We start from the raw sequence: 71,303 nt of genomic DNA on the forward strand, positions 1-71,303 counted from the left end.
ATTTCCTTGATACCTGAATGCCACCATTTTCTTTTTTTTCTTTTTTTTTTTTTAAACCCTAAACTCTTTGTTCTGTAATAATGTAAACGTCTTCTCTTTGCCCTGCCTGCTATCATTATTCTGGTAGCCATATGGCAAAGTGCGTGCAGGTAGTCTGCCTTGGTTCGGAGGGATGTCTTGCTTCAAGCTAGTGGTGGGATCAAGAGCAAGGGGGGCAGTTTCTGCCTGCTCAAACGAAGACTGCTCTTTGGTTGATGGGACTCGTCTTTTCAGGGAGAGGGTGAGACAGTCCATGCCCTTCATGGAAAAGGATAAAGGAACTGAATGTTGAAGTGGGAAGGACAAAAAGAGGGTTGCTGTCGTGCTGCAAAGTAGAAGAGGAGGTGGGACAGTTGTGCTGGGCTTGAAGAATCAGTTCAAAGGGCTTGTTCAATGCAGAGGACATCCTGTGACTTACCGCTATGTGTGCATGCGGTCTCCTTTCTTACCTTGTTATTGTGTCTTTTTCTCTTCACATCTTCCGCTTGCCTCTGCAAACTTTCTCCTTCCAGTTTTCCAAGTTGGCCTCACATAGAGAGCACACAGAGATCCCCATTAGCCAGCTGGTGGCACAGCTTCCTCCCTAAACTGGAAGGAAATGCCCCAGGTGCCTTTCTGGCCCCCTGCACATCTCCTGCAGCCTGTGGGACTGGGGGAGGAATGGGGACAACACCAGTCCCGTGCCGGAGAGCAGAGGTACTGATCCCACTGCCCCTCACACAGTGGACAGGTGGATGGGCACGCTTCCCTCAGAAACGATCCCCAGCTGTAAAGTGAGGGACAGGATGGAAACAGGAACACCATGATGGAAAAAGGTGGAGCTTCCTGCTTGTCCTGGATTGAGTGACACAGGACTAATTTCTCTTCTAATGCTTGGGAAAACTGCACCTTTAGAAGACTCTAGTGTCTGAATTTGTGAAAAGATTTACTTTACAGCCAGTTAGACTGTGTGGGATTCAAGGTCTCGGTATTGTTGAACCTTGCCAGGTGCAGGGATGAGGAGGAGCAAGGCCTGGGCACTTGACCCAGGCTGGTCAACAGGACTATTTCACACCATGAGCGTCACATTCAATATACATTAGAAAGTTTGCAGTGTAGTCCTCTCTCCCTTGCCCCAGTGCCAGACCCCAGAGCCCTTCCCTTCCTTCCAAAGCCACAGCGCTCGCAGTGTCCGACATTTGGTGTCCACTGCTGGGAGTGCACAGCTTCTGCTGATAGAATTGGCTGAGTATAATCCTTGTATATTTTATATTAGTATCAGGATCAATAGTGGTTCTTCAGTATTATTGATAATTATTTAGTCTTATCCTATTAAATCTATGTATATTTCAACCCTCGTGTTTGTTTGTTTTTCCCCAGTTCCCTGTCCTGGGTCGGGAGGATTCACTGGGCGATAGAATAATTGTCTAAACAACAATAAATTGGTATGGGTTTCTCAAACCATAACACTGCCCTATACATCATTCCCTTCAGATGCTTTATTTCTCAATTTCCAGCCTGATGCAACCTGTGAGGGTCAGGTGTAAAGAGCATTTCACATGCAAACACGTTAAGAAGTCACCAGAGGAAGGATGAGAGATTTGTCACCTTTTTTCAGAGGAAGAAGTTGATGCCTGACTTGGTGACACCTGGCTTGATAAAGACACATTTATGCCTCCCTGGAAGTGAACCAGGGCTGAATTCAGTTCCTGGGAGCGAGCAGACAGTCTGGAAGCATTTCAGATCAAAGTCTGCCAGGAGCCCAAGGAACAGACTATGAGTCTTGACATATCAGGAGCACCCTAATGAATGCAACCTGAGCCACGGCGTGCGGAGGAAGCTTTTAAGGAAGCACTGTACCTGCTCAGGGTAATCACTGCACACCAGCAGGGGACAGGTGAGAGGTCTTGCTGCTTAAGATGGGTAAGGGTTGGAATCTGTTTAGCTTTTTAAAGTATTCCGTAAATATCATCTATTTTGGATGGATATCTATGGATTTGTCATAGATAAATGATTTTATTTGTGATTTTGCTTTATCTCTACTGGACTGAGTGGGATTTCGGTGTTACTGGTTGCCTGCTGGCATTGCTTGCTGAAGGTTACAATGAACTGTCACCCTGTGGCCACCTAGCTCATGTCAGGCTCCTGACATGTTCTCCAGAGTGCTAAAGGATAGTGATAGCCTTGCCTGCCCCGTTTTGGCTGCAGGAGCGAGGTCTCTGGTGGAGGTCAGGGATGGCAGAGGCATCCTCTGCTGGCAGAGGTAACTGGGGACACTGTTTGGTGTGTAATGAGAGAGTGTCCCCAGGCTCGCTCAACTCCTGAGGTTCCTCAAGGTGTCTGTCAGGGGTCCAGTAAGAATCCCAGTGACGAGCAGGAACCTTCCTGCCTACTCCTAAACCCCCTCTCTTTTGAGCTGGAGTTGGAACAAGTGACTATGGTTTACTCTGAAAGCACCACAGCCCTCCACCCTGGGAGCTGAGCTATTGAAGGATGAGAGATGTGGTGCTGAGAGAGACTCCCGGCAGGATTCCGCAGCAGCCCCAGTCCTGTCAGTGTGATGGCAAGTGGCAGAGGCATCACTCTGGGATATGGGGAACCAAAGCCTAAAAGGTACCTTGAATACAAATTTCTGCACAATGTGATGTTCTTTCTGCACAATGTGACTTCTGCTCTGGCTTGGCTGTGAAGTGCTTCATCCCAATGATAAGGGATGGAAATAGCACCAAGGCCATACTACGTAGGTAACTGGAAGAGATGTGATTTGTAGACTAGCCATACATAAATCTATTCTTACCCCTCTCATGTTTGCATTACAGTCTTTGGGATTATCAGAAGCATCAGAAACACGCTGCGTAACTGCTCCAGCTTGTCACCTCCCAAGGTTTTCCTGAAGTAAGATTCCCTGCACACCTGCAACAGGGTGAGGGAGATGTGACCCCACAGCATTAGAAAAACAGCAACACAAGTGACACAAGGAGGAAAAACTCACAACAAGTAGATCCATCAGAGGACTGACTTTGTACCTGCGCCAGAGCAGCCTCCCTCCCTGCTGATGGCTGGGTCACCCTCCGGGCTGGGGACAGGCTGTGCTCGGCTGGGTGAGGTGGAGGGAGAGGCAGAATGGGGGAAGAAGCGGGAGAGAAAGCCCCAAACTCTTTGTCTTCTGCACAGATCATGGTATCACATTACTATGATGCAGTTCGCTGCCATGAACTACTCGTTCATATTGCCCCACACTTACTGCAGGGGGTAGGTCTTCACGGTGGGAGATGTGCATCCTCAGGCAGCCTGTGCAAAACACAGATTTTTTCTGTGAAGCTGCCCCTTCCATGGCAAGGTCAAAGCCTTTGAAGAGGCACCAAAATCTTATTTGGTTTGTGGCCAAAGGATTTCCTGTCTGCCCTTTCTTTCCTTGCATTCCCTAAACTCAGCCAGAATCAGAAAGGCTGACTCCTGGGGAACAGCCTGAAGGCAGAGGGGACACAACACCGCATGTGTGGATGTGGGCCGGCGTGCTTGAGATGCTTCCTGAAGTGATAATTCGAAAGGATGTTAATCTAATAGACTGCTGCTTGGTACAACAAACACAATGTCACAGCGGATGGCATCCCTGATCATAGCTTAAAGCACGTTCATTCAACTCCTGCCTAGCTTGAAGGCGTTTCCAGCTGTTGTTGTCCTTGCAGACACCTGCATCTCTCTCTCATGCACTGTGCTCCCCTATGCTCACGTGAATCTCACGTGAGGGAGCCGGGGAAAGAACTTGGCTGGAAAACGGCCAAAAGGCAAACTTGCTCTTCTAATCTGACTTTCAAAAGGAAAAAAGGCATTGGCACTCAGAAATGAATAGCCATGCTGGTTTTGCTATATGCCTAAAGAACAGTTACAGAACAAAGGAACACATTAAAGGAAAACAGAGGAGTTTTGGGGAAAAAAAGCTAAAGGACAGAGGTACCACCTCTGTCACCAGTTATGCACCAAGCAGGCACTTGACCAGTTCAGGTAATGCCTTGCTGTGTGAAAACCTTCCTGCCCCAACACACAGGATTTTTGTTTAGCTGTAATCCCGTAATGTCTGATCCTTTATCTTCCAGCACTGAATCTCTATTTTGTCCTGGAGGAATGACCCACAAGATGAGGATGGATGAAAACATAAGCTAGACCAGCCTAGGGAGCTGGGACGGAGTCTCAGCAGGTCTCTGACGTGGTGTAAAGTCATGTGCTGAGTATAACTCTAAAACTAGTCTCTCCTTTGAATTACAGACCTCAGCATTGTCCTGGAGAGAAAAATACTCATGCTCCTCTGCTCTGCCAGCTGAGCTATGGAGGGGACTTACTGAAATAGCATCAAGAGTGGCTTATGCTGAGTAGACCAAGGCTGGGGAGAAACGTGACACTGGGAGAGGGCTGTATCTCTGCGAAGTGACAAGCAGATGCCAGCTGGGAAGCCTGAGTGGGATCCATGCTGTGAAACGCAAGTCGCATCTCTATTGAACATCACTCTCCTTTCCTAGTGACGGAGGGGTTGCTGGGCAGTGGGGTTTAAAGGGGAGTGCTATGGCCTGTTAAGGCCAGAGCAGAAATCAAGTCTGTCCCTCAGTCAGAATTCACGCTGTTAAAACTCTGCGATTCCCTTTTCCCTAGATTCTGGTATGCTCAGGAGGCCCCCTGGCACTGCCCCGGCTGTGCCACATGTGTCCAGCCCCATGTCACAGCACTGACTCCTCCGCTGCTCACCCAGCACTAAACACCCGTGTTATTCCATAAAATGCATGAGTTCAGGGAGGAGCCATCATTCCTTCCTCTCTGCTAGCAGGGGAGACATGTAGCCATGATCTACAAACAGGCTCCCATGGGACACTGTGACGACAAAGTAGAGGGGAAAGGGCCAGGGCTGCATTTAAAAAGCAGAGGACTACTGAAATAGTAAAGCACTTGGTCACTTACTCTCCAACAGGAAGCGGGATTCTCCCACATTTCTAACTGGTATGTTCTCCCATTTTTCTAACTGGTTTGGTTTTACTTATGTCCTTTCTTCCTTCATATCTCATTCTCATTGCAGGGCGTATTTGGGGGTGTGGAAAAGCAAGCCTGTGCCTGTTATCTGTGAAACGTGTCCCTCACCCTGGAGAGGACCTATTTTTAGGCAGGCAGTAGTGCGGGGCTATTTCTTCCCCGCATGCAGTACTTCCTCCCTGCAGTGCTTCAGACATGCTTTTGTGCCTTGCCTGTGAAGTGTAGATCTCTTTCTAGCAGTAATGTGTCGAGGGGATGAGGGTTTGGGGACCTCTGGGCTTGTAAAAGTTGTGTATGGCTCAAGGAGTGGCTGAACGGCTAATCTCATGTTTGTTATGCCACAGCACCGGCAGTCTGTCTTTTCAGGCTCACCAATTTTGAGACTTTTGAGAATACAGATAATTGCAGGGAAGATGATAAACGCCTCGTCTTAATCACCGTTCAGGCTCACCCTGCCTCCGTGAAGACTATGGCCCGGCCACCATTTCTCATCCTGATCTCGAGGACTGTGAGGAGACCAGGACTTTCTGTTGGGAGGGCTTTCTGTTTCCCTGCGGTCTCTAAAGCCGGGGGACGCTCGGGTCCGCACTGGCCTGCTGGCATTGCTGGAGAGCAGCAGGAAGCCACAGGACCTCCCTTCTCCCACGCAGGCAGCTGGGAGCAGCAACACCATGTCTTGGTGTCCCACTGGTGGCAAAGCCATGGTGCGTGGAAGTGACTTCCCAATGGATTTCATCCACAGACTCTCCTTCTTTCAGAGTCTTTTAATCCAAATCGCTGAGGTTTGTCTGCTGTAATTTATGTTGGTACTGCTGATGAATCTGGAATGAAAATGATAATGTCATCATAATCTGCCCTCTTACCCTACGTTGCTGTCTGTCTGCTGCAAACCATGGAATCTCCTTGAGCATGGATAAGCCCAGAGAAGGCTGCTTTCGAGCACGATTCAGCTGAAGTCAGTGTCCAACCCCTATTTGAAAAAGGGCAGACGTCGTCTCTTTGACTGGTCTTTGTAGCTTGTCCCTGCAGTCCTGTGCTCCTGCACATTTGATGTGCTCCCAGTGACTCGCCCTTAGACATGCTTTGAGCTTGCCCCTGCTGCTGTGATTTTGTATGTGCAAAAGGAAATTTTGAAAGATGTCCTTACCTCCTGTGCTGGCCCTTGTTTTCCTGGAGATCTGAAGAAGTCTCTTACATTGCTTTTAGAAGGTCTCCAAACAGTGACTACATATGGCCTATCATTGTATATGAGGTACACAAAGACAAATATATATGTTGAGTGGTAAAAAGTCAGTCTCAAAACTGTTTTTAAAAGCTCTTGTCTCTGTTGTAAAGGCTCTTTTTCTGCATAAATTGAGTCATGTACAAGGGTAGTTTTGGTATTTATCGTGGGATGTTTAGTGATCACAATAAAATCATGAAATGCAAGATACTGTTTGCAGTTTGCACTTGTATAGGTAGGAGGACTTCATCTTATAGCTGGCTCATCTGCTTAGTAAGTTGTTGCAAATGTAAGTGAAATTTGAGTTTCTGCAACACGCTGGCTGTAGGTGGGAATGCCGGTGCTCACAACCTGCTGCTGAGGACTGCTCACTGCAGGGTAAATGGGCACTGCTGAAAGGTGAGGTGGATGGAGAGCTTTCCCCCTATCTCCCTGAGGGATGCTTGGCTAAAAATGCAAATATTTTGAGTCAAAATAACAAGCAGAGTTAGCAGGATGGGGAGAGGGGAAGGCCACATTTTCATTTTACTCTGAATCTCCCATTCAGGTGGGCAGAAGTGGAGGCAGCGGCCTCATTTTTGTTAGGATGTTGTATTGCTGGGGCAGCCAGGATTTCTCGCCAGAGGTGAGGAGGCAGGGCAAAGCCGGGGAGTGACAGGCATGTGGGCCAGGGGGTCCCCCCATGCAACAACAGTGGCCCCGCAAGGGCACCCGCCAGCCCTGTCCTCCTCCAGCAGAGCTCTTGTGCAAAGCCCTCAGGTGAGTCCCACCAGCCTTGGGAGTACAGCGGGGTGGGGGCAAGTGTCGATCCCTGCCCTGGGGACAACAGGCAGCTGCCCATTTGCTTTAGACAGCTGCCAGTAGAGGTGTCTGCCTGCCCTGGGCTGGGTGGCAGGGGTGGCAGGGTGCTTGCTCGTCCCTGAGGACAGGCAAGAGGTGGGGTGGCAGCAGACCAGGGCTGCCCATCGTCCTGTGGATCAGGATGCTCCGTGCCACCCACCACATCCATGTGAGGATGCCTGGACAAGGAGCCTGATGGTTGCAGAGCGGGTTTTGTTTCTGCCAGGCTCAGTGGGGCAGTAAGTCACATGGGAGTTATCCTCTGGCAAAAATACGCTTTTTCTCTTTGTTTTCCAGTCATGCAAGAGAGCCACAGGACAGATCTTCTGTGACTGACACACGAGAGCTTCACAGCACTGGTACAAAATAAGAGGTTGCAAAGGGGAATTCTGCGAATGCAAAATCCAGAGATGTCATTACGGCATTGAAATCTGAACCTGGACATCGATCAACCTCTCCTTCCTCCTCCAAATCCCTCTCCTAAACCCTCTGCTTTGCAGCCAGCCTTCCAGGCTCTCCTGGCCGCCAGTCCACAGCCCACAAGCTGTTATTCATCTGCAAAGTAGGGGAGTTAGAAGCAATGTCTGTGAGAGCAAGCATATCTCTAGGAACTAGTGTTCTGATTGTGTCAACGAAGCCAGATAACGTTCCTGGGCAAGCAATACTGCACAAAAAAAAACCACATTAAAAAATTTTATCTTCTTCTTGGTGATGGCTGGCAGACATCCAGAGTTTCTGTCCAGGAGTGGGGTTAAAGCAGGTCCTCTTGCCCTTTGCTAGTCCCTTGAGAGATGCCTCGGCTTGGTTACTCTTTGGAGTGGACAGCTGTGCGTGCTGGTGGTCTTCCCTTGTGGGGGTGGAAGGGGAGGAAGCGGAGGGTGACAGGGCTGCCAGAGAGACAGGAGGGTGCCGGGCTTTTTCTTGGTGCAAGTCTTTCAAAGTCCAGTGTAAGCCATTCCTGCTGAAGACCGTCTGCAGGACCATCCTGTGGCTCTGCAGCCTCTTGAGCTTTGCTCTTCTCTTCCTCCTTGTTGCAGCATGGTCATACAACCCATGGCTTTTCTGGCCCTTCTTATCCAGCCTTCGTAAGCATGGCCAAGCCTCCACATTTCTTTACCTAGAAATCACTGCTGTGGTTTGTAATACTTTGGCAGAAAAACCTGTACTAATTTTTCACGTGTCTGAACTACATATTCCTACAGAAAAATATTTCAGCTTAGGCCTGGCTGCAGAAGCTGGGTTTATCTTTGTTTTATCAGTTCCTTTTTGTGGTTGTGCTGTTTATTATCTGTTCTATGTTAGCATGCTTCAGCATACAGTACGGGGAAAACCAGCAGCAGACTGTCCCTCACCTTGCTACCATCGGGTGTCCTCTACAGATGCATCAGGTGTCACACTGCCTTAACAGAAGGCTTTTGTGGACTACCACAGGTAAGCGTAAATTCACCAGAACTACATCCCAGAGGCACATTGCACCCTGAAAGATTCCTCAGTTCATTTTCCAAAGGGCTGGCACAGCGGTGTGATCCCCCAGCTTTTTTCCATGCTGTGAACACCCTCTTCCCTACATCACCATATGCAGGTGTTGCTGTGCGCTGACATTTCTAACCTTCAGCTTTTCCTCCCAGAATTTCTATGTTTTTGCCTGTGAAGTGAGGTGGAAGTGCCTGCCTCGCCAGGCGAGGACGGCTTTCCTCATCTAATTCAAAGCCCCTTAATTAGAGCAGGTTTTGATGCACAAGGGGCAGCTGACTCAGAGTTAGGAGGGTAGGAATGAGGCGTTCAAATTCTTCCAGATGCAAAAGTCACCTCTGACCCGGCCACAGAGGGGAGGGGAAGAAGAGAAATATCTTCTCGCTGTTGCCAAGAAAGGCTCCCGGCCAGCCCTGCCAAAGCCCCAGCTGTCAGCAGCTCAGCTGCCGGAGCAGCTTCTCCCGCTCGGCTCCGGGCTCTTGCCTGCAGCAGGCAGTCACAGCAAAGGCGTGATTTCAAACGGGTTTAACTAAGCTATCACAAATCTCCCGTGAATGCAAGACTTCAGAAATAAATCTATTTGTTTTCATGTGACTGCTGACAAATGGGTATGTTTACGTAGGGGAGATTCCAGCCCGGTGGGCTGCAAGTGGGTACAGGATTTCACCCAAACACTTAAAAAGTATGGAAGGCATTGAGAAGAGAATAGTCAATAGTACATTCAATCGAACGTGATTTATTGGCATTGCATGCAGAGAATAGTATTCATTTTCATGCGGAAATCAATGAAAACCTTTGCTTTTATATTTCCCTGCTCAGTTTCCAGACTGGTGTTGCATGCAAAGGGCCCTGCTTTGGAGTCGGGGTCTGCCCCTGGGCGCGCAGGGAACTCGCTCAGCCATTCTATAGCATATTTCAGATGCAAGCCTTATACAGTTATAAGGCAGAATAAACATGAGTCCTTTCTACAAGACACTTAACAGAGGAAGTATTCTAGTTATTGATTAAAAGGGAAGACAATATTCTGATTACATGTACAGTACGGTGGCAAAGTGATTTTATACAGTACATGCGGGGACTTTGGCTTAAACATGAGGATGAGATATGTATTGCTTGTACAGTTGTGTGATAAATTATTGGCAAGTAGAAGCACAGATGGCTTTCCCTTAAGATCAGGCATCACATGCCACAAATTATCTGGGAAATTGTCATTTTAAAAATAACTCTGGAACAAGTGCCAAGCTGAGAGGGATATCAGTGTCTAATAAACAGATATAAACACAGCAGTGCCCAAAACTAAAATATATTTGAAATAAACTAAGCTTTGAGAGAGCACATAAAATTAGCACCTATTCTCTAGCAGTACAAATGAAAGCTTTTCATACTGTATTTCTTCTGTCTCTTTCTCATCAGGAAATTCAAATCATGTTTTTGGTGCAAATTTAAGCCACTGTGGAGTTAATGGCCTGAATAGTCGTGTTAGATTCTTAAGTTACAGCTCCTAAAAAAAAAAAATAATCATACCGGAAGAAATCTAAGCACAGTTATAGGCAGGCAATTTTTTTTAACTAGTTTTCAAGGTGGTGACATGTTTATACCCTGAAGTGTCTGAGCTGCGGAGCAGGAGCCCATCGCTCCTATTGTCTTCTCCAGCAACCGCGTGTGCCTTGCACCTTGGAAAGGCGAGATCCTGGAGCCTGCCGAAACACAAAGTTACACAAAATTACATCCTGCATCTCAGGGCCATGGCTGCTTGCTCAAAACAGAGTATTTATTAGGCGGCAGCTTGTGGCTGAGCAGGTTGGGGCAGCCCTGAGCCCTCCATCGCCGTGCAGAGATAAGGGGGAGAGTGGGTGGCGTTTGCTTATTGTTCGCCCTCCTCCTCCTCTTTCCTGAGGGGTGAAGGCCGCCATGTGCGAGTGAGGAGAGCCAGGGCCCCGCCGGCTGCCCCCCCGCCCCCGTCGCCCCGTCCAGCCGTCACCTGTCCCAGCCTGTCCTCCTCTCAACGCGCTTATATGGGCACGGCAGGATGGCATCTCGTGACGCTGCGCTGCTAAAAACAGCCCCGGCTCTCTTCAGCCCCTCGTTTAAACAATGTCCTCCGGCCAGAGCAACCCAGAGAGCCCCTGATCGCCGCACAGCCTTGGACTTATTTCAAGGGAAATTAACCCGGAAACCCCCTCCGCGAGGCCCTGATCCTGAGCGTATGCCCCTGGAAAAGCTAGGGATGAGCACCTCCCTGAGCTACAAGTCCTTCTCCAAAGAGCAGCAAACCATGGATAACCTGGAGAAACAGCTGATTTGCCCCATCTGCCTGGAGATGTTCACCAAGCCCGTGGTCATCCTCCCCTGCCAGCACAACCTCTGTCGGAAATGCGCCAGCGATATTTTCCAGGTAGGTTTCTCCCTGCAGAAAGCTCCTGCTTCCCCAGCGGCACTGGCTGAAATGGATGGAAAAGCTGATTTTTCCACATATTTTGGTTGATTGCTGTTAACAGTCAAAGGCCGGGGGCAGGGGGTGGGGGGGCGTGTGTGATTTAAAGCAGAAGTTGAGTGTCCCCAGGGGCCAGGGCTGAGCTCACAGCAGATTACACAGAATCACAGAATGGTAGGGGTTGGAAGGGACCTCTGGAGATCATCTAGTCCAACCCCCCAGCCAGAGCAGGGTCACCTACAGCAGGTTACACAGGAACGCGTCCAGGCGGGGTTTGAATGTCTCCAGAGACGGAGACTCCACCACCTCTCTGGGCAGCCTGTGCCAGTGCTCTGCCACCCTCAAAGTAAAGAAGTTCCTCCTCATGTTTAGGTGGAACTTCCTATGTTCAAGTTTGTGCCCGTTACCTCTTGTCCTGTCCCCGGGCACCACTGAAAAGAGCCTGGCCCCATCCTCCTGACACCCACCCTTTAAGTATTTAGAAGTGTTGATAAGATCCCTCAGCCATCTTTTTTCCAGACTGAAGAGACCCAAATCCCTCAGCCTTTCTTCATAAGAGAGGTGTTCTAATCCCCTAATCATCTTGGTCGCCCTAAATTAGATAGATTAAAGTGTCACCTGTTGGCTGGGGAGGCATGGCCACCTGTGTGACCTGAGGAAACAGCCCCTCACCTGGCAGAGGTGCTTTTTGAAAGAGTTTTTCATGTTTTTTCATGGCCTTACTCACCTCTCCTTGTGCTGCTTGGCAAGCGCAGGCCTCCAACCCCTACCTGCCGACCAGGGGAGGCACAACCGTGGCATCGGGGGGCCGCTTTCGCTGTCCCTCCTGCAGGCACGAAGTGGTCCTCGACCGGCACGGCGTCTACGGGCTGCAGAGGAATCTGCTGGTGGAGAACATCATCGACATCTACAAGCAGGAGTCCACAAGGTAACGAGTGAGCGTGTGCCCTTCAGGGGAGGTTTGCCACAAAAAGCAGACATGGCTTAGGAGACTGGTGGCTTTTGGTCTTTCTGCTTTGGCACATGTGAGGTTGATTTAGTTGTTTTCTCTCCACAAGTGAGGACAAGTTTTGACTCTCCACAAGTTTTTTCTCCACAAGTGGGGAAAGGGATCGTGCTGCCATGTGTGCCTGCTGTTTGCTGTGCAATGAAGCCAGCTCTCAGTGAGTGAAGAAAACCACGTCCAAATAGATGCTGAATTTCCCTGCTTCCACTTACAGCAGAGGATTGTGCCATGCTTATTAATATGAACACTTGCCCACGCAAGCACAGTCCTTGAGGTCAGCACGGTTACTCACACGAATAAGGGAAAAGTAGCTAGGTTTGCATTGTTTATTTTAAAAGCAGCTCAGATGACTCTTATTTGTCTTTAACCTGTGTATTCTCATGCTAAAAAAGGGAAAGAAATTTCAAATCTTGTTAGAAAATCCTGAGGGACAGACAGCGCAAACGAGAAGAAAAGTGAATTTCCTCAGAAGATACCCTGCATTATAATGTCAAATCAAAACTCAATTAAAAAAACCTCCATTCCATTCCTGTCAGCTTGGGATGTGAACTCATGAAATCAAGCCATATTTAGGACTCCATAAAGAGAAGGAATAGCCAGAAGTAATACATATCAGCACTGTGTGGTTGTGCACAAGAATCAGGACCCCCAGGGCAGAGGAATGGGTTAATTCTAAAAAAGTAAGATTACTCCTGAATGTTAATTGGCTGCATTGTATGTGTAACAGATCCAGCAATAGAAAAATGTTGCGCTCTCATCTCTTTTGCCCTGAGATGGGTCGGGCAGATGGTACCACCTTGGGGAACTTAGTAGGGGCTAAGCCTGGTCCCTGGATGCCAAGCAAGCAGCTCTCACCCAGGGAAGCCACCTGTTGCCACCAGCGTGCATACATAGGGCCAGTTTCGTGTGGCAAGGTGTTTTGTACACCTGAAGGAAGGTGTAATTCTGGCCATGTTCTCTGACAGTCTTCCCATCCCACCCCAGAAAAGGGCTGGGTTTCACAGGCACAATGAAGTGATATCACTGGAGCAGGTGGACACAACTGTTGGAGCCTGGAGCCTCTGGTGACTTAGGGCACTTCTACCCTCCTCCGGTAGAGGAGGACAGTCACCAGCAGAGAGGAAGTTTCAGAGCCCGATGGTGGCTTTGGCTGTTCTCAGCTGTTTGAATCCCATCGGGGACTGAGCATAGGTTGGAACTCCAAAGCTTCAGAGAGCACAAAGTTGGCTTAAAATTGTCCTTTCTGCTGCCCTTCACACTCACTGCCAAGAGAAGGTCAGCTACCCTTGTGTGTGTCATTGATACCCAAATATTATTTTAGTCAGGAAAATCTCGGAGGAAATGAATCAGCAAAGCTGTGGTGATGGACTTTGCTTTTGACCAAATAAGCTGGACATGTGTACCTCATGTCTTTATTGGTTTTGGGTTGTTGTTTTTTTTTCAGCTCGCAGTTGTATTTAACTTAAAAAATAAAGAAATGCACCTTCTTTTCCTATGTAGTTCATGGGCAATTGGAACAAAATTCAGTTAAACAAAAATGCAAGAGATTTAGTAGATATTTTTTTAATTCCACAAAAGTAAAACACAACATGATGAATAAAAGGTGAGAATAGAAAAAAAAAAATATGAGCATATATTAGTTTAGATACTTGTCCAAAAAGGTTCATTTATTTGGTCTGCTAAAGTGCTTATTTAACCTTCACATATGACCTTAGGATGAAAGTTATAATCAGGGTTACGTAGCAGCGACAATGCATAGCAGCATTATCTAAACTATTTGGTATTTTGTATGCCTCAGCTGCTTATCTCCCTCTGCCTAACATTCCTCAGGCTCCCATGAGAGTGTAGGCAAGATCTGCCATGGCTTTACTCTCTGCAGTCCCACCAAACCCAACAAGTCAAGGGAAATCAAGTCCTCTCCGCTTCTTCCTTTTGTACCAGTCTCTTCCGAAGGGATGGCTGGGGTCTGGCAGAGGTACATAAGAGGAGGGGTGAGACGTGACCTTTGCCTCCTTGTTTCTTCCCAAGACATCCCTTCAAACTGGCAGCACCCGTGACTTCCAGTCAGAGCCCTCATCGCCCCCAAATCCTCCTGTGGGTATAATTCACCATAACTGCATGTGCCAGAATGATGCCAGCTCCTAGCTGCATTTCACATGAACCTAGGAGAGAGTGAGGGGAATTCAGCTCAGGAACAAGCTTTGTCTCCTGCTTAGGTGAAAATAATTTATTTCAAAAATATTTTTTTAAAATTTGAGTTTCTATTTGAATTAAGGAATTGGGGTTTTTTTTAAATAAAAGCTGGGACAGGATCTGGGCTGTGGGGTTGAGAGTGTCTGCCCAAGCCTTCACACACAGCCCCTCTTATTAGAAAAAAATCACATCATCTGGTCTTTTATCCCATTGCTCATCAAATTCCAGCTGATGGCAGCGTAGCCCGTTGCCCAATTTAGAATCTAGTAGTAATGCAAGGAAAGAAACCTTCAAACAGGATGTGGCTCCTACAAAACTTTAAAGGAGGGCAAAGGACCGAACCCAGTGGAAACAGAGTTGGCTGAAAAATTAAACCAGTGTTTGAAAGTCTGTAGGCCACTGATTACCTGAACCATCTGAGGAATATCAGGGTGCCTGCTGCCACCAGGAAAGAGTAGCAACAGGAGGCTGTGACTTGTCGCAAGCTCTGGCAGCCTCTAACAAGCTTGGCTGGCTATTCCTGATCAAAAAGTGCTTTGTTTCCAGCTGAATCCTGATCAGAGAGGGTGAAGCGCTTTTTCTGCCTTCCATCTACCAGGGAGAGCCCCAGGTACAGGCTGGCCCTGCAGCCCCGAGCACAGATGGAGCAGTGTGTGCAGCAGTGTGCACAGGAGGGACCAGGCACTGGGCTGAAAGCAGCGTGCGTGGGCTCTGCAATGGTGGTGACGTGCTGCAGGATGGGGTAGCCAGCACCACCAGGAGCAGCTATCCCTGACACCTCAGAGACCTCAGCCAGAGCTCCCAAGGGAGGACATGGCTCTCAGGACAGGTTGCAGGGATGCCTGGGGACCTCAGATAGGCTGGGCCAGGGAGATGGGCTCCCTGCCCACAGGTTGCCAAGCAAGGGAGCTGCAGAAGACCCAGAGACTGTGCCATGAGGAGAGCGATCACCTGGATCTTCTCCAAATCCCCAGAGACAAGGCCCCAAGCTCACCTGTGCCGGTGGTTTTCTTGGGCCAGGCATTCATGATAGTAATAGTGTAACAGAGCTGCAGGAATCCCTATGTCCATATGACCTTTTTTTGTCTTCTCATTTTTCAAGCCTCATTTCTGCCCTGAGTATTGATGGGCTGTTCACTGCTTTTGGGAGAGTCCATCATTGTGGTTGATTTCCAAGGACTGTCTCCTCCAAGCTCAAGAATGGTCCATCCCCATATACAGGAACTCAAGCAATGCTGGCAAGATACTTGCATTGATTAAAAAGAAGTTCCTGATAAAAATAAAACATTTAAAAAGAAGATAAAAAAAGATGGACTAGTGACTCAGGAATATTTTAAGACACTATCCAAGCATGTACAGATGGAGTCAGGAAAGCCAAACCCCACCTGGAACTGAATCTGGCAAGGGACGTGAAGGCTAACAAGAAGAGCTTCTACAGGTACATCACCAGCAAAAGGAAGATTAGGGAAGGTGTGAGTCCACTGCTAAATGGGGCAGGGGCTCCTGTGACAAAAGACACGGAAAAGGCCAATGTACTCAATACCTTCTTCACCTTGGTCTTTACTGGTAAGATAGGCCTTCAGGAATCCCAGGCCCCTGAGACCAGTAGCAAAGTCTAGAGCAAGGAAGACCTACCCTAAGTGGAGGGGGATCTGGTTACAGAATATTTAAAAAAAAATGGATACCCTGATGTGAGGCACCCATGAGTGGTGAGGGAGCTGGCTGATGTCGTTGCAAGGCCACTTTCAACAATCTTTGAAATGTCATGGTAATTGGGATAGGTTCCTGAGGGTTGGACTGGAATAAATCAAATGTTATTCCAATCTTCAAGAAGTGTGAGAAGGAGAATCCGGGGAACTACAGTCTGGTTATCCTCACACCGGTTCCTGGAAAGCTGCTGGAGTAAACTCTCCTGGAAACTGTTTTCAAACATATAAAAGGCAAGAAGGTGATTAGAAATAGTCAGTAGGGATTTAAGAAAGGGAAATCATGGCTGACCAACCTGATAGCCTTTTATAGTGAGATGACTAAGTGAACGTGAGGAGAGCAGGGGATGTTGTTTATCTCAACTTTTGACACTGTCTCCTGTAACATCTTTATTGACAAACTGATGAACTAAGGTATAGATCGGCCAGTGGACAGTGAGGTGGACTGAAAACTGGCTGAACTGCCAGACTCAAAGTATTATGGTGAGCACCATGAAGTCAGGTGGAGACCAGTCATTAGTGGTGTATGCCCGAAATTGATACTGGGGCCAATACAGTTTAATACATTCACTAATGACCTCACTGTGCCTCATACAGTCATGTAGATTCTCTCCATCCAGGCTGGAACCAGGTGCAGGCACTAGGTGATGTAATGGTACAGGAATGGCTACAGCTATCTTAGGGTCCTCAGTAAAAACAATATCAAAGTGGGATTCAGGATTTCAGTAGAGACCTTTCTGGATTTGTAGAAATCCTAAGGAAAACATGTCTTCTAATTGAACAGCAGTTTGGCTAAGGTCTTACATGTCCATAATTAAACTGTGTTGCTTTATTTTCCTGGCAACTTTGCATTTCTTCACCAAATCACAGAATCACAAAATGGCTGAGGTTGGATGGGGCCTCTGGAGGGCATCTGGTCTAACCCACTGCTAAAGCAGGGCCACCTAGAGCCGGCTGCTCAGGACCATGTCCAGATGGCTTTTGAGTACCTCCAAGGAAGGAGACTCTACAACCTCTCTGGGCAACTTGTGCCAGTGCTCAGTCACCCTCACAGTGAAAAAGTGTTTCCTGATGTTGAGAGAGAAACTCCTGTGTTTCAGTTTGTGTCTAGTGCCTCTTGGTCCTATCACTGGGTGCCACTGCAAAGAGCCTGGGTCCATTGTCATTACACCCTCCTTTTGGGTATTTAGATACCTGAAGGTATTGATAAGATCAAGGTCATTGTTAAGATCCTCCTGAACCTTCTCTTATCCAGGCTGAAAGTCCCAGCTCTCTCAGCCTTTCCTCACAGGAGAGATGCTACAGTCCCTTAATCATCTTCAGGGCCCTTCGCTGGACTCTCTCTGGTATGTCTATGTCTCTCATCTACTAGGGAACCCAGAACTGGACACAGTACTCCAGGTATGGCCTCACCAGTGCTGAGAATCCTCCTTTCCATAAAAAATGCACAACGCTCCTCACATTAAAGTCCAAACCCAATTTTAATGGAAAAGAATAAGCTTGTAGCAGTCAAACACAGGCTTAGCATCTCAAAGAGCAGAGTCAGAGAACAAGAGCGTAAAGATTTAGGCCATATAAGTTGCCTGCCATTTCTTTGCTCACAAGCACACTTATGATAAATCTTTTCTTCTACCTAAGCCATGCTGTCATGTTCCTACTGACTACTCTTTAATCATCCGTTTCAGGAGCAGCCACCATTTTAAACTTAGGGGTTGTGTTTTGGCCTTTGCTACAGCTACATAGACCTAGAGGATCTCTGAAGTCAAGGAATGTTCTGCTCAAACTCTCTCCTTTTGCAAAGCCTAGGGAGTAGATCTGTTTATTTCTAGTCTTCTGTCACTGTTTTGAGGGCCCCACTAGTTCAGGGAGTTCTGCCAGGTTTCTTTCAGCCTTTTGCGGCACCTTTGAAGCTCCACTACTTCTTGCTGAACTTGCTTGACACCGTCACCTTTTTGCACCGTGCGATGTGTCTTTCATGCTGGTGGCACCATTCCAGTGTCAGATAACATTCTAGTAGTTTCTGGTTCTGGTCTTGTAAATATTTGCAGGAAGAACAGCTATTTCAGGCTTAATTAATCACTTTGAAATTCATTGTCTGCTATTGCTTTTGCATGCAGGCCCTCCCACTGGTGCATGAATATATTAGGGGTTCTTTGCAGTCATCTGAAAACAATGTAAAGCATTCCTTATAGTGGAGACACACCTCTTTTGACCAGCATTGAAATGATTCTGGATTTGACACACTGAGTGCCTTATGTGAAGGTATGCTGGAAATTGGACGCAAATAATACAGGCTTCCTTCAGCCTTGTTTTATTCTGTTATATTGTGTTATATTGCAGATTACAGATTTTTCCTTATGAACCCTTTAAATTCCAGTGCCCTCCTGAAATTAAAAAATATGAATGCATGAGACATTTTCTTTGGTGCTTGATCTTTTTTTAAATGCATGGAATGGATCGCATTCCATTCTCTTCAGAAGAGAAAACCTGCACTTTGTCATTAAAAAAATAAGTGCCATGTCCACTCTACCAAACTGTATGGAAAAACTCTATTGTAATATAATCTAAAATAGTGATCTTTCCAAAATTTTTTATGCTTGTAATAGAATGACTGGTTGCTTCCTTGCTACAGAGCTCTGTAGAATGGCTTGTAAAAAATCGTTGCCATTTAATTCCATTAAATTCTATAGTTTTGGAAAGTATTTTCTAATGATGAAAAGAAGTATTTCTATGATGCCATTGCTCCACTTGCTACTGGTCATAGCCATAGTACTCCTTCCAAATGGTAGCAGAAAGGGATAGTGGCTTATATTGGAAAGATTTAACGTTGCCACAGTAGGAGTGGCAACCTTTGGAGGCTTGAACCCCCTGGTACGCTTTCTCCATCAACCTACTAACTCTGTGCTCTGGTACCACATCCTCACACACTCAGGTGCTTGCCGCAGACCTGCTCAGGGTGCTAAGCCTGAAGCGTGGGCTCAGAAAAGCATCAGCCTGCCCACGCCGACTGGACCAGAGCTTTCACTTGCACTGGGAATGTCAGTTAAGTGGCTCACTTAGAGGAAGCTGCAACTAAAATAGCAGGGGTTGACTTGTGTGTATATGGCTAAATCATTTTAGTGAAGAGAATATCAGGACTGAGCTATAGTCTGGTGACAGCTCCTGGCTTGGCACAGGAGAGGGGCACTTCTTGTGTAACCCGTGCCCTTGGTGGCTGGTGCAATTGAGTAGCTACTGTTAAAAGGTTCAACACTGTACAAGCTAGACACCTGCCACCAAGCTAAAATTAATTTGTGTGAGACCTTATTTTGGTTCCTGGCCTAGTGTAAAGGCCATACGGACACAGTTCTGTTTGATGTTGACAGTCCTGACCTGGGTCTCACAAAGCTCATCAGCAGAAATATAAAGTTAAGAGCACAAAGGTCCACCAATACCTACAACTCTCACTTCAAATTAGCCCCCTGAATAAGAACTTTCCTGCGTTAAGGCCAAGTGACCAACATTTTGCATGATGAACTCTAAAGGAATCACATATGTTTCATATTTCAGACAGATATTGGATAACTTGCTGATTAAAGTACGTGAGTAGTCTGAGATCAGTCTTAGTGAGGTTATTTACATTTTTAAATATGAGCGAAGGTTCAGTCACATTCCCAGCTGGAATCCCCATGTGAAGTCATGTTCCTATATTGCCATCACATCCTGTTGTGTCAGGACATTAAGCTGTACCACCATCTATTTAGTCATCCTGTGTGGCAGGTTTAAGTCTACAGCTGCGTATTCAGGTCAGCCTCAGACACTGCTGTACAAATGTACCCTATTTCGTGCTGATACCCTAAGTGTTGTCATCAGAAACTCATGACCACCAAGCTTGCTTTAAACTTGTTTTCTTTCACAGACCCGAAAGGAAGTGCGACCAGCCCATGTGCGAAGAGCACGAAGATGAGAGAATTAATATCTATTGTTTGAACTGTGAAATGCCCACCTGCTCCTTGTGCAAAGTCTTTGGTGCCCACAAAGACTGTCAAGTTGCTCCTCTCACAAACGTTTACCAGCGACAGAAGGTAAATATCTTTTTGCATCACATAGTCCTCCCAGCAACTTACAGGACAATTGACAGGGAATTATTCCCGTGGGCTTCCTGGGACTTTCCAAAGGGGCCTTTGCCATTCCTGTGTGTGAGTGAAAGGCTCACACAAATCTGTAGGAACTGCTTAGAAACACAGAAAAATAAATTTATGAGAGTGTCCCAATTTTTGTTAGTATAGTGAGTAAACGTTTTAGACAGTGAGTTGATATGAAGCTGAGGATACCTCTTCTGAGGTTCCAAATCTCTCTTTGTCAATGCTTTTAGATCAGAAATACAAGTGGGATTTCTGACACATGAACTGGAAAGAGAGCAGACCATTACAAATCAAATAGTTATCTATCAGGCACTTTTGCCTTTACGCATCCCATTTTTAAGAAAAGTTAAGTGAAAAACCTCCTTCTGCAAGTGAATGCAGGAATATTCAATAGTTGGCAGCACAGGATGTACCTAACATCCTCTGCCCTTGCTGTCACCAGTACAAGACTTGTTTATTTTTAATACAGTATTAATTTAAAACCTGACTCACTGGGTTATCCTCCTGAGATAAACAGCTCATTTTTCTGGAGGGCCCCAGTGGGGCAAGCAATCAGACAGGCCAAGTTTGCAATCCCAGCCTCCAACTTTGTCACACAGATGCTTGTGTGTGGAAACTACAAATGAGAAGCCGCTTCAGGAAAGTAGCTACAAACCTGCTTTTCAATCAAAAAGGAAGGGAGAAGGGGGAGAAATTTCTTGGACTGAATCCATGTCCCTGATCACTCCCTTTTGTGTGGAGATTTGCAAGCAGTGGTTTCTTTCCCAGCGTGCCTGCAGAAAGGGGCTGTGATGCCCGAGACTGGAGGCGTAACCTGGAGGCTGCTGGATGCGTGCTTCAAAGGATCCTTTACAAAGCTGTGGAGGCCATGGACACGGCTGCCTCTGTTACTACCTCTGTGTGCCTAGGGCCCCTCGCCCTCCCCAGCACCCTCACCAAGTTCCCTAGGGGCTAGCTTCTCTGTCTCTCCTCTTCTAAAGACACCCCACAGTCATCCCCCTCCCCACACTCAGGCCATTCCCTTCTCCCACTCATTTCCCTCGTGCCAGTGGCTCAGCCCTCACCTTCTCCTCATCCTTTTCTCCCTTCCCCGCTCACCACTGCCCCAGCCCCACTGCCCTTACATCGGGGGCTTTCTAATACCCTGATCCCTCCAGGTCAATGGGCCACCTCTTCTCTCCAGAGTCAAGAGCTACCAGTCATCAAGGAAATACCACAGTGGTGTGGCTAGACCCAGACATCCCCCCCACGCCGAAAAAATCCTTCAAGAGACAAAGACTTTTCTCTCAGGAAACCCAAAGGGAATATTTTGGGCCTGTTAACACACAGCACTTCGGACAAAAGCATCTAGAAGGGCCTCCTAGAACAAAGTGCTTCCTCCTTTCCAAATCGCATCTTCTCCTCCATGAAAAGTTTCAAAATATCAATGTTTTTGCAGTGTTTTGGGAAAGGAAACAAATGTCAAAGTATTAGTGGGTAACTTATGGGCAGGCAAACCTCCAGTTTTCCTCCGTTCTGGTGGAAAGAAGAGCTAATACCCTGGTATGACTCCTTCGTCCCCTGCTCCCCACAGTTAGATGTGACACCCTGAAGTGTGATTGTGTCTAACCCCCTACCGCATGCTCTCCTTTTACTGCCTAGTCCGAGCTGAGTGATGGCATTGCAGTCCTGGTGGGGAGCAATGACAGAGTGCAAGGGATAGTCACACAGCTGGAGGAGACCTGCAAGACGGTTGAGGTAGGTACCAACCCTTTAAACGCGGATATTTCAGTGTGAAGTCGCATCTTTTAAACTGATCATTCTTTAATAGACCTCACTTTATCCACATGCATTCCCACATCATTTTGCTAAACCATGACCTGTGGCTTTGTACAGTGTCAGCTGTACTGCCTCAACTAAAGATACGTTGTGGTTGGTGCCCTGCCTCTGACATTGGCCACGTGGCTGAGGACAAAGAGTAAGGATAATCCACATCAGCATGTCTTGTCAGCGTTGTCGGTGGCATAGGATATCACTGAAGTTAAAAGCAGATCCAACAAAATGCCATCAGCTCCCAGTTCATTTGAGATCTTAAGATCAGCTGCTAAAGCTGTAAAAGATTAGTTTAAGGCCTGACTGGTCCCGTGAGCAGAGCCTTAGTCCCAGCCACAGTGTAGCCGCAGCACAGTTCCCAGGTATGTCAGTGAGCTCTGTCTTTGCTTACTTTGCCTGCTATGCAGAAGCAGTTATTTAATATACTTATGTTGTCCTTTAAGGCGCCTTGTTTTGTTGCTCATGGGAGGGAAGAGTTTGGGTTCTTACTGTAAGTCTGGATTTTCTGGTTAAAGGTCTTGCTCTGACAGAGCTGGAATTAGTTTTCTGTTGTTCAATAGCAGAAGTGGTGTTCATTTCCTCCGAGAAGCTTGCACTGGCAAAGCAAATATAAATATCAGCTCTGACCAATTTGAGCATCACAGAGCAATAGGCTGAAAGGAGCTCATATGAATTGATTTTATGATCAGAGTTTGATGAAGCATCTAGTGAAGGAGTTGCATCCCTCTCAGCCCAATTAGAATTATATTGACCCTTCAGAGCTGGAGCAGAAAAGAGAAACTGCGGAGAAAAAGAAGTTAATCCAAGACGTATAGATTCTAATTGGTATGAAAAATTGATACCACTCTCTATGTACACGATTGCCCAAGGCTCCTATTTCCTCAGAGCAAAGAAGAACGGAGAATGTCCAGGTTTGGTTCAAAGAACGTAAAACCGTTAGCCCAAGTAAATGAGGGAGCGCATTAGCAGCAATCAGAACTTTGTAGTCAGGAAGCCTTCACATCTTGCTATCAGGATGAAATTGGCTGCTATCAGGACTTTGCAGACAGAAACAAGCCTTTCAAGTAGGTTAACTGCAGAAATTTGAATGATACAAAAGGAAAAGATTATACTCATTTAAGTTGAACTAGCTGAACCAGAAACAAAACTTCAAACATCTAGTCTGAAGTATGGAGAAAACACTGTGCTAAAAATACCTTCATAAATACAACAGTTTCTGAAACTAGCTTCCTCAGAGTCATCCACTCAGTTTAAAGTCTAACCTTTAAACTCGAAGCCCAAAGAAAGTGCAGCCATTTTACCTTCAGATGTTTTAACAGGCTTTTCACCTTTAAAGTCAAAGATTGCAGAAAATAGATCTTAGATCTTACCTTGGCACTTCCATGTTACATTTCAAGCAAATCACATTTCCTGCCATACAAGAGCTTTGTCTGAATTGACATCAGTTTGTCCTTGAAGATGAAAAGCTACAGCTGGAGCTGGAGCTTAAATGGAAATTTATGGAGCACGTGGAAATAATGCTTATAATCCAGGATTGTCTCTTCTCTCTACTTAACACTTTGCGGAGAGCAATAAATATCTGCTCTAGCAGAAAATACATGATCATTTTCCTTTTAGCTGGAGCAAGAAATAGTCTACAGTTCTATCTTTAGCTATTGCTCCTCTCCAAGCCTAAAAAAGAGAAAAACAAAGAGAAAAACCTGATTAATACTTGTATAGACTTTGACTGATTGAAAGGTAGACCGAATTCACATATTATACTGAAAACAAAAAAAAGGGAATATAAAATACTAAATACTGGAAAACAATAACAAATAATTAAGTAGAGTTTAGCCCTGTAAACGATAGAAGTCAAATAATGAAGCAAAAATTACAGTGTTTCTTTCAAATGCTAATAGGGCAGGCCAGTCAATACAGCTACTTCAGAACAAGCAGTGCAACTCATGTTCAGTGGCAGGGACTCCTTTTTTTTTCCCCTGTAACCACGCATTAAAAACAAAAAGGCTGAGAACGTTTTAGAATGGAAAGTCATGTATTTGTTAACCTTTTTCATTACTCAGAACCTGATTAGCGTAATTCCATCAGGCAGAGACTTCGTATAGGACCATTTTATAAAGAAAGAGAATATTTTGGAAATATTTCAGCATTTGCAGTTAAGAACCTGTTTTGCACTCTCTTGAGGTTCACAACTCTGTAATATCTGCTGGCAGGAAATAGTATATATTCGAGTTTAGAGATAGGGAAGGACGTCTCAGGGCACCCTGCTGTCACTTTCTTGCTCTTCTTCCCCTAACGCTTGTCCTGTGTCAAATGGCCAAGGCAGCGCACACCTGTCTTGAAATTAAGGTTGTTTAACAAGTGATCTGAGTGACATTTCAGAGGAGTTCATTGTGGACTGAACCAAAGAGGAGACTGGAGCAAGTAGAATGGCTGGAAACACTGGGAGAAAGCTAGGAGAGGAGTGAAAGAGAAGAGGAAGATTAGTTGAGGTCTGAACGACAGAATGGCACCCAGGAACCATTGCTCACTTGGTTTGAAAGCTTTCTTATCCCCACCCTATAATTCACTAATTTAGGAATTTCTGGGAAGTGGCAAGGACCTCCAGAAGGGCAGGAATAGCCTGCCCCTCCACAAGGAGTTTTAAATTAGGAGCGCCTGTTTAGCCTAGTCTTCCTCATTGGGAAGCAGAGGTGGATACCTGGGACAGTGCAACAAGAACTGTATTCACTTCCCACCCCTGAACCTAGACAGTGACTTTTGGCCACACGTCCATCTTCAAATGGCTTTCTCCTTTGAATGATACAGAGCAGACTGTCACCATTCATAGGAAAGAGTTATGGCTGAAAGTCAAGAAAAAAGTGGGATTCTCTCTGGCCAAGTGCTATCAATAATCAGTCTTATCACTTCCCAAAGTACTGTGGGACTGTTAATAATCCTGTGCTGCCAGGATCTCTGCCTTATGCCTCAAGGGAGGAAGACGAGGCATTGATTCAGCCTCAGTTCCTAGGAAAGAGATTTAAATAATCACCACCATCCACAACCAGATATAATCACAATAAGGTTACACAGGTGCCCCAGGGCACACAGATGACTCAAGTACTTCTGTTTGGTAGACCTCAGACATTATAGATAACCTGTCTCTGATTTCCTCCCCATAAATCCTCCCTTGCAAGTGCAGTGTGTTCTTGTTAGAGAGCGCTCAATAAAGCAGTCATCAAACCCAGCCTCCTTACTCAGTGAAATATGCTATGTTGCCTGGTTGGAAGGACAACAAAAGCGTTGCAAAAAATAATGTGAAAATCAGTGCCTGAAGGTAGGGTTGCAACTGATTCCTGCTTCTTGTCTTTGTGCTTTTGTCACACACCATTTTCTTTGTGGTACCCCTACCTCATTCAGTGCACAGTAAATGGAATGTAAAGGACACCTATTGTCAAAATAGAGTCTAAGAGGGCGTATGTGAAAATCAAGCCCAGCCAGGACAGTTCCAGGTTCTCTGGTAGAAGAAGAAAGTTCTCCAGAGCTGATTTGAGATGATTGCTCCTTTAAAAACCATTCTGTTCATGAAATTGAACCCAGCTGCTAATATGGGGGGGGGTGGGGGGGTGGTGACTTTTTCTGCAGACTTTGATGTATCGCTGCAGACATCATAAATACCTTGCACAACTTTTTAGCAGACTGACAAGTTATACAATAACCTGTTTGGGGGCTCTCAGTGGCTTGAAACTCAGAGTTCGAGAACAGTTTTAAAACTATAGTTCCAATAGCTTGGACTTTGAAAATTATAAAAGTCTCTGGGGTCATTCAGAATCCTTTGCACTGTTCAGAAAGAGGAATTTCTTTGATGAAAATGCTTCCAAGTAACTATAAAAATAGAAACTCTTTTAAGAACATAACAAGTTTAACATAAACCAAATGATTCACAGGAATGCTGCAGACGACAGAAAGAGCAGCTATGTGAAAAATTTGATTATCTCTATTCTGTACTGGAAGAAAGAAAAAATGAGATGACACAAATAATCACTAGAACCCAAGAGGAGAAACTGGAACACGTCCGCTCCCTGATGAAGAAGTACGCGGATCATTTGGAAGCTGTGTCGAAGCTGGTTGAATCGGGAATCCAGTTCATGGAAGAACCAGAAATGGCTGTGTTTTTGCAGGTATAGAGTCTATAAATAGAGATAGAAAAAGAATGATGGGTTTATCGCAATACTATTTAAGCATTTCTCAATTTTAGGCACATTCAGAGTTTGGTCATCTTTGAGTGAATGTTTATACAAACTCATTTTTTAAACACTTGCATCAGCACAGACAAATGACTAGTCTTGTGAATAGTATCCAAACCAAGAACGTGAGTATTTGCTATTTGCACCAAAATATACTATTCTGTGTATGAATTTCTGGTCCCCAAAGAAGAAACAGGAATTTTAACATTTTCCAACATATCTTTATTGTCCCACCACATATAATATACGTGCATATGAACTTCTGTGAGTTATGTTTCATTTGCATATTGACAGATTGATTAACTTTGCAAGAATAAATATTTATGTTCTAAGTCACATTTTTATGCCTTTACTTCATTTTTTTTTTCTTCTGTTTTCTTACTATAAACTTAGGAGAGCCGATTAGGAAACAATTAGCAGTTTGTCCACTGAATTGGTGGGTATAGAATTTCTGTCCTGCAAGTTTACAGTTCCTCTATATTAAAGGCTGGAAGGGTGTTTTCTACGAAAAAAAAAGCACCTTATTTTCATCAAAGAATTGCTTTCAAAGAGTACAATATTCTTTCCAGACAAATAAAATTTTGTGGCTCCAGAAGTATGCCCTTATGGATAACCAAAGATACAGTTACTCCGACTAAAGATGGTAACGGAACAATTGCTTTTCACCACAAACACACACACACACAAAGAGCAAAAATATTTCCATTTCATTTTTGTAGAAGTTGTATGTGTTTCCCGTCATATTCATATTTTAATTAAGAAGTCTTCAATGAACTAAAAGGTTTACTCAGCTGTATACTAATTACCACCCAAATTTGATCTCATTCATAGATCTCATGGTTGTCATTTATGAGATCCATATTAGTGCGTTTAGAAGCAGCCAGTGTAAGAATTAAATCTCAATGCATAAGACCTCTGAAAAAGTGGAACAATTTAAGAAGTTATTTCCTTTTTGTTTTCACAGAATGCCAAAACATTGCTACAAAAGTAAGTATTTGAACTTGAGACTCTTGATCTTTATAACGAATTACAAATTATAGATTTATCTGCAAATCCAAATGCCAATAACCAATCTCTCTGTTTTAGAATTACTGAAGCATCTAAAGGATTTCAAATGGAAAAAATAGAGGATGGGTATGAAAATATGAACCAATTCACAGTGAACCTCAGTAGAGAAGAAAAGATAATACGAGAAATTGATTTCGACAGAGGTATGATATTTATTTCACCCAAATTTCTTTCTTAAATTGCAACTCTGTGTAATTTACATGATGATACTGAGTAGGAAAACTTGAATCAGATATTTCTCTCCATCCCGAAGTATAACTAGACCATTTTATAGTCAAAAGTAAAAATCCATCACAGTCAAAAAATCTCATAACCTGTTGACACCATTAATCTTACCTTTTGTGTGGCCTCAACATTTTCCTAAGCCCATGGCCTTTACTAACTCCTCGTATGAAGGGACCACAAAATTAAGCTTTTATCTCAGTCTGTAAAGTCCTTTTTTCTTTAAAAGATGCCATATTTGTATGGCCTGTCTATTCAAAGAAGTCATTAAAGAAACAGAATATTTACTACTAAAAGTACTTAAGAAAGATACTTTTTTAAAGTCTTTTTTATAATTGAGAAATGTAACAAACATAATCGAAATTCAAGAGCAAAGAGTTACAGAGGGAAGCAAAAATTGCCATCATCTTTCATGCATTTAAACATCTTGTGTCATGTCATTTGTCATGACATCATGACTAAACATGCTTAATATATCTATAGAATAATGCGACATCGTAATTCTATTCTATTCTATTTACCAAAGTAGACAGAAATCTGGGCTCATCTATGCTTTACCTTAGAGAGTAAGCCACAAGAAGTTAATGGAGATAAATGTTTCAAATAAGCAGATCTCTCCTATTAAAAAGCAGCAGTAACAGTCATCTGGATATCTCTAATTTTCTTGCTAGCACTGGATTCTGCTAGTGCATTTACATTTACCTTTATCAGCCCAATTAAGTCTTATGCAGATGCTACCCATCGCTTACTTCCCTGCTACAACTTATACTGACTTCAGAGTGTGTGGCTGCTCCCTGCGAGGGACCGTGGGTGACTGCCGTGCGGCCTGTAGGTTGGGACCCGTGGACAAGCGGTACTTGGCACAGGGGTCCGTATAGTGGGACAGCAGCTGTGGCACCAGTGAGCAGGAGAGCAGCAGGTGCCATCTCGCAGGGCCACGAACCTCCAGGGATCTGTCCTGGAAGGGACAATCCAGAGTCACTGCCTTGTGCCCCTGTTCGTCCCTGTGATCAGCCACAGCTGCCACATCGCTGCCATGCACGTACATCTGCCAAGATCGTGACCTCGTGCTCCAGGCACACTTCCCCACCATGTGATGGGGAACGTGACACCCGCCTACTGGGGACAAGGCATTAGTAAGGGCTTTGGCAACCGGGAGTTCAGTCCTGCATTTGAAACTCCTACTCTACAATCAAGGAAGCCCTCTGCGGCCAGGGGACGTGGAAGCAGAGATTCGGCATTCTGCTTATAGGAGTGTATTTGTCTGCAGAAATATTTCTCCGCTATGAGGACATTACTTAATTTGGAGATCTACATTCCTTCTACGTAATCAGGGAGAACCATAACCTGTGCAAAATGTGCAGCCAATTTGGAGTTTGGGTTAACGCACCCATCTAAGTTTATTTCTCTGAAGTGCTAGGCTGGTTCTGAACAACATCCGGTGTTTGTGAGGATGAATAGTCTGATTACGCAAAAGAAAATGCATTGTTAGAGGGCTTCCTCTAGAAACAAGCCGAGCCACGAATGCTGACAGCAGGATGTGTCAGATGATGCAAAAGCAACGGTTTGACCAAGTTTGACAGTCCGGTTTCAGGAATTGGTATCCCAAACCTCTGGTCAGGTACTGCAAAGCACTGACCTGGTAAAGGTTTATGATGATGGCTTCAATGGTGTTTAAAACAAACATATACCTAAAATTGCAAGAGGGACTTTTTTCCTGGCAGATTGTGCCAGACCAGGTATCCTTTCCCCAAAAAGTACAGGGCCGTGCTGCACATCCCTCATGAGGATAACTGCATTGGCAGGACTTTCCGTCCTTCTTCCCATGGAAAAGGCCAGCTTAAGATTCCAACAATGGTGTGTGTTTGGTGTCCTTCCTGCTGCGAAGCGCCTGCTGGCAGCTCCAAGGCAGTGCCCAGTCTGGACTGGTGGGAGCAGGCTCCTCACCAATGCCCTCTCCCCAGCCTGCATCCTCTGCCAGGCAGCAGATTATCAGTAGCTTTGCCATGCAATTGTAAATGGCTTTTTAATTACATAAAGACTATAGCCATCTTCACATGGTGCTCAGTCCTGTCCTTTTACCCATGTCCTACCAGAGGAGGAGGGAGAAGAGGAAGAGGACGAGACGGTGGATGGTGAAGATTTGGATGAAGTCCACACTGAGTCATCAGGAGAGGAGGAGGAGGAAGAGGTGGAGGAGGAAGGGGCTGAGAGAGCATCACAGCCACCTCAGCAGGACCCTGAACCGCAGAACGCAGCAGGAGAGTCCCCGGCCGAACCTGCTCCAGTGCCACAGCCCACCACCCCGGCTGGTCAGGTGAGTGTCCCCTGTGCCCTGCTGCCCTGCCAGCTATGCTGAGTGTGCCCTGGCAGAGAGAGAAATCACTCCCCTGTGGCCTGTAGGCACCGCACGTCAGGAGCACCGCAAAGGGAGTTGGTGCACTGGAGAGCAAAATTGTTTATTGCCCTTGTGCACATACACACAACCGTACCCTGTCCTCTCAACCTGCGCATGTATCACTTGATAGGCAAAAACTTACGCTGCTAGATAAATTGAGATATATATGGGATACATAAGATATAGGTAAAAGAGATTCAGTTGGGGAATTAAGTGCATTACAAAGGATGTTCTGCTTGCTGTGATCTAACTCAGACTAACTATTATATATGAAATGGTTGTTAAAATATTTATAGTAAGAGAATTTGGCATTCCCACTGGGTTTAGTGAGCTTTCCACCACCAATTTTTAATCATGCTTCTAATCTGTTTTCTGTGAATAGCGTTTGCTACATTCTGCTCTGGTCATCCTAAGGTTATGGTGTAGGTGGATGCAGGGATATCATACACCAAACAGGAGAGGAAACTGCCTCTTACAACCTAGCCGCAAACAGATTCAGGGTGTGAATAATTTAGGCCAGCACTTTTTCTTAAGGAATGCGATTAGAATGAGACCACAATTGCCACATATTCTAAAAGACCTACATAAAAAAATACACGTCATGTGCTAGTTTAGCTGTCCTTGCATACAATTAACTTAGCAAATTCTCCCCTTATGCAATTTACCCAATGAAGTTGCTGAGTGGGTAAAGGCTGCTGTGAAGATATTTGAGGAGGCCATGTGAAAAGAAGAGAGCACATAAAGAATCTTTGATTGTAGCAAGCTCCCCACATAAACCAAGGGAAAAAAAATACTATAGATTCATTCTTGCTTTGATTTAAAAACATATGTGAGTTTGCACCTGTTGTGTGAAGATACTCTTAAAGCAGTCTTTATTGATTTAACCAAAGTTTGTCTTTTGAGAATTTGCACTGACTTAACTAAACTTATGTCGCCTAACTGATGTAGGTTTTCATGCAAACAAGAGCCTAGACATAAGTAATTCTGCACACTCACATGAAGGCCCTCACTTCTAAGGCTAAAATGGCAAAGGTACGGCGTGCTGTTGCAGCAATTGTGACATGCCATTAGGAGATGGTCAGACGTGGCATGTGGGTGTTGCAGGGTGTGGGATACCTGTATTTCAGCTTTTGCCTTCTGGTGTAAGAAAGGCAAAGCAGAAATGCTGTGGTGATAGCAGGTACCACGTGGGTGAGCCCCGAAAGCTTGATGCAGGCAGAGAGATGCAGTTCAGTCGGCTGTGCTTCTTCCTCGCAGGGCAACCATGCTTGGCTTATAGCGTTGATAGCAAGACTGGTGGGCAAAGGTTTATCTCCAATGTCTTTGTATTCCTCTTATTCTGACTGCTTATATCAACAGATTCATTGGCAAATGTGTTGTTCTTAACCCAAAACCCAACAAGCCTTTCAAAGGTACCTACACCTGTCATTCGTGGCTGGTACCGATTCATGAGGCTCTTATGAAGATTTTATATCTTTAGGGTTGAATTGGGTGTTTATCTGAATTAAGGAACCACTTGCTCACTCCTTTTGCAGTCAGCATACCCTCCCCAGGGATTTCAATCCCTCCTCCTTCCCTCCTATTCTGGTTTTTGGGTAACATATATTCTTTCCCATATCTATGTTATTCAGATGATAGTTGCTTTTGCTTCACATTTTGATTGTAATTCTTTTGAGCCATATATTAGGATAAATCTATTCTTTGCAGCGAGATGTAAAAAACACGGCATGCAGAGCAACGTAGCTACGGCAGGAAGGTAACGTGGTACACTCTGCTTGTTCTTCTCTTTATCTGTCCTGATTAAGGATGAGGTTGTGACACCAAGTGGTTCTCAACAGACCCCAGAGTCTGAGACTCAAGTGACGGCCACAGCAGAAACCATCGATCCCTTGTTTTACCCTAGCTGGTATAAGGCTCAGTCACGACAATCAAGCAGTCCAAGCTCAACCCCGGTGAGTGGGTTGGGAAAAGTAGGGCCTCCTGTTTCTCTGGAAACAAGTGCAAAGAAGGCAGAAGCCCCGGCAGCAGAAGTGATGGAGGCGAGTGCACCGGGGAGTGGTAAGGAAAGCAATGCCACCGCAGCGACGTCCAAGGTCAGTGCTACCGAAGTCACCCCAGAGTGCTGTGACGCGCAGCAAGGCGGGAACGGCAATTGTTAAGGAAAATGTGACTTAATTTTCCTCTGCATGCTAAAGAATAACTTCAGACGTATGGAAGCAATGTAAATTGTCATTTCAGCAAATCCACTGGATTTACAGATGGTTCCAATGTGTGGCAGGCTGACTTTTCAGCTGCAGAGTAGCATGCCGATGGTTGCTTGTGCTTAACTGCCAGTGCACCTCGCTTGTGCGAGCCTGTTATCCGAGTTGCTCACGCACATGCTCAGGAGCTGTTGACGAGGCCGGCGATGCCTCTGCGCAATCAGATATTTGCATGCATTAATAGCAGACAAATCCTGTGCATGGGATCATTCTCGTCACCCGTTGAAAGCCTGTGTACACCACATGCCATCCTACCACCACTGGTAGAGCAGCTGTGGCTTACTTGGCTTTACCTTCTGCAGCTCTGTGGCTGCACCTGCAGCGTACGGCTTCCCCGTGTGAACACAAAGCTATGCAAGTACCCGGAGCTTTCTTGTCTGTCTGACTGCCTATCAGTAAGCAGTGTGATTTCCTGGGTTCAGATCTGTTGAAGAGGGTTCCCCCCAAGGATAATTGGGACTTGATTAAAGAAGAGCATGAAGATAAAATATTTCAGTTCTGTATTACGCTACCAGCAGCATGGTGGGATTACAGACACTGATGTGTTGGGTACAGAAGGATGTTTCCCTTACAGTGATAATGTTAGAGTTGGGATAACCTGAATTTGGATGTTCCTTCTTCTGCATAAGGGCACAAACTCCACATGGGTCACATATCCAAGGAACAGAGCTGAGGGACCTGCGTGTGAAGCATTTGCACGCTATACCTGCTCCTGCTGTAGCGCCTGGCTACCAGCCCATGAGCAGCACTCTCTAAATTAAACCATCCTGATTTACAGGCTTAAGCCGTATGTTTTAACAAAGCCATTACCTGTATGAGTGTGATGAGAGGAGATTATGTGTCTGTGTGTGAAAAAGCACAAGTGGGTAGTAAGTATTTCATGCTGTTTCCTTTAAAGTTAGAGTCGACCATTCAGCAGACATGAGCAGCCCTACCATGATAAACCATCATGTGGCGAGCAAAAAGTTAGAAGGAGTTCATACAGATATGATAAAAGGGGCATTTATCTTTTAGCTGGAGGCTTTAGTCAGTGACACTTGAATTTGGTAGGAGGATCTTCGCTAACTTCAGTCTTAACAAAAACAACATTTGATCCCCAAATTTCAGTAGTTATTTGAGAGGGTTTGATTTGAGAATATTTGAGTGAAATAAACAAAAGAGTATTTTAAAATTACCAAATCAGCTATAATATTGTCTTCTTAAGTATATTTCAACCAAGCTGGCAAAAGCAGGTAAATTCACCATGAAATTAATTGCTGTTGTTTCTCCGTATCAGTTCCATTAATGACTCGGCAGCCAAACTTCACTGCAGGCAGGTAAAATTCTTATTGGGTAAATTCCCTGGGAGCTTGCCTGGCTGTGGTCTGCTTCCCTGGCTCCTAATTTACCAGCAGGAATTAAAGGAGCGAAATTAAGGTTTAACGTGGCCAACTGTCTGGGAAAAGCAGCGGCAGTGGTTTTCAGGCACAGCGAAGCAGCAATCTGGTACCCGGTTCTCTTCATCCTTGGGTAACCAGGAATAAAAACAGGGGCATGGGAAAGATGTCAGTTCCTGTTGGCGTGTGAATTTGGAGACGCTGGATTCTGATATTTTCCCGGATTACAAGTGACACTGACATTTTGGGAGAAGGCGTACGTTGAGAAGATTAGCACGTGGCTCTGAGGACGAGGGAAGGAAGAAGCAGCTGAGGATGGGGTTGCCCCTGGAATGGAGACAGAGGAAGGGATAGAAAATCTCAGGAAGCAGAAAGGTGCAGGGTGTGATGAAGAACAGAAAAGGCAGAGTGACCAATCTAGGAAGGGTGATGCCGCGAGATGGTGCCGTGGTCAGGTTTGTGGATCTGAGCTGAAATGTGTCTATGTCACAAGCAAAATGGCCTCTGTCGTGTGTCAGTGATCATTTTTAAGTTCGTGAACTTGAACTTTGTTTTTTTCCTGCATGTGGTTTTTACACAGCCCACTCTGAAATGCCATATTTGTTTATTTTTTTGAAACCCCAGCTGTTGTTCCTCACACCACTGTTTTTACTGCCTTCCTCCAATTAAAAGAATATAATGGAAAAGTGCTGTGGAAACAGAGCTTTTTCGCTGAACGTAGTGATAATGACTAGTTCTTGTCGTGACAACACTGGTGAAGCACTCTTCTTATTTTCTCACAGGAGTTAGCATTCTGCATATCAATTTTGGCATTTCTTATCATACTACATCATCTTTGGAAACTGATTCAATACATGATTTGTACTTTCATGGGTAGGAAATATTTTGTTTTACCATTAACTAACAGTTAAAATAGTGTCTCTGATGATGTTCCTACATGGTTTTAAAGGATTTTTTCCCTTTCTTCCCATCCAAAACCATCATGCTAGTTTACCATACAAGCTGCCTAAAACATTTCTTCCTCACACCTTTGAAACGCCACCCTTCAGCTTACTCCTGCATGGTTAAACATTGCATCTCCCTGGTTCAAAATGAAAAGATAAGTTTACTCCCTCAGATATATGGGCTTATATTTCAGTTGCTGTTCAGGTGACCAGCAGGATGGAGAACCTGTGGGTTGACAGGACATGTGAAGAGCTTGTTCAGTCCAACAAATGGGGGAGGAAGATCTGGAGAGCAATGGTTGTCATCAGAGGGGTAAACATCATGAAGAAAAAAATCCACTGAATAACACTGCTGCCAGGATTCCCGCTGTGAGCAAACCAACGGTGCTCCCTCAGGGACCTCTGGGGAGCAGGGCTTGAGCCATATCCCTGAGGGAAGACCACCATGGAGAGAGTACCCTCACACTCCAGGACACACAGCCCACCCCACATGGTGGGGACTCCTCTTCAGGTCCTTTTTCCACCCAAAGGCATCCGAAGCCACCCCTCCCACATTCCCAGTGAGTGTGGAATACCAAACATGGCCCTAAAATACACCCCCACGTGGCTGAGGGGGGGGATCCCAACCCTTTAGACACTCAACGCTCTGTGTGTGCTTTTAAATATCCTTGCTAAAAAAATGCTTTTCTGTAGGAAAAGGCTTTTTTTCCTTAGGTCCCACTAGTTAAGAGCTGAAATATCTACAAGATCAAGGACTAAGAACTTCACTACCCAGTGAAGTTGTCCTGAATGCAAATATTGTAAATTAAACCTTAACTATTCCATAACATCTCTTGTGGAGTAGCTCCTTTTTGGTAGGCACTGTCCGTGATTTAGCTCTTCCAGCTCCAAATTCCCACTCGCGTTAGGTAAGACATATGTGTATACTCAATTTCGAAAGGGATATGGGTTATCTGCAGAGAATTCTGTGTTTCCACTGAGATGTTTAATCTTATTTACTGGAGACCGAAGGCCTCTGATGTGAAACAACTGTAGTTACCTTTGGGTATTTGCTCTTATTACAGGAGAATTCAATTTTGGTCTATTCTTTGAGACAAAAATGCTTGGTTTTCCCAGCTCACTTTTTGTACTGCACTCTAAGCACTGTACAACATGATATGGTGCATCTATGAAAAATGGTAAATTATTATTCAGCTTTTGTGTCCAAAAATTCCAGCACTATGACTGAAGTATATCTCTCCATATAAAAAAGCAGCTGTCACCTACTCTTTAGCTGCACAAGTTATGCAAAAAAGATGCACTGTCTGGTGGTAATTTGAATTTGAAAAGCATCGGACATTGTGAATCTCAATTAAATTTATGGATCATAGTTTAATTTTCATTTATTTGTGTTTGGTTTTGAAAATTCGTTGTATTATTACCAGAGGACATAGAGCTTGTTTGTACTCCTGGGAAATCAGGCATGCGAAGTGCATTATGCCCTTCCCCCCCACCCCCCTACCCCCCCTTTCTTTATTAATTCAAAATACCTTTTGAAATTAAAAATAGAGAAATGCAGAAAGCTCTCATTTCTACCACTTGAGACCTCTTTCTGTGCAGTCTCCAGTGACAGCTTTATGATTTATTTAATCATGAAGTAGAAAGGAGGTGAGGGAGAAAGGCATTTTGGTCTCAGCCTCTATTTGCATAAAAACTATTTTCTTCTCCATGTGTAGTGAGGTGGCCGTTTAGACAGTTTACGTGTCTTTATCTTTCATGTGAGATATCAGGTCACCGCCCCTTTTTCTTTTTGTGTCATAAGCCCCTGAAAGCCAAATAACAAAATTACTGGAAATAACTGTGATAATAATTTATAATAATATAGATCTGCTTGACTGTCATCATAAAAGCAGCATATAATTTATTTTCAGGCTATTTTAATAGAATGCACTGATAGGGATTTCCTTCTTTTTGAGCAGCAAAAAGAGGTCAGTTCCACCTGTTAATCCCCCAAATTTACTTTATTTAAGGGCTGCTGCACTCTAAGAAATTGTGTTGATGCATCAAGAAATTTCCTCCAGAGTGCAGGAGGGTGTATCAGCAGGGATACGGCAACAGTAGGTGCAGCCCACGGGTGTACAGATTGCTTGGTCTGAGAAGGGACAGAAGGAGATGATTCAGCATGAAGAAAATAGCTAACTCCCCGCTAGAGAGCCACATCCCGCTTCAGGGAGTGCCTAAGTCAGAAGTATAGTCACTGCAGGCTGCTCCTGCGTCTGACGGAGGACAAGAGGCATCTCCAGTGAGAGACAGTTCACCAGCTGCTGCTGGTTCTCACTTGGCTCATCTTCACATCTGCCCGCTGAGTGTAAGGTGTCATCGCTCTAAAACCAGGTGCCTCTGCTCAGGGTTGAAAGTTGGGGGAGTGTTTTGAATTTAATCTGAGCCTCTGCAGATGACAACCGGGCGGGAACGATTAAAACACCGGGAGTGAATGATTAAAACACAGGGAGTGGGAATAGCATCAATGAGCTGCCTAGCCACCATGGGGAGTAATGTATTAGTGGAAGGTGACATAGACATTAACAAGCAGCCCTTTCCAGTGCAAGGGAGAAAGAGATCTTGGAGTCCAAACCAAGCACTTAGAGAGCTTAGAGACAGACTGTGTGATGAGCTACAGAAGGAGGTGAAGCAAGCCTTCACCAAGTCTTATGTTGTCTTCTGGTGTTCAGTCTCAGAAGGCAGGCTCATTGAGCTAGAAAGAAGAATATGTATTTTGTGCATTAGACTTCAGAAACTCATTCACTCGTTTGGCATTTCAGGACTCAGGCATGTGGTTTTGTACTCTTTATATCTGGAGGATGCTACCAAGGCATATAGGTGTGGAGCTTCAGGCATATGAAGAATGATGTGTGTGTGTTTTGTAAATGCTCATGACATCTACCTGTCAGACTGTCACACCTGAAGGGGTATACGGCCCTTCAGGCTCTTGGAAATATGACTTCTAAATGTGCATTGAGTCATCTTTAGTAGTATGATTAGTTTGCAGGAGTGCTGAGCATCTATCACTTCTAACAGTGCAAGTGCTCAATGCTCCCAGCTAACAAGCCCGGTATTAAGCAACCAAACGTGAAAAGCTGGCCCTGAGTTCTACCCTTCAATTCCCTTGCGCAGACCTCTGATAGCTGGAGAAAGCCATGCACATCAAGAACAGTAAAACCGCTTTCTGGGAATGTGTAGTCCTTAAAAACATCTTCACATGCAGAACCACTCTATCCCTTGGTTTGTAATAGAGAAATCCCAAAAATCAACCTGTTATAAAACGGGTGTTTTATAACAAAACTTACTTGTGTTGTCACTGGAAGAAGGCAGATCCCAAAATACCTTGTAACTGTTCAAATTATTTCAGTCGGGTTAAAATATAGAGGGCAATGGATCCATAAGGAAGAGTTTGTTTGGGTTTTCCCTAAACAGATTTTTGTAGGCAACATCTCTCATGTGGTAACATGAGAGTTTATGAAAGTCTTGTATTCATCACCTGGGTCTCTGGTTATCCAGTTTATTTCACCTAAGCTGAAGAACTGGACCCTACATTCTGTTGCTCAAGTTCCCAGTCAAAGTAGAGGCTGTCTGTGGCTCCGAAGGACTCAAGCGCATACATTTAGTTTGAAAGGAAATGCAAGTTAATCATCCACAAACAGTATTCTGATCTAATTTCCCTTTGCTGCCAGTAAGTACAGTGCTTTAATTCCATGAGGATATAAAATATAATCAGGACTGAGCTGTTTGGGAGGAGAAATACTAATGGAGTGGCCCATGTTAATCTTGTTTCATTAGTTTTAAAATTTTCTATTACTTGCTTGCAACCTTATGCCATCTGCCAGAATTACCGTAGGGAGAGTCCTCTCTGTATGCACGTACTGTAGTTCTCTTTGCCCTGCTGCTGAATACTTCAATTTCAGCTGGTGATCCTTCAAATATTTTTCTATGACACAGCTTTAAATCACATGTCAGAGAGGTCAGTACTTAGCTAAGTTTTAGCCAATTGGTTGTCATGTCAATATGCAGACAACACAGACAAAATAATATCATTTAAAACAAAAATAAACCCAAGAGAGATCACGTTGTGCTTGCTGCCCATGTACCTCTGCCTTTCCACCGCTCTATAAAAGGTATGGTCCCACATTTTAGTGCAGCGCTGCTCTGGAATGATTGCACTAGCGTGGCGGTGGTACGCAAACAATAATTTCCTTCCTCTTCTCCGAACTGGAAACTCAGTCTTGCCAATCTGCCAGGTGAGGAAGCTAAGTCTCCCTCTTCAAGCCAACTGCCCCAAGAGAGAGGGGTTGCTTGCTCAAGAGAAGGCAGTCTTGCAAGGCCGGATCTTGTGGGAAGGATGCTAAGCGAGGGTCTCCCTCCCCTCTGGCCCACCTGACATGGCCTTCTCACAGTTTGCCCCCAGAGTGGGACAAGAAGTTTGTTAGCGTCAGCAGCGGGCACATCCCAGGCAGCTCTCTCCCAGGAAGCCAGCCGCTGCTCCGAAGGCTCTCTGCTCCCTGCGACAGCTGTGTTCAGTGCTAATAAAACATCCGGGAATGCAAAGAGCAAAAGTCAACCTGACGTTTACCATCTAGGTCTGGGTATGCTTGTACTGTATCTTTTCTTAGGTAGAAAACTGGATGGGTTTATTTCTCTACAGTTAAAAAATCTACACATTTGGACTGAATGAAAAATGGGTCATCTGTCCTCCGTGAAGTTGTGCCTTTTGTAGGAGACCCATGAATCAGCCCAAATTAAATTCTGTTTGAAGCTTCTTCCTAAATATCTCTTAAATTTCACTTGGGGAAAAAAAAAATAAGTGCTCAGCCTGTAGCTGAAATACAGGGCAAACACTAAATGCAAGAATCTCAGTTAACAGTCCAAAAATTCTGCTTTTTCTTCTCTGTAATTTGATTTAGTTATAAGTCTCAGTTATAGTGGCTGGGTCTGAGGCCACTCGGGCTGATGTTTAGTTGGTGGCAAACTCTGCCTGTAAATTTCCATTTTGCATCTTGACTTTGTGCTTCAGGTGAGACTTTTCTTCCCCTCAGTTTAGCAAATACATGCAGAGAAAATCAGGAAAGTCTTGATTGTTCCTCTTTAAACACCTCTCTCTCCCTTGCTTCTGAGAATTATCTGAGTGATTCAGAGGCAGCAGTGATGAGTCGTGAGGGCAATGTATTAAGACTGGCTTTCAGACAACAGTTTCCCATAATTAATATGACTGGCAAATACTTCACCTGAAGTTTTACCTCAAATAGTCTGCTCTGTGATTTGTCTGGTGAGTCATAGATGCCATCTGATTTATGTACATTTCATTTATTTCAGTCCATTACTAGCAAAAGGACCTCCACAATGACAGCATGGACGAAATTATTTCTCCTGTTCAAATTAACCCAAAGCCAGGCTCACCTAGGTGTTGTCTTTCTCTCACTAGCTCATTTATATACCGAACCCTACCTCCACTCGACCTCCTCCTCCACGCATCGCTCGTTCTGCTCATTGTTAAGGCATTCAGAAAGGAAAACAGAGTTTAAACAAAAAATACTTCTTAATCATGGACGAACTGTTGCTGGTTTACATCACATTACAGTAGGTTTGTGTCACAACAACACAAGCCACCTGTTTGTAAAGTACTCGGTTAGTTGTCATCCTACTGCCTTGAGACAGTTCAGGCTTTCCTTGTAGCTGTACGCTCGTCTGTGGAAAGCAGTGCTTGTAATCCTGTAACCTTAGAGATGGATCATCTGATTGAGAATCCCATTGGCAGTAATTAGTAAACTGGGCCTGTGTTTGGGTATTGTATCATGCCACCCCTAGGGTTTCCTGACTTGCGAGCAGGGGAGGGGCTGGATCGCAGCACCCTGCAGGATTCGGTGACCACCTACGTGGTGTTTGAAATGGGATTACAGGTTGGGTGGCTGCCTGTACAGCCAAAATGAAACAGAAAAAAAGGTGAGGGACATATCAAAGAACATGGAATCGGTCTTAGATCCCTTCTCAGGTGATATATATTCTTGACATCTTTATAATAATCTTCAGGTCATTAAGTAAGAGACCGGTGACTGATTCAGAAAGCCTGTTATCCCAGGCTACCAACCAATGGAGATAGGTAGGTACCACAATGTTCAACCCAAGCTACAGGTCTCCAACGTAGATGTCACACCTTTGACTGAGCAGAGAATGAGGATCTCACAGTCCTGGAGACTAAGTGATCTGAATTTCTCTCTGTTCTTTTTAATTTAGAGAGCATCCTATAAAATCTGCCTGAGTCTATCTTAAGCACCAAAGGTGGTGATCAAAATACAGACCCAGTCTTTTAGAGCATTCCTGGCTCAGCACTTCTGCAGGCAGAAGAAGTGGCTATTTTTCATGATGAAACACTTGCTGTTTGACCTGCTCTATTACAAAATGCCTTACTGAGGAAAGGTAGTTTTTTCCTGCATCAGTGATGGTGAAGCTTTTCAATGTCTGGCACCAGATTTAGTTTTTTAAAATACATTCATTTTTATATTTCTGCACAATTTCATAATTTAATTTTATAAAATAAATTTATTCCATTTTTTTTTTAAATGGACTTGGTGCCTGCCCAGATGCAGGTCAGTTCCAAGCTTGTCTCTGGTGACAGTTGTCTGTGATCTGTGCCCTATACTCCATAACAACCCAGTCAATAACTGTGATTGAATCCAAGGCTTTAAGAGCAGTATTTATCACAGCTTCCTTGGACTTCACCTGGGAACCGTGCGAGATGGGCAGAAGGAAGCTTGATTTAATATCCTGCTCATCAGTTGGACGAGTTCTGTGCAAGCAAGACGGCATTGCTAATGGGTGAGCAGGGATTACTATGTGAGACGTGATACAACAGACGTCTGTCCAGGAAGTCACGGTGCTGCTCACTGAGCAATGTATTATTGTTGGAGCAAAGTCATTTCTTGGCTACCAGCTTCAGTTACTGTGGTCATAGTAAGGAGAAGATTCAGGCAAAGGAAGACATAAAAAAATGAGCACACTAAGGAAAAGGGGCAGCAGCAACAGGTGATGAGGGAAAATGGTAAATGGTTTAACTGTGACCAAGACTTTCTTTTTCTGTTACATGGTGGCTTTAAAGAATAGCAACCTGTTGCTTTAGCTGATGTTACAGTTTTTCTTCCTGCATCTCCATCAGTGAGGTTTTGTCTCTCAGAGAAGGTGTGCTGTGTCCACAGCTCACATATACTACCTGCTGCATTTTCACAACGCCCAACTAAGTCAGTCATTCAGGATACGAGCAGTGCTCCAACCTCCAAAGCATGGTATGTGTCTACACAGCTCGCAGCTATGCTGGGTCCGTTATCTGATCCAGTGAATGGAGCTCTGACGTGAGTCACAGTCTGAACTGGCACTCTGTCTCATTCACTGGATTTACAAAAGTACCGTTTGCAGAGGAAGAAAAAGCTTTAATTTACAACACTGTATTACTCAAAGGAAAGACTACATGACAAACATGACATTAAGCCATTAGTAAGTTTGCTACTTCTCTATGAAAGCTAAAGTTTCTCTGACGTAGACTAGATGGGTTACTGCCTCAGAGAAGTTCTTGGAAAGTCCTTACTTCATGTTTAAATTGGTGATCTGAAGTCATAACTACTTCTCTGAAGAAGCAGAAGTAGGAGGAAGAGAGGAGAACTGGTAGCCGTGTGTAGCTTTCTGGCACTGGTGGCTAGTGTGTACCACTTACCCCGGCAGCCTCTCAGGATGATCCTTCCTTTACTAGACAGTTCTCCATCAGGGCTGGAAGGGAGCAGAAGTGATAGATGGATGATTGATCAAGAGGTCTTCAAAAACTTCACTTGAGAGGAATGAAGAATGATGTGTGCATAGATTCAGGAAAAACTGTTCTGATCATGCAGCCTTGACATTCATGTGTTTGTAAGGTTCACCTCGTGGGTTTCCTTCATTTTCCTGGACAGTGGTGGGACTAGGTTTTATGCAAATCTGTAGTTAATCACTCTCAACAAAAAGTAATGCCGGTGAGGGGCAGCAGTGGGTGAAATATTAAACAAGTATCTTATTTCTGGGGGTTTTGTTTGAGTCATGGAAAAGATAGGTGACACAAATAAGGGAATTGCATTTCCTTTGTCCCAAGTAACAGGTAGAAGAAAGCTGCTCTCTCACACCGTTCTCCAAAGCTGTTTCCACCACTGGTTCAAGTGTCTGGACCTTTGGATCCCATGAGAGACGTGCAGATCCTATACCAAAATAAGCTAGCCGGGCTGGTATCTTCTGAACTATATTTGGTCTCTTTAAGGTCATTATGTAAGAGACATTGCATTAGACATTAAGCACATGATGTTAATTGTAATATAAAGAGAATCTGTTGAAGGCATTTCCAACCAATGGGCTTTTAAAATTCATTACTGACCACTATTAAGGGAGTAATGTATCTAGTACTGTGACTGATGGAGCTTGTCTGTGCATATTATTTTGTCTGCCACCATATGTATTTCCATGGCAGGTAATCGTAGCAATTATTTCAGAGAATATTCTGTTGGTTACCGCTAATAAAAAGAAAAGATCCATACAAAATAAGCAGCTTCTTAGCTTGAGACAATATTGTTGTGATATGTGTGACAGCTGCCAGGTGTTACACTGAAGGAGTTAGACTGCATAAAAATATGAAAACAAAATGCTTGAACTAAAGTTTAAACTATTTAAAAATAACCTGTTGTGCTCCCTTTGTTTCCGCTGCCTGGAAGTATTGAGTGCCAGAAGTGTAACACTTGACATTTGAGGCAGACAAACATAGCCTACAGATTCTGTGATGGCTTTGCGACCAGCTAGCATTTTTTAATCATGCCTGTTCTTGTCAACAGCAGGGGTTGTTTCTAAACAAGCCAGCTAAAATATGGGAATTAACTTTAATTTCTCACTCATTTTCTGAGGCTACAGAAACCGTAGAAGCAAGAAGCTTGTATTTTCTCTGCTTCTCTCTCCAAGACCCACATTTTCTAACAAATTCCCACTCTTTCATGCCTGCTGGATCAAGAAGTGGCAATGAAGCCATTGGGTTGTTCACGTGCCTCTAAGGATGTAGACTTGTTTTTTTCTCAGGCAGCAAAGGTGATTTAGGAGTGTCTTGCCAAATGGCCCTGCTTCTTATTCCTGCCCAGATGCCACCACTCACATGGTATTTGTGCTGAGGCAGCTGTTTGTTGGGCCGTGTTGGAATCAAATCATTCAAATAGCCCAAGTTAAAAATACCTTCCCTCACCTCAAAAAACAACAAAAAATTGATGTCATTCCAGTGACATTCCCATTCTTAGCACAGCCCTGCAAACAGCTGCAGCAATGCAAATGGGCCGTGAACCATGGAGGCAAAGCGGGAAGAGGTAAATGGGGAGACAAGGGGCAGGACCTGCTTTCATTAGCGTTGTTCCTTCAGAAAACTTTCATATAGCTGCATGAAAGGGATATTTGTATTGAACAATCCCATCCATCTGCATAGTTGTAAGAAATAAATAATTGTTTGTTGTAAGAAACCCCCTATCCTAGGGCATACTGACTTCTAATAAGCTTCATGCATTCTTTTCTCACTTATTTCACTGTAAATCTAGACCTTTCTCATTAGTTCAGATAAAACTGAGACCATGACTTCACAAGATGGCAAATATAGTTTTGGAGAATTCATCAGTAAGTCAGAAATAACATACTTGGGTAACACAAAGTGTTCAACTACTACAGATTGACTAGGTAGAACCATGTTTGTTCAAAAAATGTGAGGAGGTCATTTTTGGTTTGCCAACAAAGGCATAATCCATTTTCCTGTGGCTGGCCTAAAACCAGCAACCATTTTTGTTTTCTGATTAATTAAAAAAATTGTGATCATCTAGTTATGCTCAGTCCAGATAAAATATGCTGCTGGGTGACCTACAGCCCTGGAGGAAACAATGATTTTAGCCCTCATTTCTCTTACATCTCACATCTTGCAAGCTGGTCTGATATAACCTCCGAGAGGGCCATTATAACAATAGTTTCTCCAGATCCTACCTTATCAGAAGTCATCAAAAATAACCAAAAAAATGCCAAAACAAAAAACAACCTGAAGAAGACTATGAAGACCCTTCACCTTTCCTCCCCACTCCCTAAATTTAAGAGGTACTGATCACGTAAAAAGTGATAGTGCAGTCAAAGTTCTCAATTCCTACCAAGCAGTTTTCTGATATCCTGAAGTATTTGGCTGGAATCTTTCTTGTGTAATTACTGGAAAGCCAGACCTAGTCTAACCTGATCACCAAGAGCGTCTCTAGAGTCAGTAGAGAGAAACAGGCACCTCCAGAGGGCAATCCACCCTATAGACACTTCTTTTAGGATGGGAGAAACCACCCTCTGGTGGTGCCTTTCTTTCTTCGCTCCCATTAGAGGGGATGAATACAGTTTGCCTGAGCAGATGTCTCATTTCTGGATGATTGAAGTTTGGTAACATGGATCCCAGTCTTTGGTACTTAAAGGCTATGAAGATTAGTGGTGGTGAAGCAGAAGAAAAAAGCAACAGTGTGTAGACTTCTTTGTGTTTCAGATATCTAGAAGGCCTAGACTGCCTATTTTTCTCCAGCATATATAGGATAACTGCTGGGCCCTAATTAATGAAAACATGACACAGCCATTCCACTCATCCCTTTCCTCCCCTCCACGCCCTTTACAAGACCCTTATACAGATTTAAGTAGTGCTTTGCTTAAGGAAGCAAATGCTGAAAGATGCTGAATACCTACCTGCAACTTTGATACAGCTCACCAGGTTAAACTCTGACATCCTTATACTGTTTATCCATGCAAATTGTAGCATGCCAGATGCTGAGGAGTGCTGAATAGCTGCTCAGTGGGAGTTGTGGTTGCTCAGCAGCTCCAAAGAATTGGCAAGTAAACTCCAGCCTGGACTTTGCTTATGGGAAAAACAAATCCAACCATCAGTCATTTAGGGTGTGCTTCCCTCCCCGCTTCATGAGCTGGCCTGGTGAAAATTCCTGGTGCTTATTGAAAGCATCATCTGTTGTCACTCGACACCACTGGGGAAAATATAAATCAAAGTGTAAGTATTCAGCACTCTCTCAGCATTGGCCCAATGTGATTACTGTAATCTGAGGTAAACACTTTAGTTATTCCTTATTGCTGTTAGGGACCCAAATCAAGGGTTGGGACTTGTTATTCTAGGTAATGTGAAAAAACAAGCCCTACCCATGAGATCTCCAAGGCTAAGATAAAGGTCGGGTAGAAGCTTAACAACGGTTACCTAATAGCAATGAACAGACACAATGAAGGGTTGAATCTGAACCATCTGAAAGGCATGTGCCAAGGGCTCTGCCGTGATCAGCAGAAAACTTTTCCCTGGCGGCAGAGTGGGGCTGCGGTAACAGGGAGACCAAGGTGATCCGGAATGAGATTGCAAGCTCCTATAGAGGGGCCGGGTGCCCAAATCCCATTGGCGCTGAGGGAACCTACTTCTGCTTTCTACCTTTCTGAATCACCTCCTGGTTCAAAAAAAGTTGTTTTCTGTAAAAGTCTACAGGTGAAATCTTTGTCTCAGGCAATCGCAGCACACTGTGTAACTCTGAGTCGTATGGGCTGCCATTGGAAGGGGGGAACGGGCTTAATAATGTGGACAGAATTGCTCCTGGCACCTTTTTATGGACTCTTGCCTCACATGAGGACAGCGTCCCTCAGTCACTGTATGACTTGGAGCACAAATATTAAAAAGTCACAGGTGTGAAAACACAAGAGTAAAAGCCGAGGAATAGGCTCTATTGTCAGTTCTGCGCTTGCTTCACTCCCGGCTGGGTGTGATGGCAAATGATTGCTCTTGGAAAGGCACATCGAGGTATTGCAGACTGGCAGCCTGCTGAGTCCAGCGAGGTGCGGGGAGTAAATGCTTCATCCAGCCAAGCCCAGTGGGAATATACTGGAGCCCCAACATTGTTTTGCTGACACAGGAAAATGTCATCACAGCAGAATATGAAGGAGTTAACACGTTATGAAATACAGTTTTGGCAGTGACGCAGACAAAGATTGTTTTGTTTGAAAAGCAGTACCAGCTGTGTTGGTTAACAGGGTGATGCAGTCACCTGGCCAGTCTCAGTCATTACATTGTGTTATTTCTTCTAAAATGTGTAGGTCCAAATCCTATGAAACAACCTACTTTAAGCCCATAGACAGCTCTTTGCTTTGAAGTAAAGCTTACTTTAATGTATGTGCCTGGATAACGGCAGAAGATTCTGAAGCAGAAATGCTAAGGGAAGCCTGTCTTGCACAGAAAAAGAAATGACAAGGTGACAGTGTAGTTTTAGGTAAAAAAGAATAAAAATGCAGGGAATGATTTTTTTAAACCTCTTGCCAGTCCTGTTCCTTTGCAGAGTGAGGAGAAGTGAGGAGGGCTGTCCCATGCCTGCTTGCACACACTGCCGAGGGCTTGGTGCACAAAATTGCACAACCAATTTCAAAATGACTTTTAGCTAGTCCAGGCACTCCGGCTGTCCTTCCAAAAATAAAAGGCAACATTTTCAACACCACAGAGGACTAATAAACCACCTACGCTCCTGCATCTACCGAGACGAAGGGAGCGCAGAATCCCTTACGACTCAGAAAGTCTAGCCATTTGTTTACTGCTGATACCTGACTTTTGTAATCGGGTTGAGAGGTTTGCGTTCAGCACTTCCCTGGGCTGAGAGGCAGATCTTCTATAATCAGGACTCAATTAGCTACCTGCCTTTTCAGCTGAAGATCTGGCCCCGTGGCCCCAGTTCTTTACAACACTTCTGCATAAGCCTCCGAGACAACCCTTCTCACCAGCATTGCTGAAAATGGCCTTTTGTATTCAAGTAGGCAGCTGTTTCTCCCAGATTTTTCACCATGCTTGCGTTCTCATTAAAGTACCTGATAAAGTTAGCAAGCAAAAGCTATATTCTTCTGCAAGATCCTTGTCCTTAAAAATCCTTTCTGAGCCCGGTGTTTTGCAGTGAGTAGCAGCAAGTGCCTTGCTTTGAAAATACAAATGTAAGTCAAATATTAGTCCACATTTCAAACATTAAAGCAGATTTTCAGATAGTATTTCACTGGAATAAGTAGGGCTATTCCACTCCAGAGCAACCGAGGATCTGGGTCTAAAAATGAGCTATAAACTCTAATTAGATATAAATAAAGAAACAGGGAGCTATTTTTTTCATACCCCCACACTGTCTTTTCTGTTGGTGTCATGACACTCAAAAAGGTAGTAACTGGAATGAAGCCCAGTAGCCAATTTATACTTAACATACCATTAGTTCTTACTAATTCCTGTGGTACACTTTAACATTAAGCACGTACAAAAATGCTCAGGAAAACCACCCACCCCATGCTTCAGTTCCTCACAAGCATCCCTGCTTCATTGTTTGCTCCTGGATATGTCTGTTAGCATCACTGCTTGGGTAACTTTCCATTTTAGGACAGTATTATAAATGATTGAGATGTGTTAAAACTCAGAGGACGCTGCTCTGTCCCCTCTTTTCCCTCTATCAAGTGGTATCTTGACATCAAATAGTTCTCCTGAGATCATGCTGAAGTTCCCAACATAAGGAGCACAGAGAAGGCTGGCAGTATTGGCTTTTTTACTTTTAAGAATGTACGATATGTCTAGGAATATAGAGGGGGGAAAAAATCCTGTATATTGCACGTTAAATTGTGATTTTAATGATGAAGACACAAGCTATCTAATCGTCCATTTTTGTATATTTTATCTTTAATAGGATTTCTGATACTATCACAAAGCTGGTCTTCATTCTCTGCCAAAGGGATCTGAAAACACTGGAACTAGTAAAAATATTTCTGTGTATCATACTGGCCTGTTAAATATTCAGCTAATTTAAAAAATAATAATAATTCCTGTGATTAGCAGCTACAGCATATCATGTCCAGATTCCTGTTTTTATTGCAAGCGTAGATACCTGTGCAAACAAAAGCAGAATTTGGCCTGGGATATAAGCAGAAACTTATATTTCTCTATTATTTATTTCTTGTTCTTGGTCTGAGTGAAACTGAAGTGAAATAAACATTATAAGACTTTAAAGAAAAAAAAAAAAAAAGGAAAAAAAAAACACATCCAAGGCATATTTCATGACAGCAGAACAAGTATCATTTTGAGTGGCAATGCACTGACAATAACTTTTGGCTTTGGTCCACATCAATCTGGAGGCCCAGCTACACAAGCCAAGCTGGCTCGGGATCACTTCTAAACAGGCAGTTATCACCTTTGGTGCAATAATATTCCCAAGGTCCAAATCAGGGCTAAGCCCTTTGCACAGGTGCGACACGCTCACCCGGAGTAATCCTTCCTCTGCTGTTGCCCGTGGCAAAAGTCCCTCCAATTTCTCTGGCGTTAGAAGTCTGGATGACCTCCCCAAATTTTCACCCCCCCTGCCTTTTCCCCTCTTTCCCACTTCATTCTGCTTTTCTGCATGTGGTGAAATCTTAAGGATTTTAATGCGATTCACCTTTTCCTCTTCCATTTGTCAACCTTCCCTTCCTTTACAGACTGGTTCTGAACCATCATCCCCTCAAGGACGAGTGGAGGAAGCTCCCGTGAGCAATGAGAGGGGTGACGAGCCGGCTCGTCATGTCTTCTCCTTCTCCTGGTTGAACTCACTGAATGAATGATGACTCACTCCGGCTGGCTTCTGGTGTGCTTCTCCTCAGAGGGACCGCGAGCGCAGGCAGCCTGGGTCTAATCAACAAAGAAACTGGCCTGGAAAGGGATATCCGAGCAGGTTTCATTCCCAGGAACTTAGTTGACCTCCACGTCGTACCCGGCCCTTGAGATGACAGTCCTGAGAGGGATGGAAGCATGGGGACGAATTGCTATACTGTATTGTAGTCAGAGTGTTTTCCAATAATTTCTTGTTTCCATGGGGGAAATAGCACCACTTACAGCTGTAGGCTGAGCACCGCTAGTGTTTTGTTACTCACTTTTTGGCACGTTCCTGTGTAGGTGTAAATGCTTCACCAATGCTCTTAGCTCAAACGCTGATATGATATTCACTAGTAGCTTCCTTTGCCAACACAGTGTTTCTCCTCAGTACCTTCCTGCGTCCCCCCTCATCGATGCTGGTGACTTCAGTGGCGCTATCACAGCCCTGGCAGCCCCAAGTCAGGGTTACGTCTAAGCAGCTCCCCACAGTCACTCGTAGTCCCCACGGTACCGGTGCCTCCCCGGCTGCCGAGGCTGGGCATGGGAGAGGAGAGGGAAGCTGCCACTTCTTGCCCTGCACTTGCTCTCCCTGCTAAGCCACAGCGCTCACATAAACAGGTTATTTGTAGGGAAGGTGCCCAGCGACAGGGACGAGGAAGATGCACATGCCCAAAGCACTGTCCACCCCCTGCGCGTGGATGTGGGACACAACTCTGAGCCTGTGGGGCAGGCACTAGAGTGCTGCCCATGTCTGTCCAGCTGTTAGCTGTGTCTACATCTTCTCAGTCATCTGTGCGTGTAGGACAAGGGGCATGTTCTTGCATGAAACCAGGATGCGGTGAGGTGGTCACAGGTATTCATTCAAGGTTTCATTTGAAAGCCCCATGGCGTTCTGTAGAAAAGGCGAATGCCAAATGTCCTGTTCCGCATGCATGGCAGATGTTGAGCCGTCTAATGAAATCAAATTTGTGTCTTAAAAGAAGCTCTACAGGTTGTACTGAAGGTGACGCTCTGCAAGTTTTGTCACTGGGGACAGGGTGGCAGCACTCAGTAGTGTTTAACAGAGACTGGCAGGTTGCCGGGAGTGTCCGGTGCCATGGGGGACCAGGTGTCAAGCTCTGTGCTAGGGTGAAGTGTGGATCTTTCCAGGAGCCCCGAGCCCTGAACACACACTGTTTTGGCAGGGGACAATGCTGGGGCATAGGGCTGCGCTGCGCCTCAGCAGGACCAGCCCCAGCTGGCAGTGCAGACGCCAGGCAGTGCCTGGTTGTCAGGCTGCGAGGGGTAAGCCCCAGTCCTGGCCATCCCTTGCTACAGGGCAGAGTCCCATCCCCGCTCATTTGTATCTGTTTCCCCTGGAAAACCCTCCCGCAAGGGAAGTTTTGGAGGGCTGCATAGGCCAGCTCCGTGCAAAGTCTTGAGATAGCCCAGCCGCTCCTCACTACTGCTGCCACTGCATCGCCTCTGGCTGCTGGAGCAGCTTTTTTCCCTGGGATACGTTTTGGGGTGAGGGATTTCCTATTTTCTCCCCGTTGCCCTGGCAGATTTTCCTTCGTTTCTACCAGGAAGTTTCCTCACACGCATCGCCCCCTCCCCAGCGGCCCTGGGAGGGACCCTGCTTGGCACCGCCGCCGGGACGGGGTGGGGAGCTGAAGCGCGGGGGGAACCTGCCCTTTTTGGGGTGCGGGGAGGATGAGCAGAGCTAGAAAAAAAAACAGAAAAGGGATGCGGCAGCACCTCCCCGGCTTCCCAGCGCTGCGCGATGGCCGGAGGAGGCTGCCCGGCCCGGTCCGCAGCGGCAGGAGCCGGGGACCCCCCTCGGGGGACTACTGAGGTGGGATTCGGCAGGGCTGGGGGCGACTGACCGGCCCCGAACCCCCCCCCGCCGCCGTCCCCGGGAGCAGCCGGTGGCGAGGGCGGCGTGGGGCAGCCCCCGCCCGGGGCCCGGGACCAGCGGCACGTCGGGTCTGGGGGATCCCTCAGGGACGGGGCGTCCCCGGGGCGGGCAGGGGGAAAAAACATCCCCGGGGGTGATTTGGGGCTCCCCGTGGCTCTGGGTGTCCGCGGCCCTGGGTGCCCCCCCCCCCGCCCCGCCCCGGTAAGTGCTGGGGGAGGCGGAGCAGCCCTCAGGCGTCTTGGCAAGAAAGTCTATCCAGCCATCGTTACTTTGCAGCTTTTATTAAAAATATAAATATTAAACATTCTCTTACACAACAAAATCGACCGAGCGCTGAAAAGATGTTTTATTTGTGAAAATGTTTACAGGAAAAAAAGTGGATTTAAAGTAGCTTACAGAGATTCCCCCTCCCACCTCCCTGCCCCCAGCAGAAAAGTTATCTGTCTTCTTGGCACCATTTCTTCCAATGCTCACACATCCCTACGTAGCGATGGCACTAGAATAACTGGGAAATGGAGAAATAAATAAAGGTAGGGGAGGTTACGAACGACACTCGTGTTTCTGCACTTGGTATACGGTTGTGCATGCTAGTCAAGGGACAGAGGCTGTTCGGAGTACACCCTTCTAGGTTTAAAGCTATATAAAAATAAAGAGATGACATCAGAGCAGCACTATGGTACATCGGACGGTGTAATTATTCTTGTGCTAACTGCGGAATCTCTTTGGCAAGGCGGGGAGGGGCCGTTTCATTTCCCGATTATCTCCATCAGTTTCCTGTTGCTGTGAGCTTGCTGCGCTAACTGCTCGGCTCGGGCCATCTCCAAGACTTCTCGCAGGAGGTGGAAAGTCAGATCCAGAGAAATGGGGGGCTCCTCGGACCGCTTCTCCCTCTCCACGGCCTCACCCTCGGCTTCGCCCTCCTCGGGGCTTCCCAGCGAGCGCTCGGGCAGCTGCTGCAGCTGTGGCACCGCCGCCCGGAAAAAGTTGCTGGCGGAGGCGGCTTCGGGGTGTAGGTGGCTGGTGCCGCTGGAAGAGGCGGAGAAAGAGCCAACGGGTCTCTTGTTGAGGTTGCCCAGGCGCAGGAAATACTCTTCTCCCATGCGGAGCAGGACGGGCAGAGTTTGCTGCTGCTGCTGCTGCTGCTGCTGCTGGAAGAAATCTGGCTGGTGCAGAGCCCCGTGGGTGGCTGCCGGGCTCTTGCTGAGAGCTCTGCACTCCTGGCAGGGCAGGAGGGCGACCAGCAGGATTCCCGTGGAGACCAGCAGCGGGATCTTCATGGTCGGGGCCCAAACCTGCGGGGGGCAGACGGGGGGCGGAGGAGAGGGGAGGCGGGGGGGTTTACACAGCCGAGCCGCGGCGGCGGGGAGGGCAGCGCGGGGCCAGGGGTAGGGGGGGCGCCCCCCGCCGCCGCTGTCCCGGTGCTGAAACGCGCCCCTCCGCGCCCCTCCGCGCCCCTCCGCGCCTCTCCGCGCCCCTCCGCGCCCGCACACCGCGGCCCGGCCGCGCTCAGCCCCGGCCCCCGCCGTCGAGGCGGCCGCCCCCCGACAAGGAACATCCCCCGCCGGCAGCGGCTCCCAGGGACGGGGCTGGGCTGAGCCCCCGCGGAAAGAGTCCACGCGTGTGCGCGGACCCGCGCCTCTTCGCCCACCCGCGGCGGAGGGCAGCGCGGGGTGCCCGCGGCGGGGCGGCTGTCCCCAAGGGCTGCGGGATGCGAGCGCCCGGCTCCCCCGCGCCTCCCCGCTCCCTGCCCGACCGGGGGAGCTCCCCGCCTCCCGCGGGACGCCGCGCTCAGCCCCACGCAGGGCAGCGCGGCGCAGGGCAGCGCAGCCCTCTCCGCGCCCGGGCGCGGCCCCGCACCTACCTGGGGCGGCGGCGGCGGCGGTGGCAGGGGAGGGCAGGCGGCGGCGGGGCTCGGCGGTGCCCGGCGTCCCTTCCTCTCGCTCTCCCTCGGAGCCGGCTCCCGGCGAACTTGGGATCAGATTTGGTCCTAATCAGAGCCGGGGCGCGGGATTTTTATAGCTTAGACCCTCTCCTGGAATCACGCAGAACTTGCCTAATAAGCTGACGCTCTCCTGACAGCCCGATTGCGTGCCCCGATCCACTGCTGAATAAATCATGGGGGCCCGTCGGAGCGGCGATGGGCCGAGTTTCGCTATCGCAACCCCAAATCTCACGTCCAATTATATCAACAGATATTTATCGCCTCTGCGGTGACGTCAGCCGGGCCGGGGGCCGGGGAGCAGGGTGCCCCCCCCCCCCCCCAGCACCACCACCACCACCCCATTGACAAAAATACTTGAATGAGATTTCCTAGCGGGCGCGTACTATAAGAGGTCACTCCGGGGAAACTTTCCACTCGCGGGCCGGCCCGCGGGGAGGGACCCGACCCGCCCGGCACCGGGGCTGCTATCCGCGGCCGTCTCCTTCCCCCATCCCCGGTGCTCACCGGCCCCCCGCCCCCCGCCGCCCCCGGGCCCGCCCGCACGGGGCGGCTGCGGCCGGCCGGCGCGGGAGGCTCCGCGGGGCGCAGGTTTTGCGCGAATTCCGTCTTTGCTCCGTGCCTGGGGCCAGCCCGAGCCGGGGCAGCGGTTCCCCCTGCAAAGGGGGCAGGAGCCCAGACGATCCCCGCGGGGAAGGGCAGGTGCCGATGCCGGTGCCGGGAGGGAGCCGCGGCACTCCCGACGCCGTCACGTCGCAAGAGGCTGCCCGGCGCCCCGCCGCCGGGAGAGGGGGCGGAAAGACCCCGGAGGGCGGCCGGGAGGGCCGGGGGTGCCGTCACCGGGGCCGCCGCAGAAGCATCTGCCGGGGCAGGGACCGCAGCCCGGGCACCGCTCCGGCCGCTCCTCCTCCCCCGCCTGCTCGGCCCGTCCCGGCCTCCGCGATGCCAGCTCCCGCTCCCTCCCCTGGCCCTTGCTTCTCTCCATTGTCTTCCCACTTCTCACGTGGAGGTAGCAAGTGCTCTTTATCCTTCTTTCCGCCCCCCCATCTTCTCCCCCCCGACACTACTAGCTGATCTTCCCCACCTCTTCATCCCTATGGCCATGTGCGCAACCCTCCAGGACGTCCTAACCCCACATTGAGCTCCCTTTGAAGTGCTCTCCCGTCTCCATTATGTCCACATGCTCCAGACCATATTCCACCAATGTCCCCAGGTGGGTCGCTTACTCTCAGATCTGCTCTTCCATGAGGCAGTGCTGCCTATAGAAATAACTTCTGCCCAACGCCCATTCTGTGCGTAATGTGCATTCTTCAGGTTTTGCATCCCATCAGCCTTGCCACTGCATCTCAGTCCTGCTTCTCAACTGCCTCGGTTGCAACATTAATCAAGTCCTTCCCTTTAAATTGGAAAATTGTGCAGAAAACCTACCGGTTTTATCCTGCCTAGACTGTAAATGCTTGGAGTCATGTATTTGCATGCCTCCCACCATAGAGAGGAGTTTCAACAGACCATGGAAGGTGGTCATATGCTGTCACTGTTAAATCAGTGATGAATCTGAAATCCATTTCCTTAAAAGAATAACAAAGTTCAAACAACTTAATATATGAGGTTGGCCACAGCCCAATTCTGAGCATCTCCTTAGGGATGCTATATACTTTAACTTTTGTTATACCTACCTCCAGCCTTGGACGCTGTTGGTGAAGTGCCAAGAATCAGATCTTGTGCATCATAAAGAAACAAATGGAAAAACAAGTAGTAATACCAGAGATTTATCTCTGCATTACCTCTGTTAGCTCAGGCATTCATGAACTGAAATGCGTATTACAAAGAAAACAGAACAGAATATATTGTGTAGATAGTCACAGCAGAAGCTATTTGTATGCTTTTAAAGCATGTCAGCACAGCTTTCAGTGAGAACAACAAGAGGTTCAAAGAAACAGGAGCTAAGTTCAATCAGTTGATGGAAAGTGCAAGAGGCACTTATTAAACTCAGACTCTCCAGATGTACTCCAGAGTGGGTTTTACCAGTGTGTCTCCATTTTTAGATTTAATATACCTTTTAAAGACACAAAACTTCTTAAAATAATGTGACCATAAATGTAAAGAAAGAAACATTCTGATCCAAATATATTTTTTAGTGTTGTGGGTGAGATCTGAATAAGACATAGAACTGCATCTCTCCAAAAGATTGATGCCAGTGAGAATTGGCTTAGATTATTTTATGGTTTTCATCATTTATGATATTATTTAGGTGCCTTTAGGCAGACATTTTCATCCCTTGAAAAATTACAGGCATAGTAAATAGAGCATAAGTGTGGGCTAGGAGAGCTCCTGCAATTTTCACGAGAGCTGTACAACCTGCCAGGTTCTTCTCCAATTTTTCCTGACCTCTGGCTCGGAGCAGGGTCTGCAGTGTCTCACACACATTTGTTTCTAATCCAAAATGGTCATATTACCTCATTTTCCCCCATAGATCCTGAATTATGTGTGAGAAGGCTTGCAAGAATTTAAACGCAAGGAAGACTGTGAGACGTTTGGATGCCTTGATAATGAGGAGTATAAAATATCACAGATACAGAAACCAAAAAGTACTTCCCTCAAGAACTGACTGCCTAGGAACATAGAAATCCCTTCTCCGGAGTCACCAGTTTCTGGGTTAAATCTCAGCTGTCATGCCTGAGAAGAAATCCTGGATTCTCACCAGAGGGGTGAAAGAGAGAGACAAGGCCGATATCAGGTATATCTGGATTAGAGTTTTATGTTTAATGATATAGTTTGAGATTAGCATACCCTTCACAAGAACAGTATTCATGTTTGACTCATTCTGCAAACATTGGGGGCAAACAGAATTTTTGCAGTGAATCACAAAATAGCTTTGTCTCGAAATAAAAAGCGCTAGCGAGGCCCATCTCCTCTCTGCTGCCTTGAGCTGGGTGCACCTGCCCTTTAGCCTCAGTGATCTCAAACTCGGGCACCTACTGAAAGGCAATTATAGCTACTCTGAGGTGGCTAATGGAAAGCAAAAGCATGCTCAGAGCATGATACATCCTATCACAAAATAGCACCTTCAGGCTTCTGGAGAAGCTCACCTCGTTCCGTTGTCTATAAGGGGAGCGCAGACAACTACCTTCGCCTAGTCACTGAATTTTTAGATAGCTAATGTGAGGCGAGAAGAATCCCCTCCTCACTGATTGACCATAGCAGACACAGTTCTAAAAACAGCAGTACAGAAGGGATGATGTTAAACTGAGGGCATGGCTCTTACCACAGGTATTTTTGAAGATGTCCAACTACAAACATGGAAGAACACACGCTGCATGTAGATCAGCTTCCTACCATGGTGCAATATTTCATTACCACTCCAGCTTTTGTCAGAAGGCGGTAAGGATTTCTGGTAGTGTTGAATTCAGCAAACATTTCCATGTCATCTCGCATAACCGCTTCATGTGATCACCATCGTTACTTGGTCCCTGCGATGAGCTCTCTAATATGCGACCTTGCATTCTGTGACTATTTCAGGTGAACCCAGTGGATCTCACCCACTCTGAGGTGCCAGCAGCCATCCACTGGCACATCTATACATCACATTTCCATTTCACCCTTTGGTATTCCGGATGCTAAGAAATCAAAATCTGATGGTCATAAATGTTACGGATTATAGGGTGACCTAGAGAAAAAGAAAAAAAAAAATCAAGGTATCTTACTATGCCTGAAGTTGATAAATCATTTTAAGGACAAACTACATTTGCCTATTATTCCTCAGTAGACTGAATTTGCTAGACCAGTCATAGAGAACCTCAACTAAAGTGAGTTATAAAAAAAAATAAATAAAAATAAATCGATTAAATACAAAAGAGTATGTTCTAGCTCAGGATGATGAATAAAACTGATAAGGAACTCTGCTATCTGCCCTTTATTATGAGCCCAGAACTCTCCAAAATCCTCTTATTCAGTTTCAATTTCTCTTTCAGTTTTTCAGTGATCTTACTCCAGGGAGGGAATCACACTCTTGTGTCACAGGGATTTTCTGTGGTATGCCTGGGCTGGTTTTGGCTGGGGTAGGGTTCATTTTCTTCATAGTAGCTAGTACGGGGCTATGCCTTGGATTTGTGCTGGAAGCAGCGTTGGTAATACAGAGATGTTTTATTTACTGCTGAGCAGTGGTTACACAGAGTCAAGGCCTTTTCTGCTCCTCACACCGCCCCACCAGTGAGCAGGCTGGGGGTGCACAAGAAGCTGGGAAGGGACACAGCCAGGACAGCTGACCCCAACTGACCAAAGGGATATTCCACACCATATGACATCATGCTCAACAGTAAAAGCTGGGGAAAGAAGAAGAAGGGGCAGACATTCGTAGTGATGGGGTTTGTCTTCCCAAGAACCCATTATGTGTGCTGGAGCCCTGCTTTCCTGGAGGTGGATGAACACCTGCCTGTTGACGGGAAGCAGTGAATGAACTCCTTGTTTTGCTTTGCTTGTGCGAGCAGCTTTTGCTTTACCTATTAAACTCTCTTTATCTCAAGCCACGAGTTTTCTCACTTTTACTTTTCCGATTCTCTCCCCCATCCCACGGGGGATGGTGAGCGAGCAGCTGCATGGTGCTTAGTTGCTGGCTGGGGTTAAACCACGACAATGTCTCACTGTCATATCAAGAGCTCCACCTATAACTTATAACAGGTTTTCCTACAGTCCTGTGAGAGAGAGGAAAGCACCTCAATTTCCCAAACTTTCCAGTGGGGAAAAACGTCAGCGGATGAAGACATGTACCCAGTGTCCCTCAAGAATTTGCGTACAAGGCAGGAGTGAATCTTGCATTTTCTGAGACCAAATTCATAAGCTCAATCAGAGGACTATTTTCATTTGTGACTTAATGTTCATACTCTTGATTCCAGATGGCTGTCCACAAGATACACTTCTTTGGGCTAAGGATCCCAGCAGCAGGAAACATTCCTCGGGTATATCCTCTTGGTTCCACCGTGTCTGGGGAGAACACAGCCGCTCACAGTGTCTCACACACAGGGGTGGATTTGCAGGGATGGTTTTCCTCCCAAAGTCTGATCCCCAGCTGAGCAGAGGCCAGCACACGCCACTCAGGAATCTCAAGCATGGACCTTCTGCTCCAGCAAGAGCCTTCCTTGTGCCCAAAGCCCCTCACGACCAGGCAGGTATTCCCACCGGTGCATGTAACACCGGTGAAGCTGTGCCTGTACCCCCTTGGACATCACCAAAAAGCACTTTTGGAGGTCTCACGGCCTCGCTTTCTCCTTCTGAGCAGCGAAGGGAAGTTGCAGACACAAGCTGGGAGAAGCGTGCAGGCAGTGAGGGCTGTTCCTCACTCCTCTGACAGCCCTCATCCAGGGAGGCAACAGCTGACCTTTATATTTACCTCACAAGACTCGTCAGTTGCTATTCTTGCTCTCAAATAAGGGCTGGAGAAAGCTGCGTGGGTACGCATGTGAACCCTCTATGCTGTTAATGATAATGCTGCAGAAACTCATCTCACAATTATTGGTAGCAACAAGGAAATCCATCAAACAAGCACTCCCTGAGAGCACCGAGGAATCGGTATTCCTGGTTGTCTCGGTGTCTGGGTATATTTTGCCATGAGAGAAATTTTGCTGATTAACTGAGCATCCAATCTGTCCGTCTGTCTTCGGCATAGACCGGGGAAAGGACAAGGGTTTGGGTTTGCATCTCGCACGCATCTGAAGTCACCAGGTTCACCCTACTTCACAGTGGCAGAGATGAGCACACACACAACCTGTGTGGGCAGCTGGGCATGGGCTCCAGTGAGCGGGAGGGGGGATGCTGAACCAGAGGAAGGCAGGCATCAGGCACCCAAGCCACCAGCCAAGGGGTGGTAGGGGAGACCAGGGTGGGCCTGCAGGGAAGGGCAGGTGGGAATCCCCACATTGCCTCTCCCCAGGCACGTCCCTGCCCCTGGGAGGTGAGAGCCCAGAGCTGCCCCTTTACTCAGCTCTGGGAGAGGGGCACAGAGAGGGGTTCACAACACTCTGACCAAGCTGTTGATGGCTGTTTGAGAGCTTGCTCCAGGGAGCCTGCGAGGAACTGCCCACCAAAGGCCGGGAGCAGATGAGAGCCTGTCTCTCCAGCTAGGACATCCCAATGCAAAGGGACACTGAGCCAGCGATGACTTCAGCTATCAAACACACCCTTGTCACCAGGGTCCTTGCCTTGCTGTCATCACGTGCAGCACCAGCCCTGCCATTAGCCATTAGCGTCACTGGCAATATGTATTTAATCCATCTGTGAAGTTGTAGCGATGTCACAAACATGGGGAAACCATGCTGCTGAAGTGATGGATCTGAGCACCACTTGAAAATCAAGAGAAACACTTGAGCACAGGCGGCCTGGGGTGGCATTTTCCAGCATCCAGGCAGAAGGAATCTGAGCAAACTATCTATCTGGGGTGATGGTTTTTTTTCAGTGGCCAACCCACTGCTGTCCCACCGGAGGAGAGGATAGTGGGAGAAAAATTGGAGTTGAAATTTGCAGAACGCGAAACACTCACTCATTGGTAAAACATCCACTGTGTGTTTGTTGTGAACATGGATTTCCTTCGTAATGTGAGACACATGATACATTCACATGTAAGAGCATATACAACATGAGAATGAGACTGAGAAATGAAAATTGTGTAGAGAGGGAAAATGATCAGTGCAATTTAAAGGAGGTTTGTGACACCAAGGGCGATTCCTGCTTCTGGAATCCTGTTACAACCTCAACTGTTGCTAAAAAAAAAAAAGTTTACTCTTTAAGATTAAAGACATCACCCAGCTACACCTTCAGGGCTGAGAACCCTCAAATAAACACCAAAAGAGCTGAGAATGTCATCTTCTTTAAAAATCTCATGATTCTGAAAACAATCTCAATATCTGGGGGAGAAGGAGATGGGGGCAGCATAATTTTGGAATACTTGAGGCTAGAGATGTTGCAACTGCCTTCTCACTCCTTTCAAGTGAGGAAATATGGGGAGAAACACAAACACACTATCTGTCTTGAATGGCTGGGCAACAAGCTATATATAGAATCTGCTCTGTCCTACTTAAGTTATGACTAATGCTAAACAATTAGAAATTCAGATGTCTGCATATTTGAAGGAGCAAACATCTCTAATGCACCATTTGTTGTTCATTAAAAAATGGAAGAATCAAAGTCTCTCCAAGCTCCGACGAGGCTGCACTTATCAACAGGTGCGTGTTGCTGGAAGTGGAGCCCCATGAGACTAATTGCAAGGGATAATGAACAAGATGAGGCGCTTCTTGGAAAAAAAGATTGTTATCTTTATAATGACCATCCTCATGCCAAAGACTGCAAATTCTTTAGGGAAGGGACTTTCTTTTTTGTTCCACGTCTGCCTGGTGCCTAGCACAGCGGCGCCCTAGTCTGTGACTAGGAATCCTAAGTGCTACTGCAATTCAAGCAGTACATTATAGTAAATAGTAGTATTAAATTAGCTGGGAACATGAAGGTGGTTTTCATCAGCATCTCTGATGTACAGGATCAACAAACAGTTCTCGAAGCCAGAGGCCAATGGAGTTTTATTTGAAAATGCTTCATTTTTATGAGGAGAAGACAATGCTAATACAAAACTACGGGAATTTGGCAGGACTTTTTGTCTGGTTCCTCTAATTCAGGGCTGCAGTGTCTGGAAGCACTGGACTAGGTTTTGATATAGCCAAGATGAAAGACTAGGTGAAGGAATCACAGTACAGAAAACACAAACCATGCCAGCCAATAAGTGGAAGAAATGATCAGTCTCCACCAGACAAAATCTCCAGATTTCTCAACCGTTCCCATTCTCGCAGTGGGTTACTGCTCTTGCAAAGCATATGCTTAATGAATTTACTCACTGGATGGTTTCCTTCACCTCTCTTCTGCTTTGTCATCATTACATCAGGGATGTAATGACAGGGGCTACGGAGGGCGCTGCCACACATACATCATATTTTATTCTTTTAGCAGAAGAGGAAGATTTTAGTCTGGAAGAAAATACTGGCTTTATTCTTAACTTCTGATGCTGGGAGAGAAAAGGCGAGTAGCAATGGAGGTATTGTAGCTGCTCCTCTACAACTAGAAGCTTCCAGTAAACTTAGAAGCAGGTATATCTTCAGTCTGATGATATCATTAAAAACCCTCTCTACCCAAGGCTAGCGGATACTAAAATTAAGTAAGATAGACTGAATATTCTTAGGCACTAAGATTTTTGATTTCTCCTTCACTAGGAAACAGCACTGCCAGTGGCCTGACATCAGGCCACTAGATAAGAAGCAGATCTTGAACTGCTTTGCAAATATTATCACTGAAGTTAATGAAGTTAATGAATAGGCATATATAACTAATTTTGTTTAGCGCTGAATTGCATTCTGTACTGAGACAGTCCAACACCACCCAGTATCAGGGCCTGCAGGCTGGGCTAAAACTAGCACCAGGACGTGTGTATGGATAGTGTCACCAAGCAAGGCTGCAGGATGGGGGTGTTACAGGCAAGAATACCTCATGTAATGGGCACAGAGATGCTTGGACTACCCATGCTTGCATGATACTGCTCCAGCAGATGCAATGCCACGTCTCATGTAAGAGTCTTGCTGAGGGCTGGTGGCTCCTTGCTTTTCTTTGCAAGAGCGGGCACATGGGTTTGGAGCAGCAGTAGCTCAGCGCTCCCCCACTGTGCTCTGCTGTACATGCCCTTGGATCCACAGTTAAACTGAAATTTGGCTAAAACCATCTGGGTAAATGCCAAGAGCTCTTCAGCACCCACCTCTGATGTAACCTGGCTCATACAGATGAGGTTTTTACTAAATGACAGAGGAAGGATGAGATTTTAGGAGTGAATAACTAAAGCAGAGAGCATAGGGTGGCCTCAAAGACATTACGAGCTACAACTTCACAGCTCCTCCTAGGATGCTTTCAAACAGGAGAAGACAGCTAGCTGCTACCAGAGGGGCCAAAGCTTTCTTTAAACTTAAAAAATAACACCAGAACTGTAATCAGTAAATAAAGTCTAATTTTAAGCAATACTTGAGTTGATAGTGTCTCTTTTGAGGCAGACGCATATATGGGCATACAAAGGTTGGGAATGTCCCTATAAGGCTTTTTCAATTCCCCAAGTGAAGGCTGTGTGAAAAATCATTTTAGAACCGCCAAATTTAAGGTGTTAACAGTGAGTGCCATTGACTTTTGGGTGTTGCTGTAAGACAGCAGCGTGAATAATAATAAACTCCCTGAGGTTGTCTCTCTTCAGTTTTCTATGAGTATCTCGTGCTCAGGGAAGATTTTAAAAATCCTTGGCTCAACCAGACAGCTCATCTGAACTTCCAAGAGATGCCACCCCAGGAAGTCTGCTCAGCGATGCCTCTACCATGAGAGACAGATTCAGAGGAACCTGGAAACACATCTAATAAAAGGGTTGACACAAAAGTGCTTTGAGTTTAGTCAGAATTGCTCTTAGGCTTGAGGTGAGAAAGGTCTCTCCCTCTGCTACTAGGAGAAGAGGGTCCCTCGGTGTAATGTGGGGAGCAGGTCTCAGTCCTTTGCTTGTCCTACCTGTATTAATGATCCTGAGGGAGAAAAGGTACTGGCTTTGACTTAGAGGGGACGAAATTGTGTATCCTGAAATCTAGGGTTTTGACACTGACTGTAATTAAACTTGTTTTGGCCCCAAACCGACAAGCACACACATTCCTCCTATTTGTCTTGGCAGAGCTTTTGGCAGAGCTGTGTGATGGAGGCTGGCTGACTGTTGCAGAAGAGGAATGGAAAGGAGATGCCAATAACGGGAAACTGGTGAGCTGGAAAAGAAGAGCAGCAGTAAATGAACCGGCTTCTACACGGCAATAGGTGATTGAACTGCAACGTCATTTCTTTATCACGTCAGCAAGAGCAATGACAGTAGGTACATATGTGTGACTCAAGGAACCCTTCAATTTCACTACGGGAGTGACTGTTCCTAAGAGGTGGAATTTCTCTTTGGATCCTTCTGCTATTTCTATTATCAAACAAACCTCAAATTAAAGAAATGAACAAGAAGGAATATTGTACATTTCACAAACAACCAACATTTCCAGCATAGGTCTATCTAGACACAGGAAACACTCAAGCAGTTCCTTCAGGGAGCAAGGAAAGGAGGTATTAATCCATTCTGAGACTGAAGGAACTGTGGCACACGATTTTTTTTTGCATCTGGGAACTGTATCTCTTGCTGCAGACGCAAGGACTATCCTCCCCCCTTTAGCTGCTCAGTGACATGTGAGGACAAACTTCTAATAAACAACACACCCTAGATACCAACCTTAGGGGTAAATATCCCAGTTTTGTCCCCTCAGAACAGGTCTCTATTGCAAAAAATGAGCTACATAGTAATCCCTTCAAAAATCCATTAGAGTCAACACCAAGCAGAGTCAAAATGGGCTGATGGAATACAAGGCATTATTTGACTCTTTGTAATGAAAACAGAGTCCCACCTTGGGATCAAGGCCAGATTTCAAATCCTGAACACCACCCTGAAGTTCAGCCTTGTCTCTGCATGATTCTGCCTGAAATACTACACGGAGCTTGAGGCAGAGACACCTCATGCTCCAAAGAATGAGTGCTGTAGCTTAAATGTCTTTACATGCTATCTGTCATTATGACTGGAGCCACGAGGAATAAGCTTTCCATCTGCACGTATTTCCACCACAGCACCACAGAGGTCCTATTCGGTTTGACTTTTGTCTTCTAAGAACTGGACAAGAACGATGCCAACTGCAGAGGAGTTGCAAACAGCAGTCTAGTGAATCTTTTCACGCTCATTGAGACCTACTGTTAACCAGTCTCTGTTCATTATCAAAACCAGATAGTCCACTTATCCTTCAGGCTTCAGGTATGGTTAGGATGTAGCTTGAGACAGACTAAGATGAAGTCTCCCGCTGGCTTGCCTCTTCTAACAGTGAATGTACTGGGTTGTTGTGAACTCATGGCATGTGTAACTCCTGGTGGCTTGGAGAAACAAAACAATATTTTGATATTTTGATAGCACAGTTTCAGATGGGGCACTGGCCTTCTCCAATTTGCCAGGCACAGCATCAGTATCATGCCACTACCCAGGATGCCAGTCTCAGAGTGCACCTCCTTGACTGCATTCATCCTGACTTCATTTTCCCTGGGGAACTACCAGACTCCTCACTTACTAGCCATAAACTATCCTTATCTTCAACTGTCCTATCTTTCTGAGTGCTGAAGAAGTAACGACTATTACAGCGCTTACGGTACTTCACAAATACAGCATGGGTCTGTCACTTGTTTGACTGAGCCTTCATTTAAACGGTGCTCTCTGCCCCCTGCTCCACGTGTTAGGGCCTGATCACGGAGCTCTCTGCGCAGGAGCTCTGATGGGAAGCGGTCTGCGGCTCAGGGACTTTGTGATGCAGTGTCAGGCTTTGTGTTTAACAGAACAGAATGTTAATAGAACGATATAGAGTTTTCTTTCAGGAATCTGTCTGAACAAAGATTGATTGAGAAGTGCTCTGTCTGTGAATGACACCTGCATTAAAAAAAAACAAGCCCCATAACAGATCCTAACATGTAACGTGACTGTGATAGGAAAAAGAGAACTTCAGTTATACAACTCATCCGTAAAACCTGAGAGATCCTTCTTTTCCTAGGAAAGACATCTTTTCCTAGGAAAGACATCTTTGCATCTGACATTGCTGCCCTTACACTGGAAAAGGAAGGAACTGATTTTGTAATTGATTGTAGAAGTCCTGATTCTTCCACAACATAAACAATGTGGATGATCACCCTCAGCTCAGATTTCCAGTGGAAATACCAGAAATTCCATCAGTGCTTTGTAAGGCTGGTAGGTTGTTTGCTTTGTGCCTCTAGCTGAGGAAATAGCATCTCTCCAAGAAAAAGAGAATAGAATGATCCAAAAAGTCCAAGCTTCCTGATTGCCCATTATTCATTTATTTAGCTTGAATCATCCCATACCTACAGGTGGGAGCCAAGAGGTGGTGCTAGAACTCAGTTATCTTGTACCCAGCAAATGTTTATTCCATCTGGTTTTCAGGTGGAAAGATGCAAAAGATGGCTGCACTCGCTACGCTTTATAGTATTTCCAACTATGTTGTTTAGTCTCTCTCAGCTGCCTGTGGCGTTAGGCAGAGTATGACCTGTTTTGTAGTTTTAGGGGCTAGCTGTTCTGGAAAGCAATCATCCTCAATTCTTCCCGCTTGCTTCCTAGAGGTCTTGAAACTGTTCGCTCCCCAGCTACATCCAGAAGCACTCATTATCAATATAATGAGAGCAACTACCTCAGATGCAAATATTCATGAGTTAATCTCGTCTCATTGTCCCTAAATTGAGCACTAGAGCAACACACTACCAAATATGCATGAGTTAAATCATACTTGAAACCTACACCAGGCCTTTCATCAGTGACAAAGGTCCTACTTTGGGGATGAATTACCAGAAGCTCTTTCAGTGACTCTCTCTTTCAGATAATCGCGCTACATTTCGGGTTAAGGGCCTTGAGTAAGAAAGCAACAAGAACACCGGAGACACTTATAGTGTCATTGACAGGAGCATCTGCCATAGCCGAGGCTCTTCTTGCCCTGCTGGTGTATGGCCGAACTGGGAAATCGGTCCCCTGGGAACTTTTCTCTCTATGCAGGCATCCTCAAAGGGAAATTTTGGTGCTGCCAGTGGAAGTTTGAGCAACGTTAGGAAGAGCAGGTACCTCTCTGCTGAGAGAACCACACAGTGAGGTTTTAGGAGTAGTTTTGCAGCGCAGACCTTTCCAAATCAAGCTAAGCAGAGACCACAAGAGCAGTGAATAACCATTTTTATTATCAGCTAACAGTACCTACCGCTTGTTACCTGCACCACCCTTCAGCAACTGATTTTAAAAGGCCCCCAAAGAACCCTTCTCTTATAGCTGCCAGCGTGTTTTCTATACTTACCTCCATTAAAATCTAGACAATTAAGCCTCCTTCATCAACTTCATTTATTCTATGAAAACAGCCCACTAAAGACTGTTACTTCAGAATCAACAAGAGGTAGCTAAGAAATTGTAGCATCCTGATCAATGGTTGGGGAATTTCTTGAAGAACTCCTAAACAATTAGCTGATAGAGCACTTGAAGTGAAATTTTCATAAGCTGCTCGTGAATAAACCCGGTTTTATTTCATCGTAAAAAGAGCATACTGAGATAACAAATTCACATGCTAGGATATTACGTAATTTGTCATTATTATATTGTTATATAACTTGTATAACATTGCATTGTTATGCACTAAACCAATTTTCTTTGAACAAATGAATCTAACAGCCACCTTCTATTTTGGGACAAATGTAAGCATCGATTATAGTACTCTAGGGAATCAGACAATTAAACAATACTATTCTCTGTCCCCAAAACTTGCAGACGTCACCAATAAAGCCGTACATCAGCATAACTAGAAGGGGAAGTTTATTGGATGTTGTTTTTGGAAAGCCATCTATCTGAAAGAGGCTGAGAAGACTAAAGCTGCTGAGAAAGAAAAGCAGAAAAGCTCATGGCATGATCAGAGCAAGCTCTGGGCACACAGCTCCCGGTACTCAGCACTGCAAATCTGACCTGGCGCCTGCCAGTGTTGGATCAAAAGTGCCGCAGCCACCTGGTGCAAAGTGCTGCTGGATCAAAATTCTTCAAAAGCAAGTTAATTTTGTACCAGCGGGGTTTGTGCTGCTCTGGGTATCATCTGTTCCCCCTAACGCTGGCACCGAAGATGGAGGCAGTATAAATACCACAGCACGTGATGCGAGTAATTTGACAGAAATGGGAGCATATATTCATGCTCCAGCTGGATCAGTGGGTGATCTGGTGGCGAGCAGTTCTACCAGCAATGAATGTGGCACCACCACCGAAAAAAGAGAGGGGACTTTCAGGCTAAGAACTGACTGGAAAAGGCATCCAAACTACGAACAATTATCCTTTGTCGATTGATCCTTTCACCAAGGTTTTGACAAAGAAACACGATTTTGTCAGCTTTTATGTTTTAGTGGCTATGGACTCATGTCCAAATGGGGAACAATAGTACATTTAGACTACAACAGAATATTTTGCTTAAAATAGCCCATTTGGCAATGTGTATCCAAGTTTCATAATAAAACAGCAGTAGCGTAGTTATTTAGTATTTTTAATGAACTGAGAAGACCAATGCATTTCAAATAAGATACAAACCAGCAGATAAAGTGTTTTGAGCCCTCATGGTCCCTCTCTCTGCCAAAGAACACACAAATAAAAGTAATAGGATTGGAGATTATTTCTTTTCTTTTTTTCCCCCTAAATCTATTCTGTCACCGAGCTACCTCCCAAAGGCCTTATCTCGGTAAAATATCCTTCACCATTTAGGGTTTGCCCATGACTCGGTGGAGGTAAAAGGCAAATGTGTTTATCCCATAGGAAATACCTGGAGCCAGCATCTACACGGGTTCTTTCATTAGCAATTGTTGAATGCTTGTTAATGCGTTATCGCAAGAATTTCCATCACCAGAAAGAGAACTTGGGGTGACCTACTGTCAATTTTGGAATTCCTGGTCTTTTCATAATTGTGTGTTCACTTTTGTCTTTATTGAGAAGTTTTATTTCCCACCTTTTTGTGGACCTCCACTTCCGCCCTTGTGTAAGGAACAGTAACTAGAGTTAGGCTGAGACTTGGGAGACCAATGCTCGGTTCCTTTCTCTGCTGCTGTCATCCTAGGTGGCTTTGAGCAAGCCATGTACTGTTCCAGTGCCTGACGTCCTTACCTCTGAAATATTCTTTCTGAAGATGCTTACAGTAAAGAATATAGGGCACACAGACATTACTGTCCTGGAAGCCTTATGACCCTACATGAGATACGCATGGTCCAGTAGCTCCCTAGGTCATCTCAACCATGCCAGTCCCTCAGTGCTGTGATCTCTCCTCCTCCCCTACTAGGTTTATTTCAGAGCTCACAGATGGATGTCTCAGTAGAATGCCTCTAATCAGGCACAATATTTTGCATGTAGTTAATCATTCATATGGGACTCTACATTTCAAACAGTTCAGATTTTCCTAATTAATGTTTTGCATCATGATCGTATTTACAGTAATTGGGACTGATATTTGAAGTACAGTAAAATCTGTCATCTCATTCCCTGCTAAAGAACTCAATTACCTTAATTTGTTAGCAAATTCATGCTAACATTTGGGTTTATTACACTTGACAACATAAAGCCAGCTCCTTCCGTGACGCAGTTCAGTAGAGTACCATCGGCCCAGGCCTAAAAGACACTGCAGACCTACCTAGTCTTCGAGGCTCGAGTTGGGAGTGCCTTCCTGACTTATATCTTGACAGAAAAATCAATCAAAAAGTTTTTCCTAGACAAGAATTTCCCCTCTGCCCATACTACATGACTACTGAGGAAGATGATAGCTTTTGTAATCAGCCATTTCTCTGACATCCATGTGCTACGGGAGACAGCTTGTGCCCAGGTTCACTCAGTCCCACTTCCACCTAATTCCTCATGCCTAGTGTTTTCAATTAGCACCTCTGAAGGCCTGCAGCCAGCCAAGAGGAAATATTAGGCACGGAAACTGGAGCAAAAGTCAGACCACGCGAAACAAGGCATTAGTCTTTTCAGGTTTTCACATCTCTAGATTATCATCCTAAAGGAAGGCTGCAGAGTGGGACGTGCTACTCAAGTCATTGAAAGCCATAGCTGCCATGGCATCCAAAAGTTAATTTCATGATCAGGTGTTAAAATGCACCTCTGTGTATGGCTGTGTCCTATAGCCATATACACCTCAGCTGTAAGGGCGCTTCAGAGAGAGTCAGTCGCTCCACAGACGGGAAAGAGGATGGAAGAGTGCCATACTTATTTCTCATTCTGGGAAGTCCTATTTCAGCTACTGATTATTACCTAATAACCTAATCAGCAGTAACAGCAATATTTGGCACTTAAAAACACTTTATATTCAAAGAGCTACACAAGCAGATTAGGTAGAAAATTAATCCCTAACTAATTAGCAAACGAAGCAAGCAAAAACAATATTTTAGGATCAGAAAACAGAGCTACAGAAGCAAGGTCAGATCGTTACAGCACAGTCATTCATTCGTTGTGGCTTTCTTTAGGGAATCGGGTGTTTTTCAACAGGGAAATAAGGTAAACTATGATTTTAGCAGATGTTAGTGGGTCGAGGTCAGGCCTAGTGGGATGTTTTGAGTTGCTTAATTAATAAACGTTTAAACACTAAGGAAAAAAAATGTTTAGATCACACTCCCCCCCAGCTACAGCAGAGGTTTAAAACAAGCTCGTTACAGCATGTCAGTGAACACCAAAGACACATACCTGCCTGGGGTAAGCAAAATGTGAATGAGAAACAGAAATTAGGAGGTTCCACCCTTCCCACCTCACTACCAGGAAAACCAAATTTGCCTCTGCATGAAATTTCAGCACAAAGTTTTCCAACTGAAATCAGTTCCATCATTCAACAGTTCAATGAGCAGAAACCTCTCTCTCTTCTTGGTAATTTTCCCAAGAGTTTCCTCCAACTATTTTAGCTCTTAATTTATATCTCTCTCTCTCTTTTCTTTTTTCTTTTTTTTTTTTTTTTTTGCTACAAGCAACTTCTTCCCCAAGCACCTATCTACAATTGAATCCTACTCTAAATTCATGTCAAGATCAGCTTATGTATTCATTGCTGAGTGAATTTCAAATATGTGCTCCTTGTGTTCCTTTCCCAACAGGATAGAGAGGCCTCTTGAGTTGCTTTAAATGTCTCATTACAAATGCTTCATTAGAAACTACGTCACAGATTGTGTCAATCTGGTCCACACTTTCATGCCAAAAAGTAAAGACTTTCAAGCTGTGCCTTTCTTACCATTAAGTTTCCAATCTGTTTTTAGAATCTCAATCAGTTCTTTAAGGAATGCAAATGTTACTTCTCCCTTTAGTGCTGAAACTAGCCATTGGGAAATGCACACGCATAATGCTTTCCTGTTCCTGCATGTATTGAAACAATAATCAATGCTGGAAGGGCAGACTACTTTCTATATATTTTCTGAAGGACGCACAGACCTTCTATGCTCATAGGGACAGACCGCCTCTTTCACGTTGTGTAAAGAGAAATAATTCAGTCAAAATCAATATTACATGTGACAAGAGTTTAATCAAAATCAGTGTGAGAAGCTTAAGTCCGTTGGGGCTGAAGCCGATCTTATGATAATGTAACATGAGTCAAGATTCTTTGAGCCTGGCTTTTTCCCTCAGCCAGACCTGGGAAACGTACTTACTTCAAGGGACTACTCCTAAGTGCTACTTTCTGCTTAGTGCAAATTGCCTCCAGTATTGTTTCCTACATACTCAGGAGCCCTACCTGCTTTACAGGCCATGTGAACCTCAGTTTTGTCAGTAATTCTTAGTATACTCTCTAATATCTGAACAGTAGAGGCCTTCTGCTTCTGTGGCTTCTGAACCATGCGGTGAAATATACTTTTTTTTGGCTACTATTTCAGTCTCAGAAGCTGAATTAAAAGCTCCTATTTGGTGTGAAATCATAAAGCACTAGTACAGAAAAGTTGTTCTCAAGCAGGTGATCAGCAGCTAAAATAGAGGCAACCAGTGAAAATGTGAGATGGAAAACCCTGCACCTTGGGTATGGAAAGTTCAACCCAAGTGAAAATGGGAGGTAGAATATATAAAATACATCACAAATTATTCCTTGTTGACTGTGGCAGAGCAGGAGGTAGATAGGACTATGCTGCTGACCGCTGTGCATCCAGACAGCTTCACCTGTCTGATGATCCTGGCTGAGATACACCAGACCATCATCTTTCCTCAAGGTGGGATCACAGAGACTCCACATCCTCTCATATCAATCTTCCCTTATCATTGACAAGGTTTTGTAACTCCTAGCTGCAATACCGACATAGCCCATGAGTTTTCATCCTATCAAAACATTATTTGGAGACCACAACTGTGTTTCACTCAGTCTTTTCTGTATTAACCCCTCTCAGTTGCTTTTGTCTCTCCACATACACTTTGTTTCCTAGCACTGCATCACCCAGACTACTCTCCTCGAGACCCTACATCTATCTTGCAGGATGGTGGACACAAGACTGGACACAAGACTAAAGTGAAGCCTTTTCACTAGTCATTAAAGCACTCCTTGTCACACATCCTGGTGCAATACCTGCTTTTTTACCCAAACTGTGTGACATGGTTGATGGAAGTTCAGTTGTGATCTGCTGTAATTCCTAGACTCTTTTCAGTAGATCTCTGTCTACCGAAGACCCTCATTTTAAGTTTGTGCATTTTTCTTCTTAGTAATAGAATTTTGCTTATTTTTGCAAAAGAAATTTGCTTTTTAGTCCAGTGGGGTTTTTTTCAATTCGTCAAGAGCACTTAAGTCCTTTG

General features: G+C 45.5%; 2 protein-coding genes across 5 annotated transcripts; one reads left to right on the top strand and one right to left on the bottom strand.

Annotated features, from left to right (window-relative positions):
• The first annotated feature begins 10,594 nt into the window (after window positions 1-10,594).
• TRIM55 (tripartite motif containing 55) lies at window positions 10,595-50,048 on the top strand. 4 transcript variants are annotated; one of them, XM_063326979.1, is made up of 11 exons: window positions 10,595-10,967; window positions 11,762-11,934; window positions 19,810-19,975; window positions 21,677-21,772; window positions 25,771-26,004; window positions 27,035-27,057; window positions 27,157-27,281; window positions 29,457-29,677; window positions 31,564-31,851; window positions 34,178-34,268; window positions 34,534-50,048. In XM_063326979.1, exons 1-11 carry the CDS (start codon window positions 10,602-10,604, stop codon window positions 34,680-34,682), a joined length of 1,932 nt encoding a protein of 643 aa, XP_063183049.1. In that variant the 5' UTR covers window positions 10,595-10,601; the 3' UTR covers window positions 34,683-50,048. The 4 variants fall into 4 exon arrangements, with proteins under 4 accessions (XP_063183049.1, XP_063183046.1, XP_063183048.1 ...); XM_063326976.1 differs by having other exon boundaries at window positions 10,597-10,967; window positions 48,893-49,001; XM_063326975.1 differs by lacking the exon at window positions 34,178-34,268 and having other exon boundaries at window positions 10,599-10,967; window positions 48,893-50,048.
• A 1,585-nt stretch (window positions 50,049-51,633) lies between these two features.
• On the bottom strand, window positions 51,634-53,100 carry CRH (corticotropin releasing hormone). The gene is made up of 2 exons (XM_063326980.1): window positions 52,805-53,100; window positions 51,634-52,235 (listed from the first exon to the last, which is right to left on the bottom strand). Exon 2 carries the CDS (start codon window positions 52,218-52,220, stop codon window positions 51,690-51,692), a length of 531 nt encoding a protein of 176 aa, XP_063183050.1. The 5' UTR covers window positions 52,221-52,235; window positions 52,805-53,100; the 3' UTR covers window positions 51,634-51,689.
• Window positions 53,101-71,303: the final 18,203 nt, after the last annotated feature.

Source organism: Chroicocephalus ridibundus, chromosome 2, assembly GCF_963924245.1.
Source record: "Chroicocephalus ridibundus chromosome 2, bChrRid1.1, whole genome shotgun sequence".
Taxonomy (NCBI): domain Eukaryota; kingdom Metazoa; phylum Chordata; class Aves; order Charadriiformes; family Laridae; genus Chroicocephalus; species Chroicocephalus ridibundus.

Bases quoted from the DNA above. Each gene is read 5' to 3' on its own strand.
- CRH (XM_063326980.1), bottom strand. From the start codon at position 52,220: ATGAAGATCCCGCTGCTGGTCTCCACGGGAATCCTGCTGGTCGCCCTC.
- TRIM55 (XM_063326979.1), top strand. From the start codon at position 10,602: ATGGCATCTCGTGACGCTGCGCTGCTAAAAACAGCCCCGGCTCTCTTC. The intron at 11,935-19,809 runs GTAACGAGTGAG...TTTCTTTCACAG, and splicing joins TACAAGCAGGAGTCCACAAG to ACCCGAAAGGAAGTGCGACC. The intron at 31,852-34,177 runs GTCAGTGCTACC...ATTTTCTCACAG, and splicing joins CCACCGCAGCGACGTCCAAG to GAGTTAGCATTCTGCATATC.